Below are 71438 nucleotides of genomic sequence, written 5' to 3' on the forward strand. Positions count from 1 at the left end.
TCGAGTTTGTTCGGCTTGCTTTTTACAGAGTAGTTTCAATAAGTAAAATTCCACCCTTTTAGAAACAACAATGCACGATTGTGTGCTTATATATAGATCTTTGTAATAAACCCTAGAATGAATCAATCAATAAAACACCCTTTCTTCTCCAACGGACGTAGGAAGCCGCAATGACTCTGAACCACTATAAATCTTGTGTTTTGTCTCTTTAATTAGTTGTTGTTGCTACATTTCCACCACCAGACTTACGGATTAATCAAACTTGCTTTCATCACGTATTGCCATTATCTCTTAGAGATATTAGTGATCATTAGAATGTGGTGTTAAGATTCTATTCTTTCTAGCTATGACACATGGCACCATAAATGGAGACAAATCCCCCTTAAAGCTTTTGACGAACCATTATGTTCTATGTATTATCAGTATAAATTTTTTTGAATGCATAGAGGTTCGCCCCCCTCCCCTCAAAATAAGTTCAAATATTTTACTACCGCCCCCTCAAACTTTTTGACTATGTTTTTTAAACATGAAGCCACAGCATAATCTTCTTATAATAAGTGTAGGAGCGTCATATCAAACCCCCATTGTTTTATAATTAATCTACTCTTAGAGAATATAAAAAGATGGGACCGAGAATAGAAATAAGTCAAGTAACACACAATTAAGTCGAGCAGAAAATCCTTGTAAAATCACGACTTAACTTTTTTTTTTTTTTTTTTTTAAAAAAAAGCCTGGTTTAAATGAGATCAGTAACTCAATCTTTGATGTTGGCGGGTTCGAGCCCCAGACCTCTGGTATCATCATCCAAAGGTTTTACCGACTTTGCTAGTCGGCACCTGCAGTCACAACTTACTTGCTCTCTCCAAATATCAAAAAGTAAATTATTATACCATTTATTTATACCCTTTCTTTAATAAGGTCTCATTCTGTCTTCACTCTTCACTTTACCTTTCTGAGTTAAAAAAAATGGGAAAATCTCTCATTTCAATCCTTCCATAACTTCTTAAACCAATTTATTTTAATTCACAGCAAAGATTTGCTAATTCTTATGAAAAAAATCAAAAAATGATGTTAGAAGATGTAAGCATTTTAAAACCCTGATATTAAACTTTTTTTTTCAATTCAACGATTTGGCTGAGTTTTTTTGGAGACAAAAGAGCTCAAAATGCACGTAATATATTGAACAGACTTCTTAAAACAGTCTATATAAGTGATTGTAGGAAGCTTAAAGTGGCCAAGCCTTTGCTTTCTCCTAATCTGCCTTGATTGTTCCTTTTCGAGATCCATAGGTATGTTTATAATTTGAATGTTTTACTTCATCTACTAATACGTTTTGTTATCCCTTGTTAATTATGTGGTCAAAGTGGTAAACACGCTTCATGCTATTTTATTTTCTGGAATAGTATAAGCACTCCCCCCCCCCCCCCCCCAAAGATTTCTGCTCAGTCTAGCTGTCCCTATATTTTGATTATGCGTATTCACTCGCCCCCCCCAGGTTAGATTCCTGGCTCCGTCCCTGCATGGCACTAGTGCCTTCATATGTTGAACAACATCATAACGGAGTGTTGTGTGTGAATTACGTGTAGTGAATGAACAATTAACTACTGCTACAATTCTGGGAGTTCTATTGCCAAAGTATGATCATCTAATGGTCCTGTGGGGATCTAAAGGTTGGTGACCGGGGCTACAGCCCCCCCCCCCCCTCCCCCCCAAACTTCCCAAAAAAAAAAAATAGTAGTATGAACACTAGCCCATATGCCCACAAGTTACAAGTCACAATCAATTCCAGTTTGGTCTTATCCTGTTTGCTATTCCTAACTTCCTATTTGAAAAAAAAAAAAAAAAAAAAAAAAAGGAATCACAACTCACAATCCGAGATTCTCAAAAAAGTAAAACCGAAAAAAAAAAACCCGAAAAGGTCAACAAAAAAATAACTGAAAGGTCCTTTGTGTCATTACAATTCAGTCTTGTGCATCTTGTTCACAAAAGAAAATTTTGTTCTCTATTATTATCTTCTTCCAAATCGGCAGTTCCAATTCGTACCTAATCTATTTATCATTTTATTTCATATTCGGCTATTCATTAGCTAAGGGCTAAGGTAAATTGTTTTGTATTATGCCTATATATTTTTATTTCGCTTTTTTGTTTTTCAATTTTCAAATACTAATGTGTTCTCTACTTGACTTATTGCCTTGTTAACTTATAGTTTATATTGGAGTATTAGATTGTCATTTAATTTTTTGTCTTATTTAATTAGTTGAATATTATTGTAGTTATTATTGTGATTTTTTTTTTTTTCTGTTTTTTTAGTATAGAGCAAACTATTGATTACTTAAATTATTATGATTTATCTTAGGTAAGAATGTCTGAACATCAAGCTCAGAAGAAAATGAAAACCATGTTTTCCTTCTTTAAACCCAAAGATGTCACCCCGGAAAATGATGTAACTTCTACATCATCTAGTCTTGATATTTCAAGACTTGATAGAGATGGCCAACCTCCTTCACAAGTTCAAGTTGTTGAAATTGAGCAAGTTGAACCTTCTCCTCAAGCCCAAAGAGTTAGTGTTGAAGAAGTTGACTCCACATCTTTATTTGAACGTGATCCGAGTAAACGTACTCCAATATATAATTACATGGTTAATCAACAAGATGATGTTCGACGAGCTTTTCTTGGAAAGGGGCGTTGGTTACTTGAACTCAGTGAAAAAGAGTATCCATCCACCATATTTGGAAAGCAAACTCGTCGGTTCAACTTCTCTTGGTTCACACTATTTCCTTGGCTAGAGTACTCACTCCATACGGATAGAGCTTATTGTTTTCCATGTTTTATATTTGAAACAAATCCACCGAAGTGTCCTGCATTCACTGTTGAAGGTTTTAAATGTTGGAAGAAGATTAATAATGGAAAGAAGTGTTCCTTTTTGCAACATGAAGGAGGTCCATGCTCACCTCATAGGTCGGCGATGATAGCTTGTGAAAATTTCATGAATCCTTCTCGGCATATAGATAATGTGTTAAATACATTATCTAAAGAAGAGGTTATTAAGAACCGTTTGCTAGTCAAAGTTATTCTTCAGTGTATTCAATTTCTTGCACTACAAGGGATTTCTTTTAGAGGCCATGACGAGTCCAAAAAGTCAAAAAAATGGTGGAAATTTTAAGGGAGTGTTGGGATTTGCAGTGATGTTGAATGACAAGGTTGCAGAATTATTAAAAGATGCTCCGAGAAATGCCATATATACCTCACATTCAATTCAAAAGACATTTTTGCATATCTATGCCGATAAAGTGAGAGAGAGAATTCGTGAGGAAATTGGTGATGCAAAATTTTGTGTTCTTGTTGATGAAGCATAAGATAATTCAAACAAGGAGCAAATGACGATTGTCCTAAGATTTGTTGATAGAGGTGGTTTTGTTAGAAAGTATTTTCTTGGTATTGTTGGTGTTAAAGACACTTGTGCTTTAACTTTGAAAGAAGTTATATGTAATATCCTTGCTCGCCATAATTTGCATATTATAAATATGAGAGGTCAAGGTTATGATGGTGCTAGCAATATGCGTGGTCAATGGAATAGATTACAGGCATTGTTTCTGAAGGAGTGTCCATATGCATATTATGTGCATTGCTTTACACATCGTCTACAACTTGCTCTAGTTGCGGCTTTTAAAGATGTTTTTGATGTTTGGTTATTTTTTTCCAAGTTGGCTTCTATTGTTAATATTCATGTTATTTCTTGCCGAAATGGGAGTTGGAAGATACTCGGAAAAATGAAATTGATATGCTGGTAGCTAGTGGTGAACTTGTTACTGAAAAAGGAGCTAATCAAGTTTCTACTTTGCAACGAGCAGGAGATACTAGATGGAGTTCTCATTTTGCTTCAATTTGTAGCCTGAAAGAGATGTTTGATTCAATTTGTATAGTTCTTAAAAGCGTCATGAAGAACGGGTCAAGCAACTCTATGCGTGGAGAAGCTGAAGGTGCTATTCTTGCAATGAAAAGTTTTGAGTTTGTCTTTTTTTTTTTTCATTTATTGCATAAGACTATGGGAATTACTAATGTCTTGTGTAAAGCCCTGCAAGAAAAGTCCCAAGACATTTTAAATGTCATCAGCTTAGTCTCCAGTACGAAAGCACTTCTTCAAGAATTAAGAGGATCTTCTTGGGACGCTTTTCTTAGTGATGTGATTTTGTTTTGCAAAAAACATGACATTGATATGCCTGATATGGGTGCTCGACACATGGCGGGTACAGGTCGTTCTTGCCAGCAGAAAGATTACATTACGGTTGAGCACCACTACCGCTGGCCGAAGTTATTTAATCTTTGTAATAGATTACCGGTTGGTGGAATTAAATAACAGATTTTTAAGAAACAATAGAGCTTATTTATCTTAGTTCTCGCTTTGGATCCGAAAGATGCTTTTAAATCCTTCAAAGATTGATGACATTTGCAAACTCTTGAGAAAAGTTTTATTGTGGAGACTTCATTTAAACAAGAGATACATCATTTGAGAAGTCAACTCGCAACATTACAAACTTGATGTGCTCAAGCATCCTTTTTTGAAATTGTCTACCATCTCCGAATTATGTCAAAGACTAGTTGAAACAAGAAAGATCAATATCTATTATTTGATTGATAGATTGATTAAATCTTGTCTTGACACTTCCTCGTTTCCACGACAACTACTGAGCGAGCATTCTCGGCTATGAAATTGTTCAAAACACGACTTAAGTAACAAGATGGGGGATGAATTTCTTTGCAGATTGCATGACTATTTACATGAAGCGGGAATTTACTAAAGAAGTTGATTTGGATGCAATAATAGATGTATTTGATAAGAATCCACGCAGGTCAAAACTTCACTAGTGTGATGCTAATGTGCTATGTTATTTTTGCACATTTCTTTGTTATATTTGTCTAGGTCTATAGTGAAAATACTATTTTGTCCATTTTAGGTAAGGTAATAAAAGCGATAATTCTTTTGTTTATCAATGCTCCCTTATTGGTTCTTAAAAAAATCTTTAAAGGTTAACTTTATGGCAGCCCCCTTATCTAAAATCCTAGATCCGCCCTGGCCGAATTGTGGGAGAAACCAAACCAAAACAGGAGGTATAAAATGAATATTACTTCCATCAAATGCTTCTGGACTCATGAACGTGGATACAGTAATTATGCTATTTACAATGCTGATATACTGCTAATGCGATCCATTGTTGTTAGAGATCTGTGTGAGCCTATGTACTACTTGCATTTCTGGACGCATTTATTTTGTCAGGTCTGCAGTTAGCCAGGGCATCGACGAGGTGGTCCATTTTGCAATTTCAACCAAAAACTTTAGTGCTATTTTAGTTTAAGAACCAAAAAGAGTTTTTAAGATTTCCACCCCACAGCAAAATACATTCCGTCAGTTGGCACACCTACCCCTCAGCAGGTAAAATAACCAGTAAACCCTTTAACTCTCACAAGACCAAAACCCATCAATTGCCACATGGCGTCATCACAACGTGTTCTCCTCCTTTCGTCTTCCATCATAGACTCAAGAGCTTTTGATTTGCTGAGCAATTGAATCTAGCTCGGTTAGTCTTATCAAATGAACTTGATCTTGTACTACTTCTTTAACAACCTTGCTCGATGCTGATCTCTCATCTGTAGCATGTTCAGAATCTCCATCCTCACCATCAGTTTTATCTACAATCTCGAACTCCGGAAAGTCCACCTCTTCGACCTTTGGTTCAGGTTCTTGAGACTTCTGGATAGATGAGGATGTTGAATGGACCGGAGCTGGTTCATCAAGATTCAAGTCATCAATACCATGCAAATCAGCTTGGGCCCATGTCTTTGAAGGAGTTGATGCTTTTGTTTTGCTTGTCAACCTTGGACTGGAAACACTCAAGGAAGATTTTGATTGCTTGCGAGCATATGAAGATGAAGAATCCCCACCTTTTCCTTATTTTAGTCCCTCAGAACAAGTTCTCCTCCTTTTGCCTTTCCAGATAAAAAATAATTTGTATCCCATTGCCGAACACGCGTCCCTTCCAAGTTTTTTGCCATAGCTAGATTCCTGAACCAGAAGACTCAAATCCACAGAATTCCTTCCAAATTCAAACTCTTCAGCATCAACATCAAAAATGGGCGTGGCTCGAATTTCAGCTGCTTACTGCTCCCACTAGTACAATACAAATGACACCTCAGAAACAAAGTCTCTTCAAAATCTGTCGCTCCTTGCAAAACTCGATCTAGCCGGCATTGTCTGCACTCAGTGGCGGAGCTAGGATTTTGAGTGAGGGTGAGCCACAAAAAGGGAAACATTTGAGGCCTTGTATGGTACAAAACTAAGAGATTGCATTGCATACAATTATTTTGGTGTATGTTGAGACACTAATGTTTTAGTTTGATCTAGTTCTGTTTTTGCTCCAATTATATGTCACCAAAGAGATATCGATTTCAATTCTTACAAAAGATATGTTGTAACAGTTTTGATGGACATACATCTCTATCATTTGATGAGAAAGGGAAGTCAAATTGTATTCTCTAATAAAACTTGTGTATAAAACATTACATTCCCACATCTTTTGTTTTGAATTTTTTTGCTTTACACCAAACTGAGACTATTGCTAGTTGCTACTACTTTGGGATGGACTCAATGCGTACAGAAGATATTTCCTCATTCCTCAATATTTAGATGGTTGGTCCATAGGGAAAGGAGCTACTATGAGTTTACGTGGTTTTTTATGAATATAATATAAACTGATCCAACTTAAAATTTAAAACACCGAAAAGAAGTATAAACTGAAAAGAGAGGAACAACTTATCAGTACTTTGCTATACACAAAAAAGCTACAATGGAATTTGCTTGCCGAGGCACAAATTTGGCACTGACGAAGTATCTGAATAAGTCAAAATTCATGGGTTCTTTGCACAGCTTGGTTGTTGTACAACCCTCTATATGTCTTGAAGAACTGTCTAAAAATATCGATCGACATTTTTGCTGCACACAAAGCTTCCCAGAACTTCTAACAGATCTTAGGGCTAGGTGAAAACTTTCTCCGTCAAAGCAGTATATTATTTTATACTAAACACAGTGTATACTAAATTTAGAAATAAATTAGAGGTGATATACTCTTCATAACGAGGAAGAGTGCATCCTATGATCCTAAATTCCTAATACATACGGACAAACCAAAAGTGAGTTATACCTACTTCCATGACTACTAAAAGCGAACTACATGAGAAAGGTAATGCAACATTTAGAATTTTAGATACAATTTTTTTTTCAAGATATAGGTAGGGAGGGAGGGAGGGAGGAGGGAGAAGTCAAGAAGGTTGAGAGTAGAGAGAACGTGAGGGATTTTTGGGTTTCTTTTTTTTTTTTATGCAATTCGTGGTTTTGTTTTGCGTGTTAATTATATTTTTGCTTTTTTTTGAGAAATCGAGGGTGACATCACAGGCCCCCCGCTCTCCGCTTATCGCCTTGCTCCATCCTTGGTCTCTTTCTTCCTAACACAAATAGAAAGACGAAGCCCATTCATCGATGCAGGAAGACCTTATATAGTAACAACTTCAACAGAGAACAAGCAGCTCAACTTCTGCATTCTAAGAAGTGAAATCGCTCGAATTGGCTTCAAATTCCAAATTCCAAATTCCTTGCTTATCACCAATTCTAGCTTTTGTAGAACCAGAGGATTCAATTCAATTCAATTCAGTGTATATTTACTTGATTGAGTTCTAAAGAGATTACAATTGTTTTTATAGAGTTTACAAAATAAGAAACAAAACAATTCGGTGGTTTTGAGAAAACGAGGGGTGCGAAGTCGGCTCTGTTTGTCTAGAAAATGGTCGCTCTAGCTACTGGACATCTTGAAAGCCTGAGGCGCAAGTCGCGCTCTATACACACTATATCTGAGCGCAAGTCGCGCCCTATACATGGAAAGCAAAATACAATTTTCTACACTCCCCTTCAAGTTGGTGCATAGATGTCAATCATGCCCAACTTGTCAACTGAGCTGTCAAACACCTTGTTGGATACACCTTTGGTAAGAACATCAGCTAATTGTTCCTCAGAGGTTACAAACGGAAAACGAATAACCTTCCTGTCAAGATTTTCTTTAATAAAATGACGATCAACCTCCACATGTTTTTGTCCTATCATGCTGAACTGGATTATGTGCAATTTGAATGGCGGCTTTATTATCACAATGTAAATCCATAGGCTTTTGAAGCTCGAAGCCCAATTCCATCAAGACAGTACAGATCCATAACAATTCACATACTCCCTGTGCCATACCTCGAAATTCAACTTCTGCACTCAATCTGGCAACAACTTTCTGCTTCTTACTACGCCAAGTTACAAGATTTCCACCGACAAAAGTGAAATATCCTAATATAGACCGTCTATCAGTTTTATCACCAGCCCAATCTGCATCTGTGTATCCAACAATATCCAATGCATCATACTTTCCAAATAGTAAACCTTTGCCAGGTGCTTTTTTCAAATACTTCAGGATACGAAAGACTGCATCCATATGTTCTTCACTAGGACAATGTATAAATTGACTAACCACACTCACAGCATAAGAAATATCAGGTCTAGTATGAGATAGATAGATTAACCTTCCTACAAGACGTTGATACCTGCTTTTATCAGTAAGAACTTGGTCAAAGTGAATGGCGAGTCCGTGATTCATCTCAATGGGTGTCTCCATCGGTTTGCAATCCAACATCCCGGTTTCAGCAAGCAAATCAAGGACATACTTCCTCTGTGAGAGTGAAATCCCCTTTTTAAACCTTGCAACTTCAATACCCAGAAAATACTTCAGTTGTCCTAGATCCTTCAACAAATACTTCTGCAATTCATTTATTTCCTTCGAATCATCTCCTATAACGATCATGTCATCAACATACACAATTAGAACTGTAATCTTACCATCCTTGTGTTTGATAAACAAGGTATGGTCAAAATTGCTCTGTTTGTACCCAAAAACTTTCATTGACTATGTAAGTCTTCCAAACCAAGCTCTTGGAGACTGTTTCAGGCCATACAAAGCCTTCTTCAGTTTACACACCTTTCTAACATCTTTGGGATGGTTCTTCACACCTGGAGGCATATCCATGTATACTTCCTCCTCCAAATTCCCATTCAGGAATGCATTTTTCACATCAAGCTAGTGCAAGGGCCAATCTCTATTTGCTGCAAGTGAAATTAAAATCCATACTGTATTGATTTTCGCTACAAGTGTGAAAGTCTCCTCATAATCAATTCCATAACGATGTGAGTATCCCTTGGCAACCAATCTCGCCTTATATCTATCAATAGTTCCATCTGCATTAAGCTTCACGGTAAACACCCAACGACATCCAACAGTCTTCATTCCAACAGGCATATCAACTACCTCCCCATGTTACATTCTTTTGAAGGGCTTCCAATTCTTCATTCATTGCTTTTTTCCATTTTGAATCTTTCAAAGCATCCTGCACATTACTAGGAATAGATACAGTAGACAATTGATTTATGACAAGTGCATGGGTTTCATAAAGGCTATGGTTAGACATAGAGTTAGCTATAGGGTATTTAGCATTAGCTTTGATATCTGGTTCATATTGTTTCTTAGGAACTCCCTTACTAGCTCTTTGTGATTGTCTAGGTTCAAGACTTTCTACCCCAACAGACTCATTAAAGGTTATAGGAGGTACCTGAGGCGGAGCATTCTGAACGAGATCTTTAGTTATTGATATAGAAGGGGAAATGTCATGTACTACAGTTTCAGATACATCCGGATCATGTGCTTCTGTCTCTACTGTTACAGGATCAATTTCTGCTTCAGGAACTTCAAATCGTTCCTCTAAGTGTTCCAATTCTCCAAAGACATCAGGATTCCCTTCACCGCCACTCTCCTCCGGGGCGGAAGACTGGAAACTCTCCTCGAGTAATCTGGGTCTGATTCATGGAATGAGACATCAAGAGATATATACATCTTGGCAGTAATCGGATCATAACACCTATACCCTTTCTGAAACTCTGCATAACCCACAAAAATACACTTCTTCGCACGAGGATCAAGTTTACTTCGTTCTGGTTGTGGGATATGAACATAAGTTGTACATCCAAACACCTGAGGCTCCAAGTTAGGCATAGATGGGATGGACAAAATTGTATGGAGTTTCTGACAAGGATTCTGGAACTCAATTACCCGTAAGGGAGTACAGTTGAAAACATAGGGTGTTGATTTCACTATTTCACCCCAATAGGATCGAGGTACATTCATGCCAAACAAGGAAGCACGAACAACCTCCAACAACTGCCTGTTCTTCCGTTCGGCTAAACTATTTTGTTGGGGGGTACCAGAATTGGAGGTTTGATGACGAATTCCAATTAACCGGCAAAATTCAGACATGAGGCCATTCACAAATTCTCCACCATTATCAGACTGAAAGACCCTCATAGATTGTTGATATTGCGTCGCCACCATTTTGTAAAAATCAGTAAACATCCCATATGCATCACTTTTGTTTTTCAGTAATGACACCCACGTCATGCGAGTGCAATCATCAATAAAAGTCACATAATATCTAGCCCCAAAAAATGAAGAAACTTTGGTAAGACCCCAAACATCATAATGAATTTTCATAAAAGGAATAGGACATCTATTAATACTTGGTGAATATGAAATACGATGGCTCTTGGCCAGTTCATAAATGTCACAATGAAACTCAGACTCATTAACAACTGGAAAATAACTGATATTGCAACCTCTTCAAATAACTAAAAGATAGATGACCTAACCTACGATGCCATAACCACAAAACTTCTTTTGCATTCTCGACCCTATTGACCTGATTAGCTTGCCCCAGAAAATTCTTTTGTTTCTCGCCAGTTTCTGTCAAATCCAGGTAGTACAATTTCCCCTTTCTAACACCATAACCAAGAATCTATCAAGTCAGAATGTCCTGAAAAACACAGAAAGATATATAGAATGTCACAGTACATGCAAGTGCGAGGATAATTTGGCAGACAATAGGTTATAGGCAAGGGATGGAACAACTATGTTAAATTGTTCACTCATTTTCTTTCTCTTTATTCACAAAACCTCAACTATATATATAAAAAGATTGCCGAGAGTCCTTGCTCTCCAAGGCTTTGTCTATCTCCTCAAAATCTTCTTACCTAAAATATAACTCCTACTAAAATAAGATAACTCCTACTTTAGGTACAATATATATTAATATCGTAATACCCCTCCTCAAGTTGGAGTGTGAAGATCTCGAACGCCCAACTTGCCAAGTAGAAACTCAAATTTTGCTTTTCCCAATGCTTTTGTAAAGATGTCTGCCAATTGAACACTAGTAGAAACATATGACGGACAAATCATCCCTGATCCACCGTGATCTCGAACAAAATGATCCGGACTCTATATGCTTAGTTCTTTCGTGAAAAACTGGATTTTGAGCAATGTACAACGCCGACTGACTATCACAATACAACTTCATACACTTCGGATGTTGCACACCCAAATCACCTAAAAGTTGTTTAAGCCACTTCAACTCGCTTTATTTGCGCCATTGATCTATACTCAGCCTCCGCAGACGATCTAGACACTGTTTGTTGCTTCTTGGTCTTCCACGACACCAGAGAACAGCTAAGTAACACGAACCATCCAGTCAAGGAAAGCTGCGTAAGTGGACAACTAGCCCAATCTGAGTCACACCATCCTTCTAGACTGAGATCACTATCAGCACGAAGCAAAATCCCTTGCCCCGGACTTTTCTTTAGATATCGCACGACCCTGAGAGCCGCCTCCCAATGATCCTCACGAGGTTGTTGCATAAATTGGGACAGAATATGAACTGAATATGCAAAATCAGGTCTCGTCACAGACAAGTAAATCAATCTCCCTACAAGTCGTCTATACGGAGCCGGATCTGCAAGAAATTCACCCTTAGCAAGTGCCAAATTGTGATTTTGTTCCATAGGGAATGTCGTAGGCTTTGCTCCCAATAAACCCGTTTCGGAAATTATCTCGAGTGTGTATTTTCTTTGGCAAAGAAAAATTCCTTCTAGATTACGGGCTACCTCTAGCCCTAAGAAATATTTCAAAACTCCCAAATCCTTCATATGAAAACACCTGCCAAGGTAATATTTAAAAAATGTCAATGCAACCTTGTCATTCCCTGCATTAATCAAATCATCAACATAAACTAATACGTTGAGCTGAGTTCTGCCCCTGCACAACCCAAATAATGAATAATCTGAATAAGATTGCACAAATCCATAATCCTGTTGACAGTTTTGCAAACCAACACCTGGGAGCTTGTTTTAGACCATACAATAACTTTTTCAACCGGCAAACCATGTTAGGATTTGTATTCTCAAAACCTGGAGGAACCTTCATATAAACCTCCTCATTTAAGTCACCGTGAAGGAAAGCATTATGCACATCCATTTGATGTACCTCCCATCTTTTAACAGCAGCAATTGCAAGAAAAGTGCGAACTGTCACCATTTTTGCCACAGGAGCAAATGTCTCGTTATAGTCAATTCCTTCCACCTGATGATTGTCATAGATCACAAGTCTTGCTTTGAGTTGCTCTATACTGCCATCAGATTTATACTTAATTTTATATATCCACTGGCTCCCTAGTGCTTTCTTTCCGGGTGGAAGAGTCTCCATTACCCAAGTTTCATTGTCTTCAAGGGCTCGTATCTCCTTTCCCATCGCATCTCGCCATCCCGAGTCTTTCATTGCTTCTTTAAAATGCTTTGGCTCATGTCCCACTGTCACTACTGCAAGAAAATTCCTATGTCTCACAGAAAAACGTTCACAATTCACAAAATATGTTATAGGATAGGGCGTACCTGAGCAAGATGAAGTAGCTGATGAAATCTCATATGGACTTATTTTTCGTACAATATGAGTAACAAAATCACGATATCGTGTGGAAGGAGTTTTGGCTCGTTTCCCGCCCAAACCAACTCATCATCAAGTAAGCGATCTTGCTCCCCATCGTATTTTTCCTGCCCTCATCACGATATCCTCATAATGGGTCACAGACATCTGAGCTGCACCACGCACCCCCTTATCGAGGGTGGACACTGCCTCCAACTCCCCCCCCCCCTCAATACACACAACACACTCATCGGCACCCTCATCCTCACTCCATGCCCCATCCTTATTGTTCACCAGCGTAGGAATCACCACACTCCGTGGTTGGTGTGGCGCAAAAGGAAATTCTTTCTCAAAAAACTTCACATCCCTTGATACAAAATACTCATGTGTTTCTAAATCATACAATTTCCAACCTTTCTTCCCAAAAGGATAGCCAACAAAGACACACTTACGACTCCTACTTGCAAATTTATCACCTTTGTGTCATTGATTATGAGCATAGCAAAGACAACCAAATACACGAACAACCTCATAAGAAGGCACATTCCCAAACAACAGTTCATATGGCGATTTAGTCTTCAGTAAAGTAGAGGGTGTTCTATTAATCAAGTAACATGCTGCCAACACACATTCTCCCCAAAATTTGATTGGTAAGTTCCCTTGAAATTGTAATGCTCGAGCCACGTTCAAAATGTGTTGGTGTTTTCTCTCAACCCTCCCATTTTGTTGTGGAGTCCCAACACAAGAAGTTTCAAAAAAAAAATCCATTATTTTGAAAATAATCATGCAAACAATTAAATTCGGTCCCATTGTCACTTCGCACACGTTTTATCACTTGTTCAAATTGTCGTTCAACCATAGCAACAAAATTAAGAAACATAGATTCAACTTCCAATTTATTGCATAGTAAGTATACCCAAACTCCTCTCGAAAAATCATCTACTATTGTCAAAAAATAAATAGCCCCACATGAAGAACGAGCCTTGTAAGGCCCCCACAAATCCAAATGAACAAGTTCAAAAATCCTACCAGCTTTATTCATACTAGTGGGAAAACTAGACCTAGGTTGCTTTGCACATGGACATACATCACAAGCTCTACTATTGTTTCAACGAGAATGACTGACAGCCGGAATCAACTTCAATATTTTCTCCGACATATGCCCCATTCGTTGATGCCACAACTCGAACGACAAATCACCATCCACTATTAAGACCTTCACTTGAGGAACACCACGAAAAAAATAAACTCCATCCAATCTTTCACCCGCTCCAATCACCTTCCTCGTTGGTTGGTCATGTATAACACAAAGATTTTTAGTGAATTGTACAACGCAATTTAAGTCATCGATTAATTGAGTCACAGAAATTAAATTGCATGTTAATTGTGGGACATAAAGCACACTGTCAAGCTTCAATCCTCCTGGCAACACAACACTCTCCTCTTGATTTGCTTCGGCTGTGTTGCCATCCGGTAATCCCACCGAGGAGTGTTTCACCGTTCTCACATTCTGCAAAAGAGACAAGTCACACAACACATGGTTCAATGCTCCTGTATCGACAATCCAACTAAAACCACTGTTCTTACCATACAGTCGGTCTTTTGTTTTGGCTAAGCTCAAAAGATCAAGAATTTGCTGCAGTTGCGTTGTTGAAACACCCGCAAGACCGCAGCTTCGGTCCCATCCGCCAGCCCCTGCGAGGACGTTGCCTGCTACCCAGACGAAGTTCCAGCCCCACCAGTTTTATTTGCACAAACAGACGGTGCACCATACCCTCGGCCATGACCAGAACCTACACGCCCACCTCCTCTTCCTGTCTGTCCTCCACCATGACCTGGTCCCTTACTTCCGCGAGGCCGGTCCCCCCACCATTCGGGGAAGCCGTGTAATTGAAAACAAGAGGATTCGTCGTGGCCTTCTCTATTACAATGATTACAAAACTTGTCAGTAGGATCCACAGAACGAGACTTGCCACTGCCACGCGTATCAGGTTGAATTGAGAAGGCCACGATACTATCTCGTTCTTCCTTGGATGAGGATAACTCTCCTCCACGCAGTCTTTCCGCTTGAATCACTTGTTGATATGCTCTATCAAGCGTCGGCAGTAATGGCTCTTGTCCCGGAGCAGATTTGTACGAATTGAAGCATATGCTCCATCGAGGCCAATAAGAAAGTGATGTAGATAGTCTTTTCCTCTCAACTTTTCTACCAGCATGACTATGCTACATGTGCAACTTCCACACTTACAAACCGGCACCTTCATATATGTGGTTAGTTCGTCCCAGATTCTTGACAAACGACCAAAGTAAATTGCCACAGTCTCGGTTTTTCCTTGCTTGCACTCCCCCAAGGACGTCTTTAATTGACATATATGAGTGCCGCTTACCACACAAAACCTGCTTTTGAGATTGCTCCACAAGAGTTGTGCATCATCATATTCTCAGAGTGTCGTCCGAACGGACGACTCAATGGTATTGGTCAGCCATGACACCAACATCGAATGCATAGCGATCCAATCCTCAAGTTTCTCCTCTGTTGTTGGCTTCGGAACCGTCCCTTCCACAAAGCCAAATTTCCTCTTCGCCTTTAGCGAGTTGCAAATTGCCCTCGCCCATTCATCGTAGTTCTCCCCACGTAATTGAATAGGAGTAATGATGTTTCCCGGACCGTCACTCGATCCAAGATAATACATCCTATCCACCTTCTTTTCCCCATCTTTTGATTGGTCTCCCTCTCCGCCGGCCATGATCTCTCATGGAGGCTAAAAGATTGAAAAAAAAAAAAAAAAAAATCGTGTTTGCCCTAGGATCTCTCTAAGCTCTTGATACCATGTTAAATTGTTCACTCATTTTCTTTCTCTTTATTCACAAAACCTCAACTATATATATACAAAGATTGCCGAGAGTCCTTACTCTCCAAGGCTCTGTCAATCTCCTCAAAATCTTCTTACCTAAAATATAACTCCTACTAAAATAAGATAACTCATACTTTAGGTACAATATCTATTAATATCGTAATAAACTAAGACAGATTCAAGACTGAGGGTTTTAGATAACTCAATAGACCTTTCTCTGCTAACCGGAGTTGGAGTACCATCATTGATGAGAAACAAATGGTCCGAGGTGAAGTTCTAAGACATTTCACAAGGTTAGGGTCATTTGTCATATGGTCAGATGCACCTGAATCAATTATCCATGTACTATTCGAAATAACCTTACCATTCATACCTGATTGCGCGACACTAGCCGAAGCATTGTCTCTATTCACAACATTAGCAATGGCGGCCTTGCTTAAATTCTTTCGTGGCCTCTTCGAGAAGTCCCACCAATCAAGATAACCAATCACTTCATAACATCTATCCTTGTTATGACCCAAATCTCCACAAACACCGCACTTTTTATCTGCCCAAGGATTTGATTTACCTTTAGGATGTCATGGAGGACCAGAAAAACCTGGAGGAGTTGTCTTGCTATGAACAGCCAAGACAGGAGGATTGATTGATCTGAGCCCCATAGCCTGTTTCTCAGATTGTACCTTACGAATGTAAGCATAGCTTTGTTCCAAGGAAAATTTAGGTTCTTTCCGAAGGATCTCTCCACGCACCTGATCATACTCCTGATCTAGTCCACATAAAAATATATGAACACGCATTCTGGACATCGTGGACGTTTCATGGACTACAGCTTCAACACTATTATTCTAGGAGGTCACCCTCTAATCAATCTCTTGGAACATAGCTACCAATTCGTTATAATAGGAAGGAATAAGTTTCCCATTCTGCTTCGCTTCAAAGCACTTCGTATTCAATTCAAAAATTCGAGTTTCATCAGAGTCATCATAGAAGGTCTTCTCCACAGCCTCCCAAATATCTTTTGCAGTAGGAAGACGAATATAACGGTTCATAAGAGAAATCTCCATAGAATCAACAAGCCAGCTTTTTACCTTTTCATTACCTGTTGCCCAAACTTCATATTCGGACGAATTCATAAGCGGTTCAACCTTTGCGCCAATCAAATAACCAAGCTTTCCCCTTGCTCCAATCCGCATCCCCATGAGAGGAGCCCAGATGGTATAGTTAGACTCATCTAATGGAACAGTTTTTGGAAATGCTGAGTTGTCTTGTGGGGTGTAGTGGTGATGAATGACGCTTGAAGAATTGTTGTCAGATTCAGCCATTGCAGAAAAAAAATGAAAAATTTGGGTTTTAGGTTTAGGGTTTGGAAAAAAAAATGGGTTTGAGATTCAAGAATTCAAGGATGGTTTGATTAATGGTTGTAATACGCAGCGGATTTCAATGGTTTGGCTCTGATACCATGTAGAACCAAAGGATTCAATTCAATTCAGTATATATTTACTTGATTGAATTCTAAAGAGATTACAATTGTTTATATAGAGTTTACAAAATAAGAAACAAAACAATTCGGTGGCTTGAGAAACACGGGGCGCTGGTCGCGCTCTGTTTGTGCTAGAGAAGAGCACGGGTCACGCTCTAACTACTGGACATCTCGAAAGCCTGAGGCCCAGGTCGCGCTCTATACATACTATATCTGAGCGCAGGTCGCGCCCTATACATGGAAAGCAAAATACAGTTTTCTACAGCCTTGTCATCCGCTCAGATTTCTTGCCTACTCGAAACTTTGGCTCGGTCATTTTGTTCATTCTCATCATCAAACTTTGGTCATAATCGCCATGGAGACATAGACATACGCCTAGCTCGTGGTATTTCATAAACTTGATTGTTCTCAATCACGACATTTAGGCAAAAAAAATTTGTTCGTTGGATTAAATGGGTTGTGATGACGCCATGTGGCCATTGATGGGATTTGGTCTTGTGAGAGTCAAAGGGCTTATTGGTCATTTTATCTGGTGAGGGGTAGATGTGTACTTGCACATGCAGCAAACTGCCGTAATGTACCTTGTTGTGAAATTAGGGGTGGAAGTCTAATTGGCAAAGTTGCGGGGGATGGAAATCTAAAAAACTCAACCAAAAAAGTAGGATTACTGCTAAAGAAAGAACCTGAAAATTCTATTTGATTTTCTATCCATGGTATTTTTGTTTTTTGTTTTTTGGACTCATGAACGTGGATACTTCCATGGTAAGTCAGCGGTTTTATACTCAGCACTCAAAGCCACCATTGTCAATCAAAATGGATGAGCCAAGATTTGCTGACAAATAATGCAATCGTTTGCTCTGTACCAACAACCAATAATGTAAACTGTGTACTGGTGCGTAAACCTATCCTCAAAGTAATATATGTCTCCTATACATATTCCATGGACCAAGAAAATCATAGAGCTCAATTATATATATACGCAACTGTCAAATTTGAAAGCCATCAGCAGCCACCGAAGTTGAACCAGAGTATATCATGATCATGGAATATGCAGCTGGCATCTTTATTACATTTTGGAGTGGATCTTTGGAGTGGCTAGCCACTGCAGCATATCATTATTACAGACCCACAGACCAACTCAAAAAAAAAAAAAAAGGGTTATGTAGTTTTTGGCACCATTTTATATATAGATATTAGCGTTTGGCTCTTTTAAGTTGGTTTATTTATTTTTTGCCCCAGTTCCATTAGTTGACTGGGTCAACTTTAACGGCACTGTATCATATTTTCAAAATTACATTTTTACTCTTCACGTGATTTGCACGAAATCAAGTGAAACTCGTAAATATCAGTTCTGTTTTATTTTGATCCTGAATTCCATTACAATTTCGTTTCATTGATTTCGATTTAAATGACCACGTGGTAAGTATCTAAAGGAAAAAATCAACAGCTTAGATGTTAGTTTTTACATATCACGAGAATGTGTTAGTTTATAATTAAGGTACTGAAACTACTAATTAACAATTAGGGTTACTTGTAAAATTTGGGATTTTTTTTTCAATTACAATTTATTTGTAAAGTTGAACATAAATTTGCGCAAATTATGTTATATAAATTGAGATTTTCGTCAAATTAGGGTTATATTATGCATAAAACCCCAATTACATGTAACAAATTGGGGTTTTTGTCAAATTAGGGTTCAATTTTGCATATTGAACATAAATTGGCTCTAATTACATGTAACAAATTTGGGGTTTTATCTAATTAGAGTTATATTTTGCAAAGTGAATACTATAGAGGTCTATTGGATTGTTGGACTTAAATATATATATTTTAAAAAGTCATTTCATTTGAATATATTTTTGTTTTTGGCCCTTTTTCAACAAAATTTTTAAGCTTTTAGCCCCTCCTCCATTAATAGACTTTGGGAGCAATATTCAAAGCCCCATGGCTAGTTATAAACAATCGTTAGATGCCAACATTAAGATTTGGACACGTGTAAACTTATTTTGTTTTCAAAAAATGGTCACATATGAGGGGTATTTAGGCCATTAAGAAAATATAAGGAGCAAAATTTACAGTGAGATTAAAGTTGACCCAGTCAACTAATGGAAATGGAGCCAAAAACGAATAAACTAACTTAAAAGAGCCAAACACTAATATCTATATGTAAAGTGGGAGCCAAAAGCTAAATAACCCAAAAAAAAAAAAAAAAACTATATAAAAACCTCTATATACATCACTTCTTCACACACAACTATTCAATATGGCTTCTTCTCTAGTATTTTTTCTCATCTCCACCATACTTATTTTGTCAAACTCAATCAGTAACGCTCAACCATCTTCTCGCCCACGAGCACTCGTCCTTTCCATTACTAAAGATGCATCCACCCTCCAATATACGACAATCATCAGGCAAAGAACCCCACTTGCGACCATCAATGTAGTTTTGGATCTCGGTGGCCAATTTCTATGGGTCGATTGTGATCAATTCTATGAGTCTTCATCATATGTCCCAGCTCGTTGTGGCTCGGCACAATGCTCCCCTGCCAGGTACACGTCATGTGCTACATGCTATGCTCCCCCAAGACCTGGGTGCAACAACAATACATGTGGTGTAAGCCCAGATAACACAGTAACTGGCATCGCAACAAGTGGTGAGCTGGCCCAAGATATCTTGGCTATGGAATCGACAAATGGGAAAAATGTAGTCTCTGTTGTTTCTGTCCGTCGATTTCTCTTCACTTGTGGATCCACCATTTTACTGAACGGACTAGCTAGTGGTGTTCGGGGTATGGCAGGACTGGGGCGCGGTCGCATTGGTTTACCATCTCGATTAGCTGCTGCATTCAGCTTTAACAAAAAATTTGCAATTTGCTTGCCGTCTTCCATATCAGCGAGCGGGGTCGTGTTCTTTGGAAACGGTCCTTACATAATGCAGCCAAATATAGACATCTCCACCTCACTTACCTACACTCCACTCCTTATCAACCCAGTCGGTACTTCCTCAGCTTACACTGAAGAAAAATCAACTGAATACTTCATTGGTGTTAAGTCAATCAAGGTCAATGACAAAGCCATCTCCTTAAACACATCATTACTATCCATTAAAAGCAATGGATTTGGTGGGACCAAGATTAGCACTGTTAATCCGTACACAGTGTTGGAGACTTCTATTTACAAGGCTTTAACTGCAGCATTTATTAAAGAAGCAAATTTAAGTGGAGTGCCATTTACATCTAGACCACGGGTCGGATTTTGTTTTGACTCAAGCAAAGTGGGCAGTACTCGAGCTGGGCCAAAAGTTCCAAATATTGATTTTGTATTGCAAAGTGAGAATGTGTATTGGAGAATAACTGGAGCCAATTCACTGGTTCCAATTGAACAAGCAGTAGGAAGTTTGTTGTGTTGGGGGTTTGTTGATGGTGGCTCCAATCCAAGGACTTCGATTGTCATCGGTGCACATCAATTGCAAGACAATTTGCTACAGTTTGACCTGGCCACTTCAAGACTTGGGTTCAGTTCTTCACTCCTGTCCAGGCAGACTACCTGCTCCAACTTTAATTTCATCACCTCTAATGCCTAGTAAAATTGTTTAGATTTTGTTGTTGTTACGGTACCTGTTAATAATTGCGATCACATGTTAAGTGTTGACTCTTGTGGCTAAGATGCAATACCCCTTGTGACTTGATGTAATAGCGCTTGCATTGTGGCTTTTGAATAAATGAAATAGAACTGGAATTTGCCCAGAAAAATATACTATTTACTTGGGACGCTAATGTAATAAATTTGCAAAAATGAAAAATCGAGATAAGATAAACATTTCAAATCAATAACAGTTTAATTTTAGGAAAGTTCTTCAGAGTTGGACTTCAAATATTAAAAGAAGCAAAAGAAAATTGATACCTAATTAAGTCTTTTGTTTTCCCTTCTCAAAAGAGAGAGAGAGGGGATGTGCTTTGATCGCGATTCTTACAATGTCAATTTTTGCCCTCAAACTCACTATATTTAAGAACAACATCGTACATGATTTTGACACAAGTTTGATAATTCATTACAGATTGTTTGTTTAAAATCGGGCTAAAAATCTGGAGAGGGTTGTTAAGAGTCTTAAGACGTTGTCATGTGTCAATCAAAACTTAAATGAGTGTGTACGACTTAAGGACACTTTTACAAGTTAAAATAGGCTTGATTACAAAGACTAACGTGTGATCAACTGGCTGACCAAGGAAAGTACAAATACCACGACACCCCTCTTGTTAATTGTTATATTGAACTAAAAATTTATATTGACAATTATTGAACTTAAAATTGAAGAACCCCCTTAGCATTTTCTAATAAATAAATGGGGCCTTTTAGTTTTAGTTGAAGAGAACGTACCACCAAAAACGTTCTTGAAACAAAAAAACAACTGAGCCTAAAACCCCAAAATAAACAGGAACAGAATTACCAAAAAAATAAAAAAACAGGAACAGATCATGCACTCGTGCCCTGTGCAGTTTAATATCCGATTAATAGCCGATTAATACGCGCATAGGCACTATAAGCTATTTGACCGATACGATTAGTAGAAAAAATCCCAATCTAAGCGGAATCGATTAATAGCCCAATTTATACCGATTAATAGGGCAATTTAGTACAAATAGGTGTTAAAAAAGCAACGACTAATAGGTCTAAGGGTTTATTGTTTTATGTTTTTTTCAAAATATGATTTGTATATATAAAGTTATAGAACAAAAGACTTATAATATATAAAACCCAATTTAAACTAACTTTTCTACAGAGTCATTGATGTCTTTGTGTTTTTCATATTTTATATATTTTTTATTTAATTTATGTTGACCAGTAAACTATGTAATAAGGTTGTGATTGCATTTTGGTGATTATCGGATATGTTTCTCATTTTCATTTCACTTCAATATGTATTTAGCGAATAATTATTTGTGGCATGTGTTATAGGTTATCTATGCAAATAGAAAATCTTATTTAGAATTATCACCCGATTAGGCCTAATCGCCGTGCACTCATTAACCGCTTAAACTGCACAGCTCGCGTCCTAGTGCGAATCTTTTGGAGAATAATTTGAGAGGTTCTGACTTCTGACGTTGTCATTTGTTGTTTATTCCCATTATACCCTTTATTCTCATTCACTTCTCTTTCTCCATCTATATATAATAATAAACACATAAACAAGACCCTTCTTGGAGCTCATAATCTGTGCTGTCTAAAATGTCGAATTTATCAGTAGAGAGGTATTTTTTCTTCTTCAACATCTTTCTTATATTGGCTGTTTCCTGTTTTTATATTGATGTATAAGTTTTGTGATATTAGCTGGATGTTTCTGTTGTATAGATGTTTAATGAAGAATGGATTTTTGTTAGATTCTGTATGAATGTTTGTTGGTAATACCTGATCCCATGTTACTCTTTTAAGTTTTAAGTGCCGATTTTATGCTTAGTTAGTAACCATTGCAAATTTGATAAAATAGTGGGCAGAGGTAAATTTACCAGGGAATTAATTAGAGGGAAAACACGCATCATGATAGTTTTATGGGTTTGTTTTTATTTGGGTGGCAATATCTCCCAAGTGTTGCAAATTCCATTATACTTTTCCTGACAAAATTTTCCTAGGGGCTAGGGGGGGAGGGAGGTAAGAAATGGTTATCATACATAGCCCTAGGGTTAAAAACTTTAAAATGAAATAGTCTAAAGTCTAAATCCTACACGAGTAACTGTGTATCAATGATCAAGGTAAGTGAAGTCGTCAAACAGGTTACAGCTAAAATCGAGTCTAGGGATGTGCATGGTTTGGTTTTAGCCAGTTTCTGGGGAAGCTGACAACCAAAATGAAGTGATCGGTTTTCGGTTTTCTTGGATCGGGATCTAAAACTGAACAGTCGTACTCTGTAAACCAATTGGAAACTGGTTGGTTTCACAATTCAATTCCTATCAGTATCACAGTTCCAGTGCACAACACAACGATGTCTTAATTTAACAACCAAATAAAACTAAGCCAACCCAACAAAAAAAAAAAAAAATAGCAAGTTGTCTGTGGACATCAACTTTAGTAGTATGGTGAAAAGTTAAGCTTTTAAGGTTAAGTATTAGGTTTCTGCTCCTCGGGCTTTGAAGTGGTATTAGCAAGTTACTTAACACTGGATATACAGGGTCTTCCTTTCCTGCAGAAACAGAAAAAGTTTTAACATTCTTGTTAAAATATGGTCATGTTACATAGGTATCAAAGTGATGAATTTGGTCCATTCGAATAGAAGAATCTAATTCTCTAATCAACCGCAAGTATGTTATCTGTATTAGTCTTAGTAAATGGAAAACCAGTTATACTTCTAATGATGCTTTTTCAAAACAAAGGTTGCTTCGTAGAGTAACACAGGCTAAAAAGCTAGGTAATATCTCTTTTTGGATGGCATTAACTTGTAAATTTCATTTGGTACAAACAGCACATGTTCTCTTACTGGTCTCGCTCCTCTTGAAGCTGTACTATTTGATGTAGATGGAACATTGTGCGATTCAGATCCAATCCATTACTATGCCTTCCGTGAAATGCTCCAAGAGGTACTAGTTAGCCTTGAAAACTTATTTCAGTTACTGCCAGACATGTTGATGCGGCTTTTGTTCACAGGCGGGCTTTAATGGTGGGGTCCCCATCACAGATGAGTTCTATATCGAGAATATTGCTGGGAAGCACAATGAGTATCTGCGTGAGATCCTCTTTCCAGACTGGGATTTTGAGAAGGGCATGAAATTTCTGAACGATAAGGAAGCCATGTTTCGCAGGTCTTTCAAACAGCTCTATACTTCTCTGCTCCATTTATGTGTACAATTTTCGTCATTTTCATTTCTCATGGACATACAGATTGGCAGCAGAAAAAATCAAACCAGTGAACGGCCTTCATAAACTGTGCAAATGGATTGAAGAACGTGGCTACAAGCGGGCTGCTGTTACTAATGCTCCAAGACCAAATGCCGAGCTCATGATCTCGAACCTCGGCTTATCTGATTTCTTTCAAGCTCTTGTTATTGGTGGCGAATGTGAGCGAGCAAAGCCATTCCCCGATCCTTACTTGAAGGGTCTTGAAACTCTCAACGCATCTTCGAGTCACACTTTGGTGTTCGAGGTATGCCATCCACAACCATAATAACCATCCCATATGTTGAACTATTTAGAGTTTTTTAACGCTCTTATGCAGTTCTGTTTTTTCTGGAACAGGATTCTCCTTCAGGGACAAAAGCAGGGGTGGCCGCTGGAATGCCAGTTGTGGCAGTAACTTTTAGAAACCCTGAACACTTGCTAAAGGAAGCAGGTGCCACTGTGCTTATCAAGGATTATGACGATCCCAAATTATGGACGTTGTTGGAAGAACTAGAAAAGGCATCAAAAGGAATTAAAGCGGCTATTTAGAATTGTCGTAGACATGCTGACCATGGTACTATAAGATTGCTGGAATGATTATTCCAAAATCAGAGTGTTTAGGTGGCTAAGTCGAAGAATATGCCGAGTCTCCAACTATATTAAAGATCTAGTGGTTATATTCAACTAGACATATCCATTGATTGAACCAAAATTTTTGATGGTCATTGAATAAGCGCATGAATAGATTTTGCAAACTGTTAATGCAATGTCATCTCTTGCATGCTTCAGTTGATATATTATGCGAACAGTTGAGCTTATTTTATGTACTAAACTTGTTGAGTCATGGATCAAAAGGATTGCAAGACTTGTCAGGTCTCGAAAAGCTACGTGTATGGACATCCCGAAAACCCATTCGATGATTCCTTTTTCCCGATGATATAGCATATAGCGAATGTTATAAAAACACAAGCAACAGAGATCGGTTTTGTTCGGGTACACCCCCTAGCAAATGTAATGTGCAGAAGCCTGATTGCTCAACTCTATAGGAATTAGGGGTGTCTCTTTTTGCGGAATTTCCTAAATCCGACCCGAAATTGGTCTGGTTCTGGGTGTAGTTTTCATGGGCCGATTTTCCAATTTCCGAAAATTCCAAAAAAAAATCGGATATAACCCTAAAAACCGATCCGATTTGATATCCGATCCAAAAGTTTCAATATATAGCCGATCCGAAATTTCTGATATTATTGCCAATTTATTCCGAAAATATGTACTTCTCTCACTATCCACTTGATTAGATCTCGACCGTTCATTCATTTTCTAGTTTTTTACTTCCAAAAACAAAACAAAAATATAACCTAGCCGCTACTTCCCCACTTGAATTGGACAACTCTACTGTCATTATACCGTCTGCCATAACAAGAATGATATGAAAAAAAATGTCATTGAGTCATACAATAACTTCCAGACCAATCCAAAAGCCAAATTCCAATAAATAGAATGTTATGTAAAGCTACTTAGAGTCAAAGACTAGAATCTATTATTCATGCAGACACTTCACACTTCAATTTCCACACACGAAAAAAGATTGAAACATTACAAATACCCAGATCTCAATAGAATGCAATGCTTGCTGTTGATGGTTGTAGATTATTTTTCTCATTTTTTCTTGGATCACTTGTTTGAATGAAAATGAGTTTTCTCAATAAACAAGTGCATATTGTTGTTGCTACATTGGTGTTGTGGATATAGTTTTCTCTCCCTAAAATAAACATTGGCGTATGATATTTTAAAAATAATTGAAAATAAAGAGATCTTTGAAAATTTACGAAATATTCTGAAATTTTTGAATTATTCCGAAATTTCCGAAAGTTTCGAAATTGGAAATATATTTTGAATCTGAAAAAAAATTAGATCGGATTTTGCTGCTAGTATATTAGGTTCTGAAAAAAAATTGGAAAAATTACGAAGGAGGTTAATCCGATCGGAAGTCACCCCTAATGGAGTAATGGGAATGCATCTTTTCACTCGCACATTTCCAGCTATTTTTAAATACCAAGACCAATTCAAGCCTTGTAATCAGTCTCTTGAAAATTTCAAACATAGGCATGTTGATCCAGACGCACCCCAAGTTGTACCATTACTCCATTAGTTAGGTCAGCTCATCTGTTGGCTAAACCTCAACGAAGTAAATTAGAACAACTATACAGTCTGAAGCATCCATAACTGGAATACGAGCACATGAACGACACTAGTTCAATAATAAAATTATGTTTCGTCAACAACTTGATACCATTGAGAAGACATTATTTCAAACTACTCGTTCGGAAATCCATTTGAATTGTCATTAGCTTACTACATTATTTACTTTGAATAATTGTGCATGTACCAACAAGAACTTTTAAAGAATGCTCATAGCTGCAACTAATTTTTTTCAAACCCAAAATGGAAGAAAATGGTATCAAGCTGTATATACTAACCCTACAAGTACAAAAGTTTTGAAGGCAATATACAAAATAAATCAATTGGGCAAGGCACAACAGGAAAAATTGTAATACAGCATTCACAACACATGAGGAAAGCTGAATCTGTATTTGTCACTCAAATGAGAGAATCAGTTAGCGAACAAGCCCAGCTTCATTGTTATCTACATAATACAAAACTATCACCGTGCCCATGACACAGAATCAATCTCGTCCCTAGCTGACTTGTACAATTCAAGCCTCTTCGCACATTGCAACCTCCGCTCCATTAGAGCTGGATCTTCATCTAACATCTGTCCAAGCTGCTTGCCCTGCAAAGCATGCAAAATGTAATCAGAAAATCACATTTCTTGTGATTGTGTGGTCCAAGTTGAGTCAATCATAGTACAATATGCCACAAGATATCATGAAACTTTATGATATCTGCCGATTTTTCAGATATCAGCATCAAATATACCTTGTCAGCATTTTATCAGCTAAAGTTTTGTTGCAATTTTTCCTTTGTGAACTTGTGATTTCGCAGTACATCTCCCAAGATTTTAGGGATCAACATCGGGATATTTCAAACCTTTGCCTAAATTACATAACTAGCTTTAGGTAGATGAGTGAAGAGTTTAGTATATACCTCCTTTCTCCCAATCTGTGTGTAGAAAATATCAAGTAAAGACCGCTTGGCCTCACGAACTTGGCAATAAACCACAGATTTAGGAATATTGTTCCTTAGAGTCTCTGAAACCATAGCCACATACGAAGACACATTTAATCCAATCCTTCTGAAGTGCCCCTCACTGAATCGGTCCACAGTTGGAGCAGCTGGATTCCCCGGTTTGTTCTCTACTTCCTGGGGAAGTTTTCGGAAAAAATCCACAGTCAGATAAGAAGACTCCATTTCTACCAACCGCAAGGTTGTCTTGCGACTGTCTTCGCGGAACCTTTCCAAAGCTTCATTTGCAGCAGTAGCCAATTCAGCTGTAAGTGTGGGGAACCTCTTTAACTCCTGTTTTATTTAAAGTGTCAGTTATTCCATCACGCTAACTATTAAGGAATTAGGGAAGGGTAAACCAAACCTCACCTGCGTCTCATTAAGAGACTTCCTGACAAGTTCCTTCAGTACAAAATGAACCTGAAAGAACACTTCATTAGTTAAAGAAAGATGTCTACTTAAGTAATTAAAGACCTTAGCACCTCCAGCAGAAATTCTCTGCCGCAGTTACACACACACGCACACCATAAGACAGTAGACTAGAGCATGGCCGTAAGTTAACCTGATATTCAAAGATAAGTAAAACATTTGCAGCAATATAACTTACAGCATCCACTGAAGCTTCAGCTGGACCTCTGAAATAATTTAGAGCTCCTTCAATGAGACGCCGGTAACCTTGCTCTGGAGCAATCAAGTGGGGTTGGTAACCATCTGCCTCGGAAACCACTTTCTTTACATTATTTATGGAAAGATGCCGATCAAAAGGAAGCTTTTTCAAAGCAGCAGGGAGCTGGTTGTCAAAAACTCCATAAATCCGATCACCGCCAGGCCGTCTGCACTTGCAATAAATCAAGAGAGAACAAGAAGGAACATAGGATTATAATGTAAAAATACTTGCTATCAAGGTTTACAAAATGCATTGAGGTTTAAGCCTTTTAGGGATTTTGCGCCTTGAGGCTTAAGACTCACAGATGTATACATGCTTACTGTGAAGCTACAACCTCAATGGTGTGAGGCGTGCGTGAAGTCGGGTTTTACCCCAGCCAGACCATTTTTATATTGACTTTTTTTTGTCCATTTTTTTCCCACGGTTTTGACATCAACCCTATAAGTTTTTTAAGGGCTAAATGTCCCAATTAGGTCATGTTTTGAGCATCCAAACACCTTATTCAATTAGAAATAATCAACCTCCACTAGCAACCTTAAGCCCCTCTCCATTTTATTTATGCTACAATAATTCATTAATATGGCATACTTTTTCTCAGTTTTTCTGAATTTACAGCTATTTTTTCTTGAATTTTTTTTTTAGTTTTTAGTTTTTTTAATATTTTTAGTGAGACTCTAGGGGCTGATGCGTTTTTTTAAACACTGCTTACTATCGACAGTTTTTTCTCAATTTTAGTTTTCTGCATTTTAGGTTTTTTAGTTGCAGTAGGTTCCAATTTTTGTTTTCCTCTTTTTTACACACTCATCTATTAGAGTGTGTCCCTTAGAACTCTAATATCATCTCTGCTTACACCCCCACTAAAGAGGCATGCGACATCCTTCAGACCGCACATAAAGGTGATGAAGAGAGTCAAGAAAAGTTGCAAGCCCCAACCACTCGTTTTGAGATCAACAGGGTGGGTGAGGATGAAATGTTTGATGACTTCTGAAACTCTCAGGTATAGACATAGTCAACAACCCCTTTTGACAATGTGACATTGTCGGAAAAAATCTTAGATCTCTTCCTAACGTTTCAAGGCTTAGATGAGCAAGAGTGGGGTAATATGTTCCATCTAAAGCATCTTCCATACCAGACTCCATTAATCTCTGAATTATTAACAGAAATAATAAAAAAATGCAAGAAGATAAAGACCACCATCCTCAGACCAACGAGCACCAGTCATGTGAGATAGGTTCCTCTTTACTTTAGGGGGGGGCAGAGGGGGGAGGGAAGAGATTCACTAGGTTAAATAGAGGGAAGATCAAAGCTTTTGAGAAGGGCTTACCCTCCATCTAGATGTTCCTTGAAAATTCGGTCAAATGCACGACAAAGTTCCAAGATAGTATATAAGCGAGCCTGTAAGGTAAAGTTGTAGCAAATTTGGTTATGAACTTGAACTCTCATAGATATAGCTAGATCTAAGAACTCAAAACTCTATTATACAGATAGCTAGATCAGTGAACGCAAAAGTCACTACAAGACAAACATGAGATAACATTGTTCATACCCCTGCGTCAAGAGCAATAGGCCTGCCAAGGTGGTCCATCTCAGATTCAAGTTCATCAATGGTTTTGTTAATCAAGGATGTGATATTTGGTATGCGGGCCCTAATAACTGCCTCCAAGTGCTGCAAAACATAAAAGTAGAAAAATGAGTTTCCATATTCATGATACCATCCAAGTGTATCATATCCTTTCTACGCAGAACCATATAATAGATAAATAAGGGAAGCAAAACTTATTAGTATCTTACCTTTGACAGAAGTTTTGCGAGATATTCTGAACCCATTTTACTTGCTAAGTGTCCGTAATCAGGACTACTTGCAAAGTATTCGCGCTCCCTACGCCGTGCAGCAATCATGTCCACATTTCTATTGATATCGGCCTGAGAACGATTCACAACTCCTACCCAAGGATGTTGCAGCCTATATGCTCTTCCTTCAAGAACCTTTTTGGTTTCACCAATAAAACAAACAAATACATATGTTTCTGAGTCAATCCAACAAAGTAAAAGCACCCCAAGTAAGGTAATAGGAGAGGAGCAAAATAAGCTAAAAACAAATATGAATACAGCAAGTGTTGTATCTTTAATCAAAGATATATTAAAATCCAAGAGATAAAGAAATTTTTCTTCACCATTAACTTCAACAAATATGAAGTGTTGGGAGAAAGAATTTTAGTGAAAAATTCAAAATATGACCAAAAGAGTTCTACTTTGTGCAGTTAATGGACGTTCACAATGAAATGGATCTTAATACTTACATCAACAGCATTTGTTCCCTTGTCCATCAAATCTAGCTTTGTCAACACAGCAAAAGTCCTTTCACCTGAACAGACAGAGAAAGTATATATTCACAATTTCAGAAATAGTACATTGACATTGTGGTAAAGATTAAAATTGTTGAAAGAATGTACCGGTTGGATCAACTTCTCTAGCAAGTTTAATGGCATCAGATGTTGCTATATCTTGATTTGCTGGCGATATTGCTAGTATGATGCAGTTCGGCTACAAACAATATAATATTAACAATTGTGATAGGGAATTGCATCATTACATTTTCAGCAGTACACAAAAAACAACGGGTTGAAAGCTACACAAAGATGCGGTAATGGTACACTGTGTGAGTGATGTATGACAGAATACAAAGAGATACAGTTAAAACTGAAAAGACTATTCAACTGAAGCATAACTCTAGCACAAACAAAGAGAACTAAAACAGGAAGGGGCAATCATAATTTTCTAGTAATTAATATCTTAAAGTTGACATATTACTTGTTGAGTCACTATGGCCTTAATATTTTTTTCTTGTTCCATATAATGCTTCCTCTATTCAAGCTTTTTATATGCAGCTCTCGCCAGTGTCACTAGCAAGTTAAAACTTATAGTCTCAAGTTATGCTTGCTTAAGTAAAATCTTTCATACGACATCAAGTTTTATATTTTCTATTTATATATTAATTAGATTTTTTCAAGCACTTTTTCAAAAAAAAAATGAGGCTTACGCCTCCAAGGCTAGCCTCAAGCCTCAAGGCTTACAGGCGGTTTTTTAAACATTGGGAAGGGGGAAAAGTTAAAAAGAAAAATTTTAAATTTGCATTCTATTAGGAATGACAAACTTCCACATCAAACCATTTCCCCCATTCTCTCTTATTTTAATTTTTATCAAAGCATAAGCCACCGGTGCCTCTGCCTTAAGGCTTGGATGCATTTTTTTAACATTGGCAAAACTTACATAGAAATATTTAATAGTATAGTTACAGCCTTACAGATAGTAGGAATATCAATAAGGTTGCAACATTAGCTATCAGGCACACCGAAAAATGCAGCAACTGAATGATTTAAGTACATAGATACCCTTTACTACAATACTAACAAACTTTGGAGGAAAGTGCAGATCGTGCGAGTGGGACTCATTTTGTTTAAGGACTTGTGCTTTCTAAAATCAAGAGTAAGATCAAATGATAATAGCAATGTGTTTCCCATTTTACTGGATATAGTCTTGCAAGTATAATAGTTGTTCCTATTTCAGGCCTAACTCCTTGGCCTTGACAAATATAGCTCCCAGGCTCAAACAACACATAAATTATTATATTATTATTTACTAGTAGAACGTAAAAGAAAAGTTATACTGAAACACAAGTTCTATAAGATTTCATATTAGTAAAAAAAAAATTTATCATACTAGAAACTTTAACTAAATAATAAAACTATAAAAAACATAAACAAATAACATCTAAATTTAAATCCCTAAACCCTCAAAATCTATACTCATAAGTCAACCTTATGGAAAATTAAGTAGTTTCACATGAACGATCTAAAGTCTAAACATTGTACTTTCACAAGAAAGATATTAATATTACCTTCTCAACATAAGAACGGACCATGTTTTCAATGTCTTGAACAATACTATCTGGCTGTCCCTCTGCCAAAATATGAACTTGGTTAGTATAAATATAAAAATACAAAAAAGAGCGGTGAAATCAATGCATAGAAAACTGGATCAGATAGTTTACCTATAGCAACCTTTGTCAAACCAGGAAGATCTATCAATGTTAAGTTGACAACTGCAAAATAAAATTGAAACAAATATGTAAGTGCCAACTAAAACAATGACAAAATAGCATAACTACTAAACATCAAGGTAAACTTTGTTAGATTAGAGAACAAGAGGAACAACTAACAGTATAGAAGAAACTGGAAAAGTATGGTTCACTAACATATTCTGGGAAGAGTTATATGGAAACTTTCCCTTTCCGTTTATGGGCAGCTTTGAACATAAAGGAACAAGCACACCTCAAAATCCCTTATCTATCCTTGTTCAGATATAATCTGCATTGAAGTGTGTCGATTTGTATGTCTCAAGTTTTCTCTATTTTGTCTTTGCCCATTCAAGTAACAATAGTTGGTAAGGGCAACAAGTAACACTAGTAACAACCTTCTAAGGTTCAACAAACCACATGCCCACATGTCAATTTACTTAGAGACAGGATCGCTTAATCCCTTGTTGTCAATCAAGGGACTTCTCTTCCTCTGGACACTGGTTGATGAGCAGGAGATTGCTCTTATGTATTTTGTGTGCAGATGGGAGTCTCTCATGTTTTGATCGGGTCTTTGTAATCATATCTTTTTTTATTTCTTAGTTATTTCTTCGAGGAGATTTCTTGTATTGGTTGAATACCTCATCCTACCCTCTACGTATAACTATATTTTCTGAATATATATAATATCTCTATTTAACGATCCAAAAATAAAATAAATAAAAATAAAAATCCTAATAGTCTTCTTCATTTGAACCCCTATACATGTAGGTCAGAACCAAATTCACACACACACTCGCTCCTCTCTGCTGTCTCTCCCTCCTCTCCTTTTCTCTATTTTTCTATGAGAAAATCTGTTCTTTCTGTATATTGATCCCAATCATTCTGTATTGACTTGAGATTCTGCCGCAAAAATTCCGTACCTATTCAGCACAGCTATATCGCCATTCTCCAGGTCCCAAAATGACCACCTAGAATCAAACGGAACTGCCTACAATAATCCAACAGCAAAAAAATATATATACATATAACAATAATAACATCCCACGTTGTAAGACTCTCGTTTCCATTGTTTAGCCCAAAATCCAAACTACATGTCTGTCAAAAACCTATGCTCAAAAGAATATTAAGGTGTTCAAATCCATGCGGCCACAGAACTTTACGAAACCAGTGGTATCATGGAAACATGGTTTGGTAAGACATATTACAAGTTTTTGCCCGATGAACTGTACATATAATACTATGCTTAAGAATCTATGTACATTATTTTGGTGTAATTCAAAATTTGGAACAATTTTGGTCCCTATATCAATCAATGATTATGAATGATTATGAAAGTAGTATGTAGTAACAACTTTACCACAATAAGAAAAATAATAAAAAATAAAAAGTGTGAACTAACAATAACTATTGTTCAATATCCATACAGCTAGCTATCTGCATCTCACAATAACAGGAAGGAATCCACCAAAGCCCCATGATAAATTAAAGGATATTTTCAAAAGTAGCAAATCAAACCATATACATACCATTGGGAGAGTAAATGCTGAGATGAATAGGAATTGGAGAAATTTGTTTCGTTCTCCCAGTAATTTTATCAGTTTCATCCTGAATCTCTTTACGCACCATGGCTGCACAAGCAAATAAGATCGAAGTTATTCAAGGAGTAGGGGCAAAACTTGGACATATGAAAAGAGTAGAAATGGTAAATTTCCATCGGGGGGGTGGAACCATCTAGGTATATCATCTAGTAAGACACTACTGAGCCTGGGAGAATAAATGTGTTCTGCCTAATGTCAGTTAAAGTTTGCACTTAGTTCCTGATAAGTGAAGCAAGAGCATGATGGTTTTCTTGAGGAACACAATTTCTACTGAGCAAATACAAATACTATAAAGTGTTCTAAATTAGTAGTCAAGATCTTTCTGTACAAATTAGTAGATGGTGACTATGTTTTATTGTATTGTGAGGGTAAATTTGTCATTTATTAGATACTAACACCTTCCTGGCTTGTCTGAATTCAAGGTACCAAAGACCTTGACTTGCAAAAAGATAGATACTGACGACAATAAAATCCTAGATGGTGAGACAACGTGTAACTACACCTCATCTAAACATCAGCTATATTTGCCTTTAATTACATTTTAAAATTGCAACCTCTGAAGCAAAATAAAACCTCTTAAAAGTTGCAAACGCACCAAATAACAAACATTCTGTGTCTTCCATACTACCCGATCAGCCTAAAGCATTGAATGAAACTATATTTATATACTTTAAATGTTAAGGGTTACACAAATTGTATTCGTTAGGGTGTGAAGATATTCTACAATCAACTCCCCCTAAGGCCCTCTTGATTCTTGAACCATATACTCTTCTTTAATTAAACATATAGGACTTTCCTGACAAAACAAATTAAGGCCCAAGCCCCAATAGCCTTTGCAGTTCCACCACTCTTGGTACAGGTCTGGTGGAATAAGTCTTTGGCATTTGATCTCTCAATTTCATCTACCTCGCTCCAGACCTGTGTCCACTAGAGAAGACTCACTGTAGAATTTCAGTTAGACAATATTTTCTAAGTTAAGATGGTTTGCTTCACAACATATCCCATGTATCACAATCTTGGGCAGTGTCAACTCGACTCACTAAACTCCAATAGCAACTTCCTAAGTAATTTATCTAAAAAACTCAAGTCCAACAAACAAATCTTCAATTTCATCTTGTATCAACTCAACAAACCCCCAAACTACACCACAATATACTAACTCTCAAACTCAATTCTAAAATTCGTGTGTCGACTCGACTCACTAACCTTAAAAATGCAGCTCACTCCCAGTTACATGTCATTGGGCAGTGTGGACCCGACTCACTAACCTCAACAATAACAACTTCCTAACTAATTTATACAAACAGCTGAATCCAACAAACAAAGCATCAAGTAAAGTTCCAAACTTTAGAAAGATGAATTATAATAGCATACCAAAATCACTGTACTTGCGCCTCGGAATATGAAGAAACTCGGCATACTCCCCTTGCCCATCGTCCTCCGTCTTATGCAATTGCAAAACTAAAGGTCTCCTAGTAACAATTCCTAGAAAAAAAAAAACACTTAAAAAACAAAAAAACACATAACAAAATTATAAAAAGAAAAAAAAAAAAAAAAAAAAAAAAGTTACCGGATCCTCTGGGAAGAAAATCACGACCAACAATACTTTCCAAAACAGAAGACTTTCCAGAACTCTGTAGAAACATTAAAAAAACTAGTAAGTAAATATAAGAAAAAAAAAAAAAAAAAAAAGGAGAAAGAATAAAATTAGGACCTGGCCACCAACGACGGCAACAGATGGAAGAGACTCCCAGAGAGTAGGTAAAGCGGAGACGCTATCATCAGCACCGCCGTAATCACCTAAAACAGTACAAGCTCTTTGGATTCTGTTAACTAAACCAATCAAACTCTCCATCGTCGTCGTCATCTTTTTTACTTTTTTTTCTTTTTTTTTTTTAGATCTCAAGCTCTTGTTCGAGTAAAAAGACTAGGAACACTTTTATCTCGGATATGTCCTTTTCTTTTATTGTTCGAAATTTGAATGTTTTTTTCTTTTAAATTTTACCGTTTTGTACTTTTCTTGAGGTGGGCCGTGGGCTCAATCAAACAACAACGACCTTATCGAACAATAATAGTTGATACACCTTCTTCATTCCATCACCATTCAATAATAATAAGTGATTTAACATTCGATAATCGGCTATTCCATTTATGTTTAAATAATACCTAATTTTCTTATGTAAATCTGAGGCTGTTGGAGATCGAATAATAATGCAAGCACATATTAGAAATAATTTTTTTTAGTATGTATATATTGTAGTAGGGAGTAGGGATTTCTTACTCGGTTAGCTATAAAGTATATGTTGGTCACTGGCGGAGCCAATAATTTATTTTAGGTGGGCAAAATAGAGACGGATTACATAAAATATTGTAAATTCCAAACACATACAATTCAACATTAATTATTGATTCCAAAAATTTGAATTCATACGAGATTTACAAATATATTTACACAACAAAGGTCCATTATACAGTTTATACTTACAAGCTCAAAATTGTTTCAAAACCAATGCTCTTAATTATCTCTTTCTCGTTGTAACTAATGTTTTCTTTTCGGTTTAACTACTTCACTTTCTTAGTTTAATGTGCTAAGAGCTAATTAGTTGTATTTCTTTTGTTCAAATATATTTCTCGACAAGCAAGACAGTACAATAATCCAATTTGATGATAGAAACTACAAAATTATAAAATCTAATTTTGGGCATAATGAAATTTTTTAACAAGAAATTAGATTAACTTACCAAACAAAAATGACTTGGTAGTTGATACAGTATGTGTGTGCAAATATAAACCCACACATTTTTTTTCACTTTGTTATGGTACTCTCAATTATTGGAAAAAAAAAACCAACTTACTGAAAAACTAGTAAAATTACAATATTTATCCATATAACAAATTAGGAAAGTATAAAGCCCGTAGGGCCTCCCATCCAATGGCTCAAACAACTATTCAAGTTCTCATACTGCTTGTGACATGGTGGAATCTAAGGTTTTTTGGTGGTATGCTGATTAATAAACTTAAACTTGCCTATATGATGGTCTCATTTTCTTTAAGTCACACCAATAAAATAGTGGTTAACAAACATTTCATGAACTTGACACTCTGCCCATTTTGCCTAGGCTTTTTACCGTATGGCCTCTTTACACTATTTGGATGGTTGTAAAACCCCTAAACACTTTGTGACCTGTGCCTACTAGAGAAGACTCTCTGTAGAATTTCCGTTATACAATATATTTGCCAAGTTAAGTGTTTGCAACTATTATTTGTTCATGTGGCTAAACTTCCACCACACTATTATTGTGTTAATCCTGTAGATTATGTTGGTACATGATGCTCTACTTATTTAACGCAATTCAATTCATAGAGAACATTTTTTTTCAGTTGCAATTTAAGAACACCTTCATCAGCTATCACTTGTTGCACCGCGCTTAAACTGACTAGAACTCAAAACTCGAAAGTTAGTCGATCTGAAATTTGACTGACAAAAAAACTGGGATGGTCTTAATGGGTGTAAAAGTAACTTGAATCTGATGAAACTTAGATTCAAACAACTTGATTATCTTAAAAACCCGATACCATTTCTATGCCCACCTCACAATCTCACATGTTCCTTTGCCTCCATTGCAACCATAAAAACTCTTTTGACCAAGTCTCCTAGCAAATATCCAAATGTTCTTTTGGAAGGTCTATAAAAGAGGTCTACCCATAGGAGACTTACTGATAGAAAGAAAGTTACATTGAGACTTTGCATGTCCTTTATGCTGGAGTACCATAGAATCAGATACACATCTCTTTTTTGGATGTGAGTGGATTAGGAGTGTTTGGTTTGGATCAGACCTTGGGGTTCACATTCAGAGTGCTAGTGATAATATTATCAGAGATTGGGTGGATCAATTTATGATGTGGTGCTCGAGTGGAGAGAAACATATTAACCAAGCTAGGGTTTATTGCTGTGTGATGCTCGATCAAATTTGGGAAGTTCGAAATGAAGCAAAGTTTGAACACAAGATCCCCAGCAGAGCAAGACTTCTTAGGAGGTGCTCAACTGTCACAGCAAGTTGCTGCAAAACTTTCAGAGAAGCTCCTCCTAATCCTCCTAACAATCCTGTTCCAATAAATGATTTGAATAATCTATTTCCAGTTATCCCTAATAATAGTATTCTTATACGCTTTGATGCTGCATTTCACAGGACCACTGGAGCTGCGAGTGCTGGGTGTATGGCTTGAAATGATGTTGGAAATATGGTGGGAGCAGCTGTTAGAAAGTTTAAAGAAACAAGTCCTAAGGAAGCCGAGATGGCGGCGAGTGAAGTAACAGTGTTGTTAGCTTGCTTTCTGAGCATATACAACTATGTGGTCCAAGGAGATTGTGAAGAGATAATCCAGTCATTTAATGGAGGAAGGTGTAAGTGGAGTCTGAATCCCCTACTTTTTGCTGTAACAAGACTTGATAGTAAATTAGAATTGATTAGTTTTAATTGGATAAGTAGGAATGTTAATGACGATGCTCATCAGCTAGCTCAGTGGGCAGTTCATCAGCTACTTATGATAGCTCTGCCAAAGTGTGTGGTGGAGGCAAACTTTGTTCCAATACGGTTGTGATTTTTAATATATGGTATGCAAGTTTATAAAAAAAAAAAAAAAAAAAAAAATTTCATTTTTTCTTTTTTTGGATATATGTTTTCATGGTCAGTTTCTTTTTGTTACTAGTGAATTCGTTGGAATAAAAATAGAACGAAAATATTAGGTGTCACATCTATACAACAATCGCCAGCAGTTTGACGCACCAGGTACATAATTACAAATATTGTACAGCTATAATAATGACTGAGCAACAGCAATGTTCTTTACGATGTAACATTCTGGTTGTATTCCCTGGTTGTATTCCACGTATTCGATGGACACTACTCTGAACTCTATTTACGATGTAACATTCTGGCTTTCAAAAGTAGACCACCAAAACTTCCACGTTTGTTTTCCCATTAGAATGTCCTTAAAGTTGAGTCAATTCAGAAGTTCAAACCAGTCTAGTAAAGGCGTTAAATCGCAACTAAGGCGCAATACCTTCCTGTGCCGCGCAAGGCGCGAGGCGTGGCGCGCGTCTGATCGAAGTGAGGCGCATAGTAATAAAAAAATAGATATATCAAATAAAAAATAAAATAAATATTAAATATGACATGAATTATTACTGATTTGCTTAGCCAAACTTTAAAATTAATTTTATGTGATTGTAAACATAAAACCATTGTAGTCATTTAAAAGAAAAATCTTAAGCAATAAGTAAAGAGCAAAATAAAACTCGTATCTCTCAATACAATTTAGCTTAACTTCAATAAACTAAAATAATGAACCGATAGAATTGAGTCAAATGAGTTTTTCATAAAATAGAACACGTGATTCAATTTTAGAATCCCGTAAAACTTCATTTAAAATTTAATCCATCTTTGTGTTTTCTCTCAATCCATACAACTTAACATAAACTAGTCAAAATTAAATTTAAAGTGTACTCCACAATGAAACTTACTAAATTTGTACAATTTCTTATATCATACAACAATTGGATCGAGTGTAAATGTGTCACATATAGCAAAAATTGTAAAAAAAAATGAAAAAACTGTAAAATTGATAAAGGCGCTACCGCCTATGACAAAAAGCGCAAAAAGCGCACGCCTTATATTACCTCTCGTGCCTTGGTCAAGGCGAGACACTAAAAGTGCGCCTTGCGCTTTAAGCGCTACACTGTAAACCAGTATAGTAAAAGCGTTAAAGCACACCTAAGGCGCAACACTCTCTTGTATTTTAAGCGCAATGCGCGAGGCGTAGCGCGCATCTAATTGAAGTGAGACGCATAATAATAAAAAAATAGATATATCAAATAAAAAATAAAATAAATAATTAAATATGACATGAATTATCACTGATTTGCTTAGCCAAACTTTAAAATTAATTTTATGTGATTGTAAACATAAAACCATTGTAGTCATTTAAAAGAAAAATCTTAAGCAATAAGTAAAGAGCAAAATAAAACTCGTATCTCTCAATACAATCTCGCTCAACTTCAATAAACTAAAATAATAAACTGATAGAATTGAGTCAAATGAGTTCTTCATCAAATAGAACACGTGATTCAATTTTAGAATCCCGTAAAACTTTATTTAAAATTTAATCTATCTTTGTGTCTTCTCTCAATCTATACAACTTAACAAAAACTAGTCAAAATTAAATTTAAAGTGTACTCCACAATGAAACTTACTAAATTTGTACAATTTCTTATATCATACAACAATTGGATTGAGTGTAAATGTGTCACGTATAGCAAAAATTGTAAAAAAGAACGAAAAAAATGTAAAAATTGATAAGGCACGCCTTATGTTACCTCTCGCGCCTTGGTCAAGGCGAGGCACTAAAAGTGCGCCTTGCGCTTTAAGCGCGCCTAGGGGGCGCGCGCCTTGACTACACTGGTTCAAACAATAAACTCCACAACTTTGGCAATATTAATTGAAACCATTTACATTGCAAAGAGAATGGCATTCTTTAATCCCGAGGCAATGCATCCACAATTTTCCGGAAGAGTGCCTGCAGCATTAAGAATATGAAACCTAATCATTTACACAAAAAGAAAAGATAAGAAACACTGAACTGTTGGCCAATTGGGTTATAGACTTATAGGGCCTATCAGTTTCTGAGTCAGTGAAAATAGAACATGGAATCAAAGTGGATATGATCCGGCTATCTTACCTATATTTTTTTTCCTCCTTGGGCCTTCCTTGTTATACCTCAATTTCTTTCAACGTTACTGATATCACTCACTGTTCGTGTAAAGAGGGGGTATTAGTCACATGAACTATGTCATTAAACAGTGAACACTGTTTATGTAACACTGACTTGTCTCTCTTACTTCCAAAAACTGTTGTTGAGAGAATGTTAGAACACAAAGATAATTTGCATTATGAATCTTTGGTTTCCCTTCAGTTGAAGGGACCTAACTTTGCAAAGTATATTGTAACACACTGTGTTACACTCGTGTTACAGTTCTAAGAGGGCATCTCCGGAGGGGATTTAAGGACAGCGACGAGGACAACTTAAGAAACTGGTTAGAGAGGTACGCCTGCAAAAAAGAACTGTTTTCCTTGCTCTACTGCGTACCACCTCACCACTGCCATCTCTAGAGATACCGGCACGCCGTCTTCCTCCTCCTCTTCCCTATCTCTTTCACTACTTATTTTCTCATTTATTTTTCTTACAAATTCATCTTTTCTCGTTTTCTCTGAAACACCACCATTACGCACAACAAAATATGGTATTCTCCTGGTTTAGTACAATCGATTAGCTAAATTAATTTATGCATGCAATTTGTTCGTTGCATTTTTTGATCAAAACACTTCAAACACAAGTGAATGAACGAGCCAGCGAGCAACAAGTGAAGTGACTGAACGAGTCATGATCCTAAAAGGAGTGGCCATGTTTTTTTCTTCCCTCTAAGAGAGGAGGATGCACTAGCAAGAGCTTTGATCGAAATGACTTTAGCCCCGAACCTTTCCTTTTGTTGTTACAAAATTTTCTAACATACACACAGAGACTATTTACCAAAAAAAAAAAAAAAACCCCAATATTCTTCCTAAACAAACACTGCTTTCACATTTAGAAATTTAGTATCACCCAATCCCCCATTTCCAGTTTAAGATATCCTACATAAGAAATCAACGGTGCAGCCCTCAAAGAGAAACACTTCATATATATGCACTATAATTGGATTTTGTGCATTTTACACAAAATCAACAAGTACATAGCATTCACCAAAGCGAAGTATGAGGAAGAAAGGAAATGTGAGATCATGTTGTACCGTTATGTGGAAGCAGGATTTGGCACTGGTCTCAATAAACATGACATCAAGATCCTGAGCTTTAGCTTCTCCTTCTTCTGTAGAGACTTGCCTGTTGCACCGCCATGTGGGAATTGAATATTTTCAATCAAATACAAGGATCATTTACAACATAATAAAAGAGAGGAGTATAGTTGTCTAAAATTTCATAGCATATAGGCAGCCAAAATTTCTAATAGAGGGTAACAAGACTTTAACTTAAACCATACATATTAAGGAAGGAGGTTATTGCAATAGAATTAATAACAATATAGAGCAAGAACAAAAGTGCCTTTCAACAATATTCCCAGATGGAAATTTAATTTCATAGAGGATCAGGTTATCTGTAAATTGTCAACTTGTAAAGATTTATTTTAGAATGTTAATATAAAACAGCCCGCTATTGCCAATGAAAATTTTTCATTTGCCAAGGGGGCTTTTTGGGTTTGCCAAATATGCCCTCTGACAACTGCTGGTCATTTATGGAATGAAGATTTTCTCTCGGTGTAAATATAGCATGGAATCAAGAACCCGGAAAAAAAAACATAAACCAAGAGTTCACCATTCCCGCCTAATCTAACTCCCCCAAAATGACTTAAAGAGCAGCATGAACCTGGTTGGAGAACCTTAAGCCCAAAAATATTAAGTAAGTGAGAGTGAAAGGTCCTACACTCCAACCCTGACTTTTAGCTGTCATGACCATGCACTAGCCATCAACAAATCAAAACACAGTAGCATTCAATAGCAACTTCTGAAGAGAATTGCTAATACATTCAGGGACATGCTACATTAGGCTTACACAACCTGCAACCCATTATTACTTTATTAGCTTTAACACTTCTCATACACAAGAAATATAGAGCATGTACCAGGAAGAAACATGGTCTCATCTAATTGTTTTCTGCAACGACGACTACGGCTTTAGGATTCTGCAGTAAAAATCAACAATCTAATTTACTTGGCTTTAGGATCCTCAGTCAAGTAAATATTGGTATTTATGAAGAGAATGCACCATAAAGATAACAACATGAAGAGTAGAACGCCCACCTCAATCTATACGTAAAACCGGCAACACGTGTTGGTGAAGATTGAAGCATTCGATGACAATGGATCAACTGTAGTTCATGTGAACGGCGGGAAAGATAAAAGTGGTGAACTCTTGGTTTGTCTCATTTCACACCGAGATAAAATATTCAAAAAGATTTCTTTCTCATATCAGAGGGCATATTTGACAAACCAAAAAAGTCCCCTTGGCATAAGCAAAAGTCCCATTCGCATTAGCAGGGCTCCTAAAACTTTATAACAAAAATAAAAAGCACATGCAGTTCCACTAGCTTCACACAACAATCGGAAGCAATCTAACATTCTTTCGTCCAAAACCAACAATTAGCAGGTATATAGTCCTTCACTATATGCATTTTAACCAAAAAGATATCTTAAGTCTCAAACAAACCAATATACGAAGAACTGAATAACCTTCATTCCACAGATAAATTCCATAATCCTAGACTACTGATAATAATAATAATATTTTTTATTTGTTTTCATTATTTTGCTATGTATATTCAATAAATACTAAAAATTACATCCAGTCCCCCCCCCCCAAATAAATAAAAATAAAAATAAAAAGGTGTGATAATTGCAAGCGGGGTAATATAGATTTTTCAGAGTCAAACATGTCTACACAAAACATGAGTCTGAAATGTGAGAACATAAATAATTTAAAATGTGTGAGTATTGTGGGGCTGGGGGAGGGGGGAGTTTGTTCAAATGGTATTTCTTCTGGCACTAATGCACTATCCAAAAAGTGGGCCTAGATAGTGAACTAACGCTGAACGTTTTTTAACATCATCGCTACAAAGGTGCACCTACGAGGTGAATTAAGAGCTAATTTTTTGTGCCAGTGATTTCCTCATAACAAAAATTCAGCTAATTTCCACAATGCTAATGAGATTAAATGCCCCATAAATGTAATTAGAAAGACAAATAAAACACAAGAAGAGCAGATATGACTCTATTAAAAGATACAAATTTTACCTTCTATCCTCAGGATCTGTCTTGTTCCCAATGAGGGCAATGATAACATCGTTACCACCATCTTGCCGAACCTCCTCAATCCACTTTGAAGTGTTCAGGAAAGACTGACAGCCTAAACCATGCAAAAGTAGAAAAGATATTTCATCTCATGAAAGATATTTTTAGACATAAAATATTAAAAATACGATGCTACAATTATTGGAGAGGTCGGGACTTTGGAGAGATGAAATTAAACAACAACACCAGAAGTTCATTTTTTGTTATTTTTCTTTGGGTTCAAAGTTCCAATTGAATTCCATTGTTAAGTAGAAAACAGGAAACATTTGTCAAAGAGTGTAATTTCAAAGAGTTTCTAAGAAAACTTATTCACAAAAAAAGTCCAAATTCCCTATATGGTCTCTTCTGATTGGCTGGACAGCAAAAAGGAACTCCAACAAATGATGGCATAACAAAGGCACTTTTGGAACAGAGAATTATGTTTCTTTCCTTTTGAAAGGTAAGCTCGTTTGAAGTTAGCACAGCTAATAACAGCACACCAGAGTGAACATTGTACACGCATGATTAACTGATAACCTGGTCACCTCATCGGTCAGGCTACCTCGACACCCCTAAAAGACTTTCCGAACTGAATTCCCTAAGAAAAATGGCTCTATACAATGAGATAAGGCCCTTAGCTTAAGGGATGATTTATGGTGATATCTGTCTCCCTACCATTTCCACCAAAAATCAGCTTATTTCTATTTGTCTAGCCCTGTCCAAAGTGGTGTTTAAATTTGTGATTTATTTAAGGGCCCACAGATTTTCAATTTACCAACACTCTTTTCATAGGGCTAGTCATCCGATTGAGCTGATTTTTGGTGGACATCTTCACGTTGAGGACAGCTTATCCACCAAAAATCTGCCCCTTAACTCATTGTGTGTTGGGGAAGTTATTAGGGGCGTCAAGGTAGCCTGACTGTTCCAATATCCTTGCTAAACTATAAGAGAGCAAGACGTGCATAGAAACAATGAAAATCACAAGTGTCAACAAGCATGAAAAACAGAAAAGGGCATACTTGTAACATCATATACAATGACAGCAGCAGATGAACCCTGGATATAGCTCGGAATGAGACTCCTGAATCTTTCCTGTCCAGCTGTGTCCCTGTAATGTATAACATTGCGTATAAGAAATCTTCCAAAGAATGACCTTCTGAGGAGATCTATATAATCCAATACATGCAGAAACAATCATACATCAGACAGAGCAAGTTCTAGTAATGGATGTACTGCAGCTTGAGCAACAAATGTTGGATAGTGCAAGACAAGGACGTTTTTCTAACCAAACTCAGTGAACTGACATAGGCACATTTCATTCCACCTGTTTTGAGAAATACTTTTAAAGAGGAGAACTGACTGGTGATTACATTTGTACCTTCTTCATGCTTGTCAAACCAATACCATCACACCCTTTGGAACCACTAATACTAGGAAGTAGGAACAAAGAAAATAAGCATGATGAGAAAAAACTTTATACGATTTGAGCAGTTTTATCATGGTTACCATGGTTTTGACCTGTGGGAAAACCAAATGCTGAGACATGCTTAAGGGCATCTCCAACAGAGGTGCCATTACGACTTTACCTCCACATAGGCCCCTTTAAATCTCTGATGTATAAGACATTGATTTACACCTCACACCTTTTCCAATGCAAGTGTCTATTTGAATATTTTGTTAAGTGATTTGTAAACCCAAATGAAAATTCTCGTCCAATTCTACAAACTCATAACTATCAGTATGGTTGTGTATTTTATTGTTGTTGAAGTTGGGGCGTAACTTTAACAAATTATACTGCAAATTACTCTAGTTGGGGGAAAAAGATTAAAAAATAAAATAAAACCCATATTTAAAAAACAATGAATAAAAGCCAATTCATGGATCAGTCCGCACATAGCCATATCTATCATTATTGTGTAGTTACCCCTGTTCAATTAGTCGGCCATCCATATGGAATAGATAATTAAATTTTTACCAAAGCAATTTCAAAATCCTATTGATTAATAGTACAGAAATCGTTGTCTTATAAACAACCAGATAAGGGTTTTTTTAAGGAGAAAAACCTTTGGAAAAACACACTCACGTTGATCATAAGTAATATAGATGTCTCAATCATCAGTTTGTACACTCCAGATCAAAGTGTTGTACATTTCAAATACAGATCCAAAAGAATTTAAATACATAGAACGATGAGAAAGACAGAGACAGTATATACAAAAACGCAAAATCAAGCACAATGAAATGCTGAAAATTACTGTGAAACAATCCTATGGAATGTTTCTGTTGGAGAGATGGTTTTCCCGTTTTTATTTATTTACTTGTTCTTTATGTGTATGGTGAAACTATCATTGATGTGGGTGTATTTAACATTACTATGTCAATAATATAAAGCATGTCCACGGTCTGGAAAAAGATATAGCCAAGAGATTTCTCTCTTTTCTTCACAAACCCTAGGACCAACATGGATAACTACAAGGCTCCTGGCTCGGATGGCTTCAATGCTTATTTCTATAAGTTTTGTTGGCAAATTGCTGGTGTTGACTTCCTTGAAGCAATTCGGTTTATGATAAACTCCAATATCATGCCAAAAGGTATAAACTCTACCTTTATATGCCTAGTCCCAAATCCTTCAAAAATCACAGACTATAGGCCTATCTCTTGCTGTAACATAGCCTACAAGTGTGTTGCTAAATCTATCTCAAATAGATTTATGCCAGCCATGAACTCCCTGGTAAGTCTTAACCAGTCGGCATTTGTTCCCCAAAGATCTATTCGAGACAACCTTCTCCTATCCCATGAACTTCTCAGAAGCTATGTGAAGAAAGTGCATTTCACCAAGATGCTCCCTTAAGATTGATATCAGTAAAGCCTATGACACTGTCAGTTGGAATGCTATTCATATGATGCTGGTCAAGCTTAACTTCTCCCCAAGATTACTGAGATGGATTAACATGTGCTACACTACGCCGTATTACTCTGTCCTAGTGAATGGCTCCCCGAGAAGATTTTTTAAAGGCATGAGAGGCCTTGGGCGGGGTCCACTATCTCACTACCTCTTTGTTCTTACCATGGAGATTTTGAGCTGTGTGCTGCTCAAGGAACTCAGCATGGGAAGGATAAAACCACACCCTAGGTGCAAAAAATCAAAGATCGTGAGTCTTTGTTTTGCTGATGATCTAATGGTTTTTCTCAAAGGTGATCTCCCTTCTATGCATACTGTAAAAGAGGTCCTCTCTCAATTCACAAGCATTAGTGGGCTGCAGATCAATAATGTGAAGACTACTCTGTTAACTGGTGGTCTTAATCAAGGGGAAAGCCAACAACTAGCTGATACAATCAATGTACAACTCACTGTTCTAAAAATCGGTCTAGGCGGCTGCCTAGGCGGTCTCTAGGCACTAGGCGGTGCCCAACCGATTCGCCTAGGCCCAAGTCATTTAATAAATCGGTGGACCGGCTAGGCGGTCTGACTGATTAGGCTAGTCTAGGTGGTTCAATCAATTTTTTTTTTTTTTTTTGAATGATTAAATGTCGAAAATTAAAGGCCCGTGTAGGCTTAAGATTTGAATGAGTTTAAAAGACTACGAAAAACGATTAAAAAGGGTATCGAAATTTACAAGTTTTGACAATATGGGGACTAAACTCTTTTTTTGGTCAAATTGGGGACCAAACTTTTTAATTTTTGCAATGTGGGGACTAATTACGCATGTAGTTTAAATTTCTCACATGGTGTTTCATAATTCACAAGTTACATACATTATTATACACTTTCTTATCAAAATATATCCATGCTACAACCTCATGACCATAGAAATTAATTCGAATTGTGAAATACCGTGTGAGAAATTTAGATGTCATGTTACACATGTCCCCACATTGCAAAAATTAAAAAGTTCAGTCCCCATATTGTCAAAACTTGTAAAGTTCGATACCCTTTTTAGTCGATTTTCGAAAAGACTAAAGTCTAATGTAAATTATATATCATTATAACAAAGAGTGTGTTTTTATATGAAGTCGATATTCTTCAACTGTTACACATTTTTGTAATAAGTATCTTTGTTTGTGTTTATTTTTTGAGTTATGATAAATGATTTTTTTCATTTCTTGTAGTATAGGTGTGTATTACTATATATATTAGGAAAAAAAACCGCCTAGAGCCTAGCCCGTCTAGGCACTGCCTAGAAGGACTAGGCGCTCTCCCACCGCCTGACTACCGCCTAGCGTTTTTTAGAACACTATGTACAACTAGTATCTAAACCTGTAACTTAACTCGGATTACCCCTTTTTGCCTCAAGATTGAGCATCACAGACTGCAAGCCAGGTGGAAAGGATCACTTGCAGAATCAAGAATTGGAAAGCAAGATAATTGTCACATGCAGGGAGGCTTCAGTTGATACGCTCTGTATTGACTACTTTCCACGTGTATTGGTCAAGAACTTTCATCTTACCTAGCACCGTGTTGGACAAAATTACAACGATTTGTAATAAGTTCTTATGGAGTGGGCCAGAGATGAAAAAGAAAATGCATCATGCAAGCAAGAAGTCTACATCTCTTACGAAGAAGGAAGGGGGTCTGAACATTTTAGATTTGAAGATTTGGAACAAAGCTGCTTATTGTGGCCTGGTGTTCAAGATTGTTTCCAAAAATGACTGCTTATGGTTGAAATGGATTTGGGTGCAACTCATAAAAACAAGTTTTTTTTTACTATGAAGACGCCAAAGGACTGCTCATGAGCATGGTGAAATATTTTAAACACTAGAGAAACTGCACAGAAGCTCATTGTTTACAGTATTGTTTCGGAACAGAACACTTCCTTATGGCACGAGCCATGGTGTGCACATAGAATACTGTATGATGTGATGACCCTGTAGCAAGAAATAATATTCAGCTACCATTGGATGCAAAGGTCAGCGGCCTTATTTCTAATGGAGAATGGAACAACATACTGCAAGGTCTGACTCAAGGAACTCTCAAGGATGATATTTTGAATACCTCTATCAATAACTACATTGATGACGATTCAGTTTACTATGCACCTGAAGCAAGTGGTAATTTCAGCTCTAAGTCAGTATATGAAGCTTTATGAATTCTAAAGGAGAAGGTGATATGGTTCAACTTGGTTTGGGGTAAACAGGTAATCCCGAAACACTCCTTCACTATTCAAAGGAAGGTCTTAAGTGCATCCTCATGTTGCTTATACAATAGTTCTCGGGAGAATTCTAAGCATGTTTTCTTCCAATGCCCTTATAATTCAGTTATTTGGTCTACTGTCAAGTCGGCAATAGGACTACTTCTCAGTTCATTAATTCTAACAGGGAATGGATGATGTTAGTAACAAAAATAATGTTGAAGCTGAGATAGTTAAAGTGTTCACATGTGCAATAGTGAGTTACATCTGGAGGGAGAGGAACTTTAGGCGATTTCAAGGAACATCACAACCAAGTCAAGTGGTTGCTGGACGGATTCTAAGGGACATAACACTCTACCTACAAGGTCTACTCAAAGTGCTTGATGACAAGGGAGAGCAGTAATGAGCAAATTGGGCATCTCAGTCCAATTCAAACAAAAGCTACAGAAGCAATGTATCTGGATTAGACCTAATGAAAAGTGGGTTAAATTCAATGCCGATGGGGCCTTATCTGACTCAAGGACAAGATATGGTGGAGCTATTCGAGACCAGGAAGGTGAACTCAAGTTCCAATGGTCTGAAGTCTATACTCTTTCAGGAGTTACAAGCGATCCTCAAAGGATTACAAGGGTGTCTCATGCTCGATCAAAAGAAAGTGTTAGTGGCCTCTGACTCGCTCATTGCCACTCAGATTCTGACAGGTATCGAAAAACCACCATGGTACTGCCTCAACATCACAAAAGAGATTCAAAGCCTAGGCCATAGGTTTCAGAATCTCCAATACACACATATGTATAGAGAAACTAATAGGGTAGCAGATTACTTAGCGAGTTTAGCTAAAGAACAAGAATATATATATTTTATCTTTCCTATTGATGAGCTTCTTAGCTTATATGTAAAGGAGGATAAGGAAGGAAAAGTGTACACCAAATTTTGAATTAATGCAGATAGGGGTCTGCTTAACCCTAAACCTTGTTTTAAAAAATAAGGTAGAAAATATTAATAACAAAAACAGCTAACCTAATACATCAATAGCCTTCTACCCTGCCCAGGTAACCAAGGCTACCTAGGCAAACCCATCCCCAAAGACCAAAAGGATATAATCTTACCAAAGCTGCAAGCGTACTGTTCGATCTTCCAGGTACATCATTTTTGATAGAAGATCGACCCCAATAGTAGCCTGACAAAAATTTCAAAAGTGAATGACTTAAACACAAGAAAAAGGTTAAAAGAAACTCATTTCACAAAGATCCACATGTAGCTAACAGGATAACAAATATGAGTTGTGGTTGTAACATAGAGAGAGAGAGAGAGAGAGAGAGAATTGCCCTTGCTAAATGAAAACAATACTATGATATCTCACGCTTGTGCAAAATCTAAAATCCTTATATATTAAACAAGTGTAGACCAACTGTTTGTTTAGATGTGGTATACAAGCCCATTACAATTATAAAAAAAAAAAAAAAAAAAAAAAAAAGTCATCTCAACATCCTGTCAGTCCAATCTGCATTTATAAAAGAACATCAATGACAAATAACTATTTTACTCCCACAAAATCTATCAACAAATCACTGGGAGAAAGGAGCAAAGGTTTAATCATATATTGCCCTTGGAATAGGGTACGACCAGGTGAGGTGGAAGCGATTGTGGGAATATTTCAAAATTAAAACTTAACTCGTAGTCATAAAGCGCCTAAAGGAACAGGCAACAACAATTAGGAATTCCAAAATGATTGACGTCTAAATTATATAGTGGCCGGGTATAAAACCACGAGATCGCTGCCGCCACAATTAGATGAACTTATTGCTTTTGACTAAGTTGTTACTGAGGTCTTCAGCCTTAAATAAGCACCACAATTATATTTCCTTTTCAATGAACTGCAATGTCATATTAGCAAATGGCTCTTTTGTGTGCAAGACAACCATCAATTGAGCAGACTGATATTGCTCATAACGACAGATGCAAAAAGATTACTTCCAGTGAAACACCTTGATCTTCCACTCATTTTGAACAAAGCAAACAAATCTAACCAAATAAACCAACAGATCCATCGACAAACATCATAAATAAATAAAATAAAAATAATAACAAAAATGGAAGGGAATGTTAGTACCTGATAAGTAATTTCGAATTTATCATACATAAAACGATTGATAATACTCGTTTTCCCAACCAATTTGTCTCCTACAAACACGACTTTGTATTTCTCAAGGCTCTCCCTTTTTAGATGAATGGGAGGGTTACTAGAAGATGATTGATCCTGAGAGCTTTCGTCAGGCTGGCTGAAAAACAAAAAAAATTAATTATTTGGCCAGTCCAACTTAATAAGCAAATATATGGTACACAAGTTTATCTGATTCTAACTATAATTTCAATTAAAAAAATAAAGCATATCTAATGATTCGAACCTTTCGGTAATGGCAGGAGTAAATTTTGGGCGGCTAAACGAAAACGGATTTGGCAGCTTCTGAGGTAGTATATTACCTAGGTTATTACCCTGGAACATCTTCCCTACCCTGTTCAGTCAAGGAAGGAGAATTTTGGGATTGGTCTAGGATCACCAAACATGCTGCTTTCAGGTGAGGAGTCATAAAACGGAAATGGATTGGGTGGCTTCTGAAGTGGTATTTCACCTTGGAGCATCTTCACCACACTGCTCATGTCCAGTCTTTTTAGGAGATTTTGCTGAGTACACCATAATCCAACTAGACATAATTTCTTGCCTTTTTCTTTATCCTTTTCCTCAATGCCGCATACCAACATAACTTCTTCTAGTTCGTCTTTCTCAACTCTTTCTCCAACATCTCCTGGAAACCATCCAGGTCCCTCCTTGTTCCTTTTTCTCCTCAAAATTTCAAACAACATCATTCCAAAACTATATACATCACTTTTATAATTAACTTGTTGTCCCTTACCCACTTCAGGGGCAGCATAACCACTAGTTCCTCTGAATCCTGACTGTTCGACCTGATGACTCGATTGCCGAGCCATTCCAAAATCTATAATCCGAGGAGAAAGATTTGAGTCAATAAGGACATTAGCAGGCTTTATATCGTAGTGAATTATTCTTGGACGACAGTGTTAATGCAAAAAAGAGAGGCCATTTGCTATCTCCATTGCAATTTCGTACAACTTCACCCACTCTATATTTAGGTGATTCTTAAACAAAATCTCATCCAATGATCCGTTTTTCATATATTGAAAAACTAGTGCTTTCATGTTGTCATTAAAACAAAAGCCGTATAGTTTGATTAGGTTTGGATGAGAATATTTTGCCATGGTGCACACCTCAGCCATGAATTGCTTTCTCATAACATCATTTGTCCTCTCTGCTTTCAGAACCTTAACAGCTATTTTGAGACCTTTAGAGAATTCTCCTTCATAGACATCTCCAAACCCACCAAAACCTATTTTTGTTTTGAAATCCAAAGTAAGGTTCTTAAGTTCCTCTTCAGAGAATGGCCTAGGTTTCTCGTTTGTTAGTTCATATAAGAACTCCTCAATAGGTTGTGAGCTATCATTGTGCTCCATGATTATAGTTCATACATATAGTTACAAGAAGTTGCTCAACACTTGAACCAAGTAGAGATGTTGCCTAGACGCATCTTTTTTCCTACTTGGACAATCATTATTGGTACTTGGGTAATCTAAATTTTCCACATAAGCAAAAATTAGGCATGTTCTAGGCAGAAACAATTTCTTCTTCTTCAATTCCAGTATTCCACCTGCACCACCACATTCACTCCACCATCTCCTCTCTTTACACTCCACCAACAGCCTTGGCTTGCCAATCAAAATAAAGGAAAACTTAGGTACATACCATAATCACCAAAGTCGATGTTTTCACTATTGAAGGCTAAAGAAGATCTCAAGCTAAAGAAGATATATAAACGTTGATTCTTTGCAAACAGAAGCAGAACTCCTGTTTGTTTCAAACGAAGTCAAAGCTGGAACAGGTTGTCATTTGTCAATTAGTAGATGAGGTTGAGGGCTTCTTTAGTGCGCGAAATGTTTTGCTACGCCACGATTCCTGACCACGGTAGCGTCGGCATTTCACATATTTTCGCCCCAATTTCTCATCTAATTTTGGGAAAAATGAAGTAACTCATCAGGATAAATTTTGGGAAAAAATAACTAACGAACCCACTATTTCAAAATTAGTAACCCTCAAGGACAAAATAAGTTGGCCCCGCTTTTTTATATTTTTTTAAATGCCAGTTATACCCTTCCGTGAAAATAACCCTCAAGGACAAATAACCCGGATTTAAAATAAATATTTTTCGATTTTACCCTTTCTATCATTTTACTATGAACAATGAGTATTTATATCTTCTGCTGGTGTATGAACGATGATTGTTCATATCCAAATAGGTAAATGTACCTTATACAATATATTGATGTATGAATATTGAATGTTCATACAAAAATGACTATAAACATTCAATGTTCATACCCAAAGACTATGAACATTGAATGTTCATACCCAAAGGACCAAGGACTATGAACATCGAATGTTCATACCCAAGGAGAATGTTCATACCCAAGGACTATGAACATTCAATATTCACTATGAACATTGAATGTTCATATCCAAGGACATCTAATGTTCATACCCAAAGGACTATGAATCCAAGGACTATGAACATCTAATGTTCATACCCAAAGGACTATAAACATCGAATGTTCACTATGAACAATGAATGTTCATACCCAAAGGACTATGAACATTGAACGTCCATACCCAATCAATGTTCATACCCAAGGACTATGAACATCGAATGTTCATACCCAATCAATGTTCATACCTACCAATTGAAAAAAATTTAAAAGTAGTCATGAACAATGATTGTTCATGTTTGATGTATGAACACTTTTGATGTATGAACAGTGATTTTACATACTCCCAAATAGGTATGAACAATCCATGTTCATAACTGGATCAATGTTCATACCTATTGGATCATTATTCATAGCTCCAATAGGTATGAACACTCATTGTTCATAGCCAATGTTTGTAATTGGGGGTATGAACAATGAGTGTTCACACCTGCTTACTAAATACACCAGGTCGTTTAGTCTGGGCCGGGCCGTTAATTATTTCGCGTCAGGGGTATACTTGACATTTTATCTACCCGATCCGTTTTTTATTTCGCGTCAAGGGTATAATTGACCTTTCATCTACCCGGTCCTTGTGAGTTACAAAAAAAAAGGTGTCCTTGAGAGTTACGTTTTCGGTAGTTTTGTCCTTGAGAGTCACTCCCTGATTTCTCATATTAATCATTTCCTTCGCAATTCGTTCGCGGTCAATCCTTTCCCTCTTCCCCTCTCTAAAGTTTACTGTAAGGAGTAGAGCAAAAAAGAGTGATAATAACCAACAACACTACACAACTTTATCTAACATTGAGGTTAGTTTATCATCCAATCTCTGAAGATGATTTAATTTTTCCTCTTCTTTTTAAAATACATTAGAATTTTTCATCTTTAGGTTGTTTGTATTAAAAGTTTTCTTTCTTCATGTTGGCGCTCCTATGACGAATCAAATAATGCTCGATGACGAAGACTTTCTTAGAAGCCTATGTTTCAAAAGTTTTGCGTATGATGAAAGTGAACCTATAGATGTGGAAACAACTATTTCTTTGATGGAGAGTGAAAATATTGGCAGTAGTAATAGCGACGCTGAAGAATCATATACATATAGGGCTTATATAGAAGACAAAACAACATTTTTTTTCTATGCAGTTCAAGACGAAGGCTTACACTGTTTATAATGAGTATGCCAAATCAGTCGGTTTCGGTGTTCGTACAGATGTTCATAGAATTCATCCAAATGGAGTTGCTATTAAGCGGAGATTTGTGTGTTCAGCCGAAGGTGAACGACATGCAGATAAACTCCAACCGATGACACCCAAAAGAACACCCAGACAGGTCACTAGGTTCAATTGTAAAACCCGCATTGTTGTTGCTTTTGATTATGAAGCAAAGTTGTAGACTGTGAAAGAGTTTATTAGGGAACACACGCATATTCTTGTACCGCATCTGAGTTCAATGTTTCTTTGATCACATAGAAATGTGAGTCGAGAAGCATTGGAATTTGTTACGTGCCTAAATGATGTCAGTGTTCATAAATGCCAAGTGATGGGTCACTCTGCACATATGGTTGGAGGTTTCCTTAATATTGGTTTTACGAAAAAAAGACTTGTATAACAAAATGGAAAAAAAGATGAGAAGTCGTTGTATTGATGGCGATGCCAACACACTGCTTGCTATTATGGAGGACAAGGTGAAGTTAGATCATTTATTTCATTACAACTATGAGTTAAATGCGAGTGGGCAGTTGGCTGGGCTGTTTTGGGCGGATTCCACCTCCCGCCTGGATTACTATTGCTTTGGTGACGTGTTGTTGTTTGATTAAACGTATAAGAGCAATCAGTACCAGATGCCGATTATTGTGTTTGATGGAATCAACAACTACCTACAGACTATAGTTTTTGGTTTTGTGTTGATCATAAGTGAGTGCAACGATGCTTATAAGTGGGCATTAAAAGCATTTATTGACGTAATATGTGGTGAACACCCTAAATCAGTCATTACTGATGGTGACCCAGTAATTCGTAAAGCTTTGAAATCTATTCTTCCATATTCGAAACACTGGTTGTGCTCTTGGCACGTATTGAAAAATTGCATCACCAATGTCAAAATCCAAATCCCTGGATTTGCAATAGAGTTTAGCTCTATTATGTTTATGAAATGTTCTTGGGGAGATTTCAAAGAAAGGTGGAGACAGCTAGTGGAAAAATACAAAGTTAGACATAACACATGGGCGATGAAGGTACAGAAGAAACGAGCGAGGTGGGCAGAATCGTATCTCCATGGTGAGTTCTTTGGCGGTTGCAGAAGCACCCAACATTGCGAGGCTATTAACTCTGTTATACGACATCATGTTAAGCCAGTGATACGATTGTTTGAGCTATTTGGGAAAATGGAATTGGCAGTTGCAAATATCCATCACTAAGAGCAGGAACAAGAGGTGAGGACTGCAATAACGAAGGCTTTCATTGGTAGCTACTTGATTAAATATACAAAATAGGCAGAATCCATCTATACTCGAGCTGTTTTTCTTGCTTTTGTGAAGCAGTTACAGGATGCAGCGATGTACACCGCAGAAGATAAACATGATGTGGGTGACAATATTCGTGTATACACCATCAGTCATCATCTGAACAAGCAAAAAAAGACAATTGTGGAATACAACCTTTTAGAGCAGGATGCTAGATGTTCATGTGGGCTATTTCAGTCGTTTGGATTTCCATGTAGACATATCATTTCAGTTTACAAACATGAGGACCTTTATCAAATACCCCAGAGCTGCTTTTTAAGGAGATTGACACGAGTTGCTAAATCTATCGTTCCAAATAACGATCTAAGTTTTTCTTTGCAGGCTACTTCCATTATTTATCACAGTGAGCTTATAAGGAAATGCAAGGAGATATGTTTGTGAGCCTCTCAAACAGCCAAAAATAGTGAAGCTTTTAAATCCATATTATCATCTTTTTATAGAGCTTCTGAAAGTAGTCCACAAGTTCTCTTAGCTTTGAAATGCCTTATATTCCACTAGAAAGTGGTACAATGGATGACACTTCGTCTTCTAAAGGCATTGTTGAGGTAGTGCCTTTCACCCACCTAAAACTTCCCATCGTCCATTCGTTAATGATCCACCACATGTAAAATCGAAGGGTAAGCCGCATAAACCTAGTAGATTTAAAGGTCAAAATGAGACAAGAAAAAATAAGTGTGGCCACTGTGGTATCGTCAGGCACACAAGGCCCACATGTACACTTTTGCATCCAAAGGATGGGGGTAAGTTTCTTATACCGTTGCCATATTCTCACTTGTATGTTAACATTAAATAGTTATAAAAATATGTTGATTCTGATTTTTATTCGTCAATATCTTTCTTGTGGTACACTCTTTTACAGGTTCAAGTGCTAAGCGTAACTATGTTGAGTGATAAGCACCCAAAACTGTAATATTAAACCCCATTGAGACATATAAATTTGGTTAATTATGTGTTTAATAATCATGAAATAAGTATATTTTCGTACTTTTGCAGGTATTCGCAGTAAATATGAAAATATTGGTTAAACCAGCGTTAAAGCACAGGGAACGATGTATATATGAATTCTTCCAAATCAGCCATGTGAAGCCCAACAAATCCGCACAAAAGCATCAAACTTCCGGAGCTCCTACCTCTTGAACCAGGACTCCGAATGCAACAAGTGAGCTGCTCAGACAATCAAGGCGATGAACTCTACGCATAGGCAAAAAGTTATAAAATTACCAAAAGACCGGACCGCCACTGGACTGCACGTGGACCCACTATGCGATCTCGTAAGATTTGATGAGTCATTAATCATGAAGCATGTCAAGACAAAAATGCCAAATTATTGGTGCAAAGTTGACACCTTGCATGTAATTAATTGTATTAGGTGTTAATAGTGAAAAAAAAAGCAAGGTGTCATTTTGCTTTAATGTGGTGGATAAAAATGAAGTAAATGAGGTTTAGTGTTTCACGTGGGATGAGGGGGAATAATTGAAAAAGGAAGGAAGAAAACAAACAAGGGGGGAGATACTCCATTTACTCCCTTGACTTCTTTTCCTTTACCATGCATTATTTTAGTTTCTTAGTCTTAGTTTTTATTTAGTTTTTAGTTTTTGTAGAAAGGTTGTAATAGTTTTAATGGAGGAAACCTTGTGTTCTTATAGTTAAAAACAAATCTAAATGCAAGTGAGTTTATATAGATAGTTTCTTCTTTTTGTTCTCTCTCTCTCTTTTTACATTCTACACTTGTCATCCTTTATCCCAAGGATCATGAGCTAACCTTCCCTTTGTGGGGAGTTAATAATACTCATGTGAGGGAAAATCTTTGTTATTTAGTTTAGTAAGTTGTTTAGGAAGAACAACTAGACCTACATCCTATCCCAAAATGATAGTTGGTGTAGAGTCTAGTTAGGGATCAAAGTGATGAGCTTAGAGATAAGTCATTGCTTTGGTTCTACATGCTAGCATGTATTAAGCTTAGAGATGAGTCATATATGTTAGGGATCAAGTTTTCTTTTATTAGGACTTGTTTAAGAGTTCTAGGAAGATTAAGATGCACTTACTAAAATCGAATAACAAAAGCTATTTTCACGTGAGGAGAATTAACTCTCCACTTTCGTTTTAAGTAAAATTTTATCGTGTCTTAGTTGCATGTTTACGTAACTTAATGTTTTCAATTTTTGTATAGTAAAGAAACCAAATATTTAGTATTTACACAATCATAGCTAAACTTACTCACTAGTTTCCGAAAAGAGTAAACCCAAGTTGTAAGTGGTCCTAGAATTTAGGTTGGTTCGAATCCCTACTAAAAAATATACGAACACGAAGATCGTGAGTAAGGAAATACTTTGTTTTCACATTTTGGCCAAGGAAGAGATTCAAATCTCTAACAAATGCTAAAGGTGAATATCAAAATGGCGCCGCTGCCATTCTAAAGACCAAGGGCACATACTGGAAATTGCTCTAAGGGGAACCCCCACCCTCATCTTTCCTTCCGTTTTTGCTGTTTTCTACGTATTTTTTTTTCTTCAAATTTTTGCCTCGCAAACAACCTGACGATCATCGGATTTTTTGCTGTACTTCCAGGAACAAAAAGTTAGGCCCGGGAAAGTAAACTACACAAGAATCTAAGGTTGCTGTGAAAATTTCAGCTCACTGTGGGAGAATCCTCCGCGTGCGCGGTACTGGACTCGCGTCTGCAGGTGTAACCCGCGTCGCGGGTGTTGTAACTCTTTTGCTGCCCATGTTCTAGCTCTAGCATCCACTGATCTATCTTGATCCATATCCAGGCCTAATTCTCTAGAACGGTAACAGAAATTCAAATATATTCTAGGATTAATTACGTCGACGGATTGAAACGTGTGTTTCATTTCTTTGGCGACTAGCGTGACGCTATAGGTTCCAAATTTTTACTATTTTTGTATGAATGCCATGTACGTAGTTATTATGTACTAGTTTATGGATTATTATTTATGTATTAGCCTAGAAATATGCATGAATAATGTTCATATACCTGTAAATATTTATATACGATTAACTGGGCATGAATTGCATATTAATGTATATATACATATAAATGGTACTATTTTGCATGGTTATATGTCTTTCTACGTATAAGTGTCTATTGTTGCATGTTTAGTATTTCTCTACGTATAAGTACACGTCTTGTATAATACTTTGATTTTGTCAAGAAAGAGGAGAACATTCCAACGAGGGTTAAAATCTGAGTTGGGTAAGTTGTTTCTAAACCTACGGGGTGAAGTCGCTCTCTATATGATACTTCGAATCTCAATGAGTATTGCGAAATCGATTTATTATGCAATACAAGAGTCGTATTTTAGTTTATGTATAATACGTTGCATGTTTAGTTTTAGCATTGTCATATTTATATGCGTCGTCATTATACTATATTAAGATGCTCTTGTATTTAGATCATTATGAGCGATTCAAATTTGCCTATTATGTTGATATCGCCTACGTAATATCGATCTACAAATTAAGCATACATATCATTATTATCGATGTATATTTGCCTCAGACGTATGGAAGTATTTATCGATGATACAACCTTGCCTATTATTATAGCTATAATTATGAGTAGAGTATCTTCACATGCTACTGCATCTAGTATTGTATGAGTAGATCGTATTTGCATGCTTGTAATTTCACCCTTGCATAAATCTTAAAAAATAAAAAAAATAAAAAAAAATTATTTAAGAACGACCTTGCATAAATTTTAATTCCATAAATCTTAATCATATTCCAACGGTGTCTAGGAAACTTGAAAGATTGAGGTTACTTAATTAGAACCGTGCTTGCACTGTAAGCCTCCCTCATATCTCTCTTGTAACCTGGCCGTTAGTTTATACACACGTATTCCTCGCTTCACTGCTACATTAGCAGCAGCTTAGGCCTACGTTGTTCAACTCCAAAATCTTTAAGAGAATCATAAAATTCAAGTAATAATAAGTTCCTTCTGTCAATTAGATCTAATTTTATGCTTGCATGAGATTAAAGTCTGGTTCCACTAAAGAATTTGAACATACCTATCGTCGAAAAAAATACGATAAGCAACTGCGTAAGTTCTCACCTAAAAATTGTTCTTCTTCTGTTAATTACCTTAATCAAGTTCCTTCGTCGCCATTAACTTCTGCAGCTATGGCCGACGATCCTCCACCAGCTGAGAAGCCCCTGTCGGACTTCTATACTGCATTACAGGAAGGACCTTCTTCCTGCATCAAACTTGAGGACATTGTCAGTGATTTTTGTATCCTACCAAATGTTTTTAGTTTGTTACCTATGTATCATGGTTTAGATCACGAAAAACCGTACAATCATCTTCGTAGGCTTCAACAAGTGGCCACAACATTTCACAATCCAGCTGTCTCTAAGGAACAACTCTTGCTTCGGCTATTTCCATTCACTTTAGCAAAAAAAGCGTCAATTTGGCTTGCAGGACAACAGCCACAATCCATAAACACATGAAATAAACTTGTTCAAGCTTTCATGCTTCAATTTTACACTCAAAAGAAAACTACTGAAATACTTCAAAAAATTCAATTCTTTCGTCAAAATCCTCATGAATCCTTTACGGAAGCATGGAGTCGCCTTACTGATCTTCTTTTAGAATGTCCTCATCACCAACTAGACAAAGTCGTCCTTATTCGTTCCTTCTTTAATGGACTTTCTGATCATCAAAAAGAAACTCTTGATATAATGAACGGCGGTTGCTTCATCATGGACAAAGGAGCTACTGAAGCATATACTTTCCTTGAAAAACAAGCGAAAAAAGGTACACACTGGGGTAACACTGAATCGTCTAGGTCATCAAAGGATACTGTTACAAAAGCTACATCTATTTTTAAGGTAAAACCCGATCCCGAATTAAAAAATTTGATAGAATCCCTAACTAAAAAAGTAGATGCCCTTGCAGTTCAAGTAAACGATCAACTACCAAAATAGGTTATGAACGTTGACACCTCCCCATTTGTTCTTTGTCTTAGTCCTGACCATCCTGATGCATATTGTCCCTTGTTATATGCTTCCTCTACTCAACCATCGGAGGAGGCATGTGCATTCAGCATTCCTAATGCACCTTGGAAACAGCATCCGAATTTCGCTTGGCGCCAAAATAACCAACAGTTGGGGGCTCCTCCAGGTTTCGCTAATCCACCAGTTCGACCAACCAACAACTTTATTCCTTACTGCCAAGGAAATAATCAACAATACCAACAAAGTTAGAATCAATTTCAAAATACTTCTGATGCTAACTATCAAACCAACCGCAGCCTTGTTCCAGCAAATCCAAATCCCAACTATAATCAACAACTTCTCAGCAATAATCATGATCTAGTACTTGTTGCACAACCTGCGCCACTTGTTACGGATAGGACAAGTGAAACTTTCTTAGCTTACATGAACCAACAATCTCAAATTTTAACGTCTATCCAACAATCACTTCAACAATTGGCGCAAGAAAAGAGTCAGAAAGGCATGTTTCCTGGACAAGCAGTTCCAAACCCTAATCTAGCAAACACTGCCTTTGAACTCACCAATGCACCTAGTACAAGTACTCCCAACCAAGGTGAGGTGCGCGCACGCAATCACTACTCTTCGATCTGGAAAAATTGTAGACAATCAAATACGTATGCCAGATGATCAACCAAAAGAATCCGATGGTTCCAATGAATCTATTTCGAATAATGAACCTACGGAGGATTCACCAAATACAACAAAATCAACATCTCAGAATTTAGGAAACAAGCAAGCGGACCCCTTTGCCAAATTCGGCCCTAAAGCACCGTTTCCTGCACGCTTGGTAAAGAATAAACCTGATGAGAATTTTGATGAAATTCGAGAGACTTTTCAGAATTTGACAATCAACTTACCTTTTCTTGATGCCTTAAAGCTATTGCCAAAACATGCAAAATTTCTGAAAGATATGTGCACCACAAAAAGGAGAACTAATGTTCCTCAACAAGCGTTCCTCACCGAACAGTTTCCATCCATCACCAAACACAATGGTATAGTCAAATACAAGGACCCTGGTAGACCAACGGTTCCATACACCTTAGGTGACAAAATATACGGACTCAAGCTTACTAGACCTAGGAGCTAGTGTGAACTTACTTCCATATTACTTATTTAAACAACTAGGTCTTCATGAGCTGAAACCTACCACCATGACTCTACAGTTAGCAAATCGTTCCATTAAGTATCCAAAAGGAATTGTGGAAAACGTCCTTGTAAAAGTCCAAGACTTTTTCTATCATGTAGATTTTGTTATTTTGGATACTGAAGTTGCATGTGATTCCATTCCTATCATCTTAGGACATCCGTTCCTAGCAACTGCTAATGCTCTTATTAACTGTAGGGATGGTTCCATGACCATGTCCTTCGGAAATCTCTCGGTCGAGGTAAATGTGTTCAAGATGATGAAACAAATTCCAGAGCCTGACATTGATGGTGAGGTGAACAGGTTTGACAGCATTGTGCAAGAGTATTTAACAAACACTTTTCCTGCAGATGAAGTATACCAATTTCTTTCCTTTAGCGATTCTGAATTTGCGGACGATAATTATACACAAGAAGTAAACGAGTTATTAAAGTCAATACCATTATTTGACCCTACAACCGTGATGTCCAGCGATTTGGATGAACATCAATCTGTTTACTCTATGGACGATGACTTTCCTAAAGAATCTTTAATACCCACTCCACCCGCCCCTGACTTAAAACCTCTTCCTTTGGAATTAAAATACGTACATCTTGATCCAGATGGTAGTCATCCAATTATTATATCATCTTAATTGACTGATGATCAAGAATCCCTTTTAATAGATGTCATTCAACAACACCGTTCTGCAATTGGATGGTCCCTCGATGACATTAAGGGCATTGACCCTAATGTATGCACCCATTGCATACATATTGAAGAAAATGCTAAGACGTCGCGTGAACCGCAGCGTCGTCTAAACCCAACCATGAAAGATGTGATATGGGAGGAAGTTTTAAGATTACTCGATGCAGGTATTATTTACCCTATATCCGATAGTATTTGGGTGAGTCCAGTATACGTTGTTCCAAAGAAATCTGACATTACAGTTGTACGCAATGATAAATATGAATACATTTCCGCTCGTATTCCAATGAAATGGTGAATATGCATTGACTATCGCAAACTTAATGTAGTCACTCGTAAGGATCACTTTCCACTGCCCTTCATCGATCAGATGCTTGAACGATTAGCCTGTCATGCGTATTACTGTTTTCTTGATGGTTATTCAGGATATTTTCAGATAGTCATAGATCCTGCTGATCAAGAAAAGACTACATTCACCTGTCTTTTTGGTACATTTGCATATAAATGAATGCCTTTCGGCCTTTGCAATGCACCTGGTACTTTCCAATGCTGCATGCTTCACATTTTCAGTGATATGGTTGAACGTTTTATGTAAGTATTCATGGACGACTTCTCAATATATGGAGATTCTTTCGATAGCTGTCTATCAAATCTTGAAAAGGTCTTTACACGTTGTGAAGAGAAAAACCTTGTTCTTAATTGGGAAAAAAATGCCATTTCATGGTTAAAAAAGGAATAGTTTTAGGACATATCGTTTCAAAAGACGGAATCGAAGTGGGCAAAGCTAAGATAGAAAAAATTGCTTCACTTCCTATACCAAAAACAGTTCGCGACATTCGCGCATTTTTAGGATACGCAGGTTTCTATAGGAGATTTATTCAAGATTTCTCAAAGGTTGCTCGACCTTTAACCAATCTCTTGCTTAAAGATGCCGTTTTTGACTTCAGTTTCAATTGCAAACAAGCTTTTGAGACTTTAAAATCCGCCTTAACTACCGCTCCCATAATTCAACCACCTGATTGGTCTAAACCTTTTGAATTAATGTGTGACGCGAGTGACTACGCTATTGGAGCTGTCCTAGGGCAACGCTGAGAGAACAAACCAATTATCATTTACTACGCTAGTAAAACTCTTAATGAAGCGCAACGTAACTATACCACCACTGAAAAAGAATTTCTCGCAGTTGTCTATGCCCTGGATAAGTTTCATCCTTATCTAGTTGGTTCTTCCACAATAGTCTATACTGACCATGCGGCGTTGTGTTATCTATTAGAAAAGAAAGATGCCAAACTGAGGTTGATCCGCTGGATCCTCCTTTTGCAAGAGTTTACTCTAGAAATTAGAGATAAAAAAGGTTGCAAGAACGTGGTAGCAGACCATTTATAACGACTCGTCAATGATGTCGATAATGATGCCAAGCCACTCTGTGATTCATTTTCGGATGAACACTTGTATTCAATTTTTTCATCTCCTTGGTACGCTGATATAGTAAACTACCTAGTTACCGAGGAGGTCCCTTCATATTGGACTCAAACGGACTGGAAAATGTTCTTATCTACTGTGAAATTTTATTTCTGGGATGATCCCTACCTCTTCAAGTATTGTTCCGATCAACTGATACGCCGTTGCATTCCTGACTGGGAACACAATGACGTGTTATCCTTTTGTCATGAACAATCTTATGGTGGTCATTTTAGTGGTAAGAAAATTGCGGCCAAGGTCCTACAATGTGGATTTTATTGGCCAACGCTGTTTAAAGATGCACATGAGCATTGCAAAGCATGCAACCGCTGCCAGCAGCTAGGATGCATTACTCAATGAAATATGATGCCCTTAAATCTAATTTTAATTGTTGAAATTTTTGATATATGGGGTATCGACTTTATAGGTCCCTTTCCAAATAGTCATGGCTTCCTATACATACTGGTAGCTGTTGACTACATGTCAAAATGGATTGAGGCATTGGCATGTCATGCTAATGATCATAAAATGGTCGTTTTGTTCATAAAGGAAAATATTTTCTCTTGATTTGGTGTTCCCAAAGCTATAATTAGTGATGGGGGGAAAACATTTTTGTAATAAATTTTTTGAATCATTAGTAAAGAAATATGGAGTCACTCACAAAGTGGCAACTCCGTATCATCCTCAGACCAGTGGACAAGTAGAAGTCTCTAATAGAGAGATTAAATCAATTTAAAAAAAAATAGTTAATCCATCTAGAAAAGACTGGTCTCTAAGATTAACTTATGCCTTGTGGGCATATAGAACAGCTTTTAAGACACCTATAGGGATGTTTCCTTATTGCCTCGTTTTTGGAAAACCTTGTCACCTGCCGGTTGAACTTGAGCATCGTGCTCTATGGGCCATCAAAAGCCTCAATTATAATACTAATGCGGCTGGCGCAAAGAGAAAATTGCAGTTAAATGAGCTTGAGGAAATTCGTAGTGATGCCTATGATCTCTCGAAATCTTATAAAGCCAACATGAAAAGAGTGAATGACAAGCACATATTGAGAAAAGATTTCAAAGTTGGTCAAAAAGTTTTGTTGTAAAACTCAAGATTACACATTTTTCCAGGAAAATTAAAAACTCGATGGTCTGGTCCTTTCATTGTCTCTGCTGTCACCCTTTATGAGGCTATATCTTTGAAAAACGTAAATGATGACAGTGAATTTCAATTAAATGGTCAACGCGTTAAACATTATCATGAGTTGCGCTCTCCAGATGTCGAAAAGACTTTTCTCAAAGATCCAGTCTACACAGACTAATAGATTCACTGGTGTACTTTTTCCCATGTGATATAAACAGGGAAAGTACGCCATTAGGGTAGCCGGGCCCTCTTCTAATTTCTTTTCTAAAAATCCCTAGAGTGTGTGGTTGCAAGCGCCGGAACCTTAGTCCACAAAAACTCTACTTCAGAACTGAGTATAAATGTCCTTTGTTAATCGAGCAAACGTGCCTTCTGGTAAACAATGGGTACCAAAAATTTCAACTCCTTCCTTCTTTTCCCTTTTCTATTCTCTTCCTCGCGAACTTCAGCTCATCATTTGGTGTAAATCTCACCCATCTCGAATAGGTAACGGTCATAGTACTTTTGCTCGAAAGCGACGGGCGAAAAAGATGGGGTGGTGTATGAATTGTCAAACACCTTTCTGTCCAAGTCTTGATCTACTATCCGATATGAGCCGGTATAAGGTATATTATTGTCTGACACCAGCTCAACAGGATAAACTTCATCGTCGTCTCATTGCTCCCACAGGTTGGGATTCGTCTTGAGGATCTGACGTTAAAAGACTCACATTCGTCTTGAGGATCTGACGTTAAAAGACTCAACTTGTTTATACTCGTGTCTTTTATTTTCACCTTTGCACTAAGTGTTGTGCACAAAGAGAGTCGTGATATGTAACATCGGATGGTCCCTCGTTCGCACAGGCAATGGATTTCACCAGGCCGACCCCGAATAGTTTTCTATTTGATGACAGTTTGGGGAGGTTTGAGGCTATACCATATGTACTAAGGGTAATATTATTATTAGACCATTGAACATTGGTCAGGGATGGTACCGGCTTGAACCTTAGGCCCCCAAAACATAAAGGTTAAGCCACAGTCTGGCTAGATTGGGTTCGCCCCAGAGCCGACACAACAGTTGCCTGATTTTACAGTAATGATTTTCTTCTTGAAATTCAGTGTTGTTAACACGTTCATCTCCCCTTGTACATTTGTATATAAAATTTGTAAATAAATAAAAACTTAAAAAAATAAAAAATAAAAATGGGGGTTGCGTTATGTTTTACAAGATTGACCCCCCCAAAATAAAAATAAAAAAGTTTGAATGTGATTTTGTCATATTCCAATGGATGATATTTTTAATGCCGATCGTTTTGATATCTCATTCGTTCAATTTGGAGTTAAAACGAATCAAAATTCTACGTTTGAAATTTCGAACCATTTCAGGACATATGGGTAATTTCCGGTTTTACTATGGGCTTGGGCCAAAAATTGGACCTGACCAAAAATCACGCGTCCGGTCACAAAAACCCACACGCGGGGCATCCCACGCGTCAGCCCCTCACTTTTCTTCCCCCCCCAAAATCCGGATCTTGGTCCCCCATAGAAATCCTTTGCGCACGCGGCATCACAGCCCTATATTTGATCAGTGCACACGGACACTACACCACCAATTCATCCAATTTTTTTACACCAACATCCCCTCCCTCCGCACAACCAATATAGGCCCTCAAAAATCCAACTCGATCCCTTTATGGCTGGAAATCGGAGAATCACAGTTGAGAGAAAATTTTCAAATCTCTACAATTCCGGAATGTTTCATCCATTTTTCGATGGGGAAATTGCTAGTAGAGAGTGGGAATATCTTTTGCATCGAATTCCAGCTCATTATTCCGAAGATTTAGTGTTGACGTTCTATAACAATGGAGGTTTTCGAGGGAATGAGTTTTGGATTACGGCGGATGGGTTGGAATGTGAACTCACGTTGAAATTGATTTCGACAACGACGAATATTCCAATCAACTCCGATAGTGCTACACTGCTGATTTCGGAGTATCCAAATACAATGGAGTTGATGTTTGACATGCTTCTCAAGGGCGAATACAATGCTACCTCGAACTGCGTGTACCAGCACTCGCTCAGACGTAACCAACTAGCCATTACTCAGTGGCTGGCTTACAACGTCATTGGAACTTCAAAAATGTCTGACGTGAACAAGACACTCTTACACCTGCTGTGGATCCTCCAGGAGAAGAAGGATACCTTATGTATGGTCCATTTCTTGGGCCATGTTCTTACGTCTGCGTCAACCAGGTCAGCTCCTCTTGCTGTACTTGTTACTCAGCTTATGCTTAACTTATACAGTCCGCTAGTCCTTTAACTCCAATAAGGTCTTTTGAAAATTTTGCGATTTTCGAGACTTGTGTCATGGATCATTGGGACCCTATAGCGAGAGATGATATTGAGCGTGATAACGTACCTAGCTCCTCCTCCTCCTTCACCACCCAACTGTTTTAATGAGGATACCATGCGCCGAATCAGCACTCCCATGGAAGCTTTAAGACACATGAACACTAGCATGCGCAGGATGTTTCTTCGTCTAGGAAGAGATGCTTACTTCCCAAAATGACTTCTAGCAAGAAATGCGCGTGTCGCCAAGGCCGTTTCGGAGAATGATGATGGCAAATCAGCCAGTAATTCCAAGATCAATCAAGCCCTTTCTGATCTTTGAGCCACATTCGGACCGGTCATTTCGGCCCGAGTGCGTCGTGGCCGCGGCGACGTAGAAACCCTGGTTCATCCTCTACTAACCCTGAGGATTCCTAGTAGTTGTTTATTTTCCTTGGTTTAGAAATGACTATGTCATTTATTTCCCTTATGCATTGCATTTTTATTTTTCTAATGATAAAAAAATTATATATCATTTGATTTCTCATAATTTTGTATCTCCATACGGTTTGAATGAGAAATTATTTATGATATGAAATTATTGTACTTCGTAATATATTAGTTGTTTCTTGATGCACTGGGCCTACTCTCAAAGCCCAACGGTCAAAACCCAATGGACTGATCCAAACGGTCAGATGCCCAACGGTCAGATTTCTAATTATAAATCCAACTCTTCTCTTCCACTTTCACTCATCCCTTTCTCTCACTCTTCAAATACTTCTCTTCACAAATTCTCATTTTCTTCAACATAATGAATCAACTCGAGCAATGGGAAAAGGAGCAACGCGAATGGGCCATCACAGTATTCGTGATAACAGTGTTTATCATTATACTATTGTCGATCATGCATAACATGATCCAGAATATCTAAATCTATGTAACCGACAACTCTCTTTCCTTCTATCATTTTGTATATTAGTATGGTGTGTTAAATAATTCTCACACATTTGTACGGTTTACGTATTAAATGGAGAAGTTCCGTATTAAATAGTTGTGTGTATTAGTTGTTTTTTTATATAAAATAATAATAAAAAAATCAACAACTAAGAAAACCATAACAAAGAAATTACCATCCAAATCTCACCAAAATAATTCTATCTCTACTCATGGTGTTCAGAGAAGATCGCGCACGCTACACGGTACGCATAACACTTATCACACACGCAGCTCGATTATTCTATCCATATTCTATTACTGAGGTATGATCATAAATTCTGAAGTTATAGGTAGGTCTAATTGCCATGTGAAACCTTCCCCCATACTTTCTATCATTTTAACATCTCATTAATTGTTTGTGGAAATCTGACATGAAAAGACTTACTATGGATACCCATTGTTGCTGTTCATAAAGGTCGGTGTCACAACAACACATGAGTCACTTGTGTTTTTCATATATTAATTTTGGATATAACTAAACTTGGAATCCTGATTGGTACAGACTCATAGATTGCTTATAAATCATTTCTTTTCAGCCATTCTCTTTCAAGCATTCTTCACTATACTTCCCTCCGTAATACTTCCAAATGGATCAACCAAGAAAAATAATGCCTGAGAAAGACTACCTGATTTTTTTTGAAGATGGCCGGTTTTCTACTTATTTTGACATTGAAATTGTACGTCGAGGATGGATGCCTCTTCTATATCATTCAGCAGCTGATTATTCCCAAGAATTGGTTATGATATTCTACCAATTTAGCGGAACTGAAAATGGAAAATGTTATTTCAATGCCTATGGACGACGATTGGAATTGACTAGGGAAATTATCTTCGACATACTTCAAATCCCAATGAATACCCAGGAGTTCCTTTTTCCATAGTCATCATTTGATTCCGTCAAAACTTTACTATAAGTTACCGTATCTCATGGCGAAGTCGGAAATAGACATCACGTTGTTCTTCAACGCTCTTTGAAACAGAATCAACGAGTTGTGCTCCACTGGTTGGGACACAATGTGGTAGGTACATCACACCAATCAGAAGTCACAAAGTCTCAACTTCACATACTTTGGGTTTTGCAGACTCAAAGGGATGATTTTTGTCTAATCCAACACCTCTGGAACGCGATCACTAGGAAAACAAAAAGGTCAGCACCTCTACCTACTTTAGTCACGCAGATTATAATGCGTTGGGGTTATCCAATAATTTCTCCAGAGACACCCCTTCAAAGAGCAAATATTAGTATGCTCCAAACAGACTACTCCATTGGTTTTTGGACTCCTGACACTCTGATAGATGAACAGAACGACCCAAGCTCAAACTCTGAACTTTTCTTTGATGAAAATGCCATGCTAAACATTTTTAATCCCATGGAAGGCATTCAATTTCTTCATCACGGCATGTGGGAACTATACGCTCGTCAGAATATCATCATTATAACTCTTAAGGATTTCCAAGAACGTCAAGCAATGCATGATGTTGAACAGGAGGAAATCTTGGAAAACATTCTCAGTCCTTGCAAAATCACGCTCTCCTAATGGAGAATCAAACTACACTCTCTGCCAGCCAAGGGGACATTCAGATGCAGCTCATACAACAAATTGAAGAACTAAACACTGTGGTGCATGATATGCATCTCCAGTAGCATCATACTAATCCATGATTTTCTTATTGAATAAAAATGGAATAATAATACTAAGTGAATAAATAAATAATCGTATAAATTATTACGTTTTTCCTCGTATTATTAATTTTGTTCTTATCTTTGTGTCTTGTTTTGCAAGAAATGCTTGCTAGAATCATTTACGTTGTGACTAACTAATTTTAACATGTGATTTTCAATGTCATTACAGGAGGGTTTATTTTCTTCCATACTCATTTATCCATCCAGTTTGCCTTTCTCATTGCCCATTTCTTTACTTCATCCACCATGGCATCTTCATCAAACATGACACCTCCAAAACTCATCCTGAGCAATCTTTTTAGTCTATGATGGATTCCAATACTTATGGCCATCTCTTTCGTGACTACATCACTAACATTGGATGGTCTTCCCTAGTTCTTCAACCTGACCAAACTTATTCTCCGAGTTTGGCTGCATACTTTTATGCTAATATGGAGGACACACCAGCATTCAATCATGCGCATGGCTTCTACTTAGACGGGTTCACAATCCTAGTTGGTGACACACATCATATTTTTTCTAAACAACAACTTGCCCTAACTTTGGATCTTCCATATCACGAACCGGCCGCATCATGGCATTACATCTATCATAATTCTTACCGTTCCTTTCAGTGGCAAGTTTTTCGCGAAACTTACGGTGATGGTCTTGAGATTAAACGAGAAGGAGATGGCCATGTACCATGGTGCAACATCACCATTCCCTTAGCAAACATGACCATGAACATGGGGACTGCGATGTTGTTTATACTCCTGAACATCATGGGAGATTGGCATTTTTCTACCGCCAATGATTTTGTGTAGTATTGATTACTGCTGGCTCAAGGTCATACATTATTTAACATTTTAGGTTGTGTTATCTCCAACCTGAAACGAGCTCACACTTTTTAGGATCAGTATATTCTTTTACCGGTAACCGCTTGCCGAATCATTAAGACACATTTCCCACAGTTTGCAGCTACTTTTCATGACTGGGTCAAGGTAGATTCTATGTGCCCAGCAAACAAAATCATTCGCTCATTAAGGTTTAGGCAATGGAAACGTCCTGCTCGGTACCTGAGGCATGTTCGTTGTTACCCGAAGGATGAAAATATGAAGAAACATTTGGACAAATCCGGAGACAAAGAATGGGCAGAAATTTGGCAGACTATTATCTTTTGGCGTGATGCTAAGGAAATGCATTTTCTTATTGAGGACGCCAGACCTACACATCCTGTTGGATGGTAAATTT

At 37.3% G+C, this 71438-nt stretch overlaps 7 protein-coding genes, 1 long non-coding RNA gene and 2 pseudogenes across 16 annotated transcripts; 4 read left to right on the plus strand and 6 right to left on the minus strand.

Annotated features, from left to right (window-relative positions):
• Window positions 1-13486: 13486 nt before the first annotated feature.
• Window positions 13487-15628, minus strand: LOC147524970 (uncharacterized; annotated as a pseudogene).
• A 968-nt stretch (window positions 15629-16596) lies between these two features.
• LOC147524971 (uncharacterized) lies at window positions 16597-17058 on the minus strand. The gene has a single exon (XM_086577543.1). It carries the CDS (start codon window positions 17056-17058, stop codon window positions 16597-16599), a length of 462 nt encoding a protein of 153 aa, XP_086433669.1.
• A 2406-nt stretch (window positions 17059-19464) lies between these two features.
• LOC147524972 (putative aspartic proteinase GIP2 pseudogene) lies at window positions 19465-20968 on the plus strand (annotated as a pseudogene). The gene has a single exon (XR_015197614.1). The product of XR_015197614.1 is annotated as a putative aspartic proteinase GIP2 pseudogene (transcript).
• A 1027-nt stretch (window positions 20969-21995) lies between these two features.
• LOC147524973 (haloacid dehalogenase-like hydrolase domain-containing protein Sgpp) lies at window positions 21996-24850 on the plus strand. The gene is made up of 5 exons (XM_086604860.1): window positions 21996-22465; window positions 23671-23785; window positions 23853-24007; window positions 24087-24348; window positions 24441-24850. Exons 1-5 carry the CDS (start codon window positions 22443-22445, stop codon window positions 24630-24632), a joined length of 747 nt encoding a protein of 248 aa, XP_086460986.1. The 5' UTR covers window positions 21996-22442; the 3' UTR covers window positions 24633-24850.
• A 1645-nt stretch (window positions 24851-26495) lies between these two features.
• Window positions 26496-35587, minus strand: LOC147524974 (phragmoplastin DRP1E-like). Its single transcript, XM_086604866.1, has 15 exons — window positions 35324-35587; window positions 35180-35243; window positions 34984-35094; window positions 33538-33639; window positions 31985-32035; window positions 31832-31893; window positions 30387-30477; window positions 30234-30298; window positions 29725-29919; window positions 29480-29599; window positions 29258-29328; window positions 27874-28099; window positions 27636-27686; window positions 27189-27560; window positions 26496-26874 (listed from the first exon to the last, which is right to left on the minus strand). Exons 1-15 carry the CDS (start codon window positions 35474-35476, stop codon window positions 26746-26748), a joined length of 1863 nt encoding a protein of 620 aa, XP_086460992.1. The 5' UTR covers window positions 35477-35587; the 3' UTR covers window positions 26496-26745.
• Window positions 35588-36745: 1158 nt separating this feature from the next.
• LOC147524975 (uncharacterized) lies at window positions 36746-38277 on the plus strand. Its single transcript, XR_015220953.1, has 2 exons — window positions 36746-37646; window positions 37800-38277. It is a non-coding gene; the product is annotated as an uncharacterized LOC147524975 (long non-coding RNA).
• On the minus strand, window positions 37329-52767 carry LOC147524976 (ras-related protein RABH1b-like). Of its 8 annotated transcripts, XR_015220951.1 has the most exons (10): window positions 51081-52767; window positions 50786-50954; window positions 49782-49852; window positions 44563-44651; window positions 43508-43619; window positions 42518-42585; window positions 42340-42399; window positions 41453-41543; window positions 40348-40418; window positions 39698-40185 (listed from the first exon to the last, which is right to left on the minus strand). XR_015220951.1 is itself a non-coding variant. In XM_086604875.1 (7 exons), exons 1-7 carry the CDS (start codon window positions 51176-51178, stop codon window positions 40144-40146), a joined length of 672 nt encoding a protein of 223 aa, XP_086461001.1. In that variant the 5' UTR covers window positions 51179-52767; the 3' UTR covers window positions 39698-40143. The 8 variants fall into 8 exon arrangements, 2 of the variants coding, with proteins under 2 accessions (XP_086461001.1, XP_086460997.1); XR_015220950.1 differs by lacking the exon at window positions 42340-42399; XR_015220949.1 differs by lacking the exon at window positions 40348-40418.
• On the minus strand, window positions 51193-51663 carry LOC147524977 (putative receptor-like protein kinase At5g20050). Its single transcript, XM_086577554.1, has one exon. It carries the CDS (start codon window positions 51661-51663, stop codon window positions 51193-51195), a length of 471 nt encoding a protein of 156 aa, XP_086433680.1.
• Window positions 51754-52203, minus strand: LOC147524978 (LEAF RUST 10 DISEASE-RESISTANCE LOCUS RECEPTOR-LIKE PROTEIN KINASE-like 2.1). Its single transcript, XM_086577565.1, has one exon. The coding sequence runs from the start codon at window positions 52201-52203 to the stop codon at window positions 51754-51756; it is 450 nt and encodes a 149-aa protein (XP_086433691.1).
• A 2341-nt stretch (window positions 52768-55108) lies between the features above and the next one.
• On the plus strand, window positions 55109-55684 carry LOC147524979 (protein FAR1-RELATED SEQUENCE 5-like). Its single transcript, XM_086577573.1, has one exon. The coding sequence runs from the start codon at window positions 55109-55111 to the stop codon at window positions 55682-55684; it is 576 nt and encodes a 191-aa protein (XP_086433699.1).
• Window positions 55685-71438: the final 15754 nt, after the last annotated feature.

This window comes from Coptis chinensis, chromosome 1 (genome assembly GCF_015680905.1).
Source record: "Coptis chinensis isolate HL-2020 chromosome 1, ASM1568090v1, whole genome shotgun sequence".
Taxonomy (NCBI): Eukaryota; Viridiplantae; Streptophyta; class Magnoliopsida; order Ranunculales; family Ranunculaceae; genus Coptis; species Coptis chinensis.

Bases quoted from the DNA above. Each gene is read 5' to 3' on its own strand.
- LOC147524971 (XM_086577543.1), bottom strand. From the start codon at position 17,058: ATGGCTGAATCTGACAACAATTCTTCAAGCGTCATTCATCACCACTAC.
- LOC147524973 (XM_086604860.1), top strand. From the start codon at position 22,443: ATGTCGAATTTATCAGTAGAGAG. The intron at 22,466-23,670 runs GTATTTTTTCTT...TGGTACAAACAG, and splicing joins TCGAATTTATCAGTAGAGAG to CACATGTTCTCTTACTGGTC. The intron at 23,786-23,852 runs GTACTAGTTAGC...TTTTGTTCACAG, and splicing joins TCCGTGAAATGCTCCAAGAG to GCGGGCTTTAATGGTGGGGT.
- LOC147524974 (XM_086604866.1), bottom strand. From the start codon at position 35,476: ATGACGACGACGATGGAGAGTTTGATTGGTTTAGTTAACAGAATCCAA. The intron at 31,894-31,984 runs GTAAACTATCTG...ATATTTTGGCAG, and splicing joins TTTGACAAAGGTTGCTATAG to AGGGACAGCCAGATAGTATT. The intron at 29,600-29,724 runs GTAAGATACTAA...TATGTTTTGCAG, and splicing joins TCGCAAAACTTCTGTCAAAG to CACTTGGAGGCAGTTATTAG.
- LOC147524976 (XM_086604871.1), bottom strand. From the start codon at position 51,178: ATGTTCCAGGGTAATAACCTAGGTAATATACTACCTCAGAAGCTGCCA. The intron at 43,620-44,562 runs GTATGCCCTTTT...TGCATGGTTTAG, and splicing joins CATTGTATATGATGTTACAA to GCTGTCAGTCTTTCCTGAAC. The intron at 41,544-43,507 runs GTAAAATTTGTA...GCGGTGCAACAG, and splicing joins ACAGATCCTGAGGATAGAAG to GCAAGTCTCTACAGAAGAAG.
- LOC147524977 (XM_086577554.1), bottom strand. From the start codon at position 51,663: ATGGCTCGGCAATCGAGTCATCAGGTCGAACAGTCAGGATTCAGAGGA.
- LOC147524978 (XM_086577565.1), bottom strand. From the start codon at position 52,203: ATGGAGCACAATGATAGCTCACAACCTATTGAGGAGTTCTTATATGAA.
- LOC147524979 (XM_086577573.1), top strand. From the start codon at position 55,109: ATGCCGATTATTGTGTTTGATGGAATCAACAACTACCTACAGACTATA.